The sequence below is a fragment of the Bufo bufo genome, chromosome 2, assembly GCF_905171765.1.
Source record: "Bufo bufo chromosome 2, aBufBuf1.1, whole genome shotgun sequence".
NCBI lineage: Eukaryota > Metazoa > Chordata > Amphibia > Anura > Bufonidae > Bufo > Bufo bufo.
In genome coordinates this window covers 660,554,280-660,626,368 of record NC_053390.1, presented here as the reverse complement: position 1 = coordinate 660,626,368, position 72,089 = coordinate 660,554,280, and the positions used below count along the sequence as shown (strand labels likewise).

At 44.8% G+C, this 72,089-nt stretch overlaps 1 protein-coding gene across 1 annotated transcript; it reads right to left on the bottom strand.

Annotated features, from left to right (window-relative positions):
- Positions 1-34,125: 34,125 nt before the first annotated feature.
- Positions 34,126-45,998, bottom strand: RBM46 (RNA binding motif protein 46). The gene is made up of 4 exons (XM_040418572.1): positions 45,848-45,998; positions 42,640-43,107; positions 40,173-40,952; positions 34,126-34,316 (listed from the first exon to the last, which is right to left on the bottom strand). Exons 1-4 carry the CDS (start codon positions 45,996-45,998, stop codon positions 34,126-34,128), a joined length of 1,590 nt encoding a protein of 529 aa, XP_040274506.1.
- Between the last annotated feature and the right edge of the window lie 26,091 nt (positions 45,999-72,089).

Below are 72,089 nucleotides of genomic sequence, written 5' to 3'. Positions count from 1 at the left end.
GTTCCATGGTGTGGGGTCCTTGTACCTGCGACGTAAATTTTAACATCCCACAAGTTAATAAGATCAGACGTGGAGGTAGATCCTTTTCGGCTCAAGGGGCAAGATTTTGGAACCACCTACCTCTGGCACTGAAAATGATTCCCAGTCATCTCTCATTCAGACGTGCACTGAAAACCTTACTTTTCAAACAGGTGTTTGATCTTCCTATATAACACTTATTTTTGGTTCATATAATTTTGGGGGTTTTCCTAAATCTTAAGTCTATAAATTCACGGTTGGTAATGTGCCTTCTATTTTAAAGATACCTTTTCCTCACGTTTATTAACTTTGTTCTTTTCTCATTTTCTAAATCTCGTCCGAACCCTTTGAACCTTGAGAACCCCCTACCTTCCCTTTTTCTCGATTTTCCATTTGATAAGTGCTAGGAAATTGGTCTCTGGAATAGGTGCCTTATTCTCTAGGCCTTTGCGGCCAATGGCAAAGTGTCATGCCTTCTTCTCAGCCATCTAAGTGCATCGAGGCCCTAAGGGTAAGACCGCGTGCACACAAGACTATACATCATCATCATCATCAGCACTAGAACCAAGCTCATTATATAAATATACCACCAGAACCAAGCTCATTACATAAATACAGACAAAGAACCAAGCTCATTACATAAATATAGCACCAGAACCAAGCTAATTACATAAACAGCACAGAACCAAGCATGGTACATAAACACAGCACCAGAACAAAGCATGGTACATAAATACAAAACCAGAACCAATCTCATTACATAAATACAGCACCAGACCCAAGCTCAAAACATAAAGAACGGCACTAAAACCAAGCTTATTATATAAATATAATGTCAGAACTAATCTCAAAACATACAAATGGCACTAGAACCAAGCTTATTACATAAATACAGCACCAGAACCAAGCACTAAAACAATACAGCACCAGCTCAAAAACAACTCAATACAGATATCATTTGCATAGTTAGGTTAGCCCTTGACATATAGATATGTAAAGTGTGAAACTACAGTGCCCACTATGGCCTGAACAGGTGCAAAAGTAAGGTGGGAGTTGTTTCACAAAGGAGAATGCTACCACCCATCATCACGCTGTAGACCAGTGGTGGCAAACCTATGGCATGGGTGCCAGAGGCGGCACTCAGAGCCCTCTCTGTGGGTACCAAGACCCTGGAAAAAGTCTATGGTGTACCAATATGCCTTAGACTTTTCCTGACATTCATCAGCACAGGGCACGCTATTAACAGCACAGGCAGCACATTGAATGTAGGCAGGCGGCTATAGCTAAATGATAAAGTGCATGAAAGATACTATATTGGTATTCAGGTTAAATTGCCATGTTGGTACTTTGCAATAAATAAGTGTTTTTTTTGGGTTGCAGTTTGGGCACTCAAGTCTCTAAAAGGTTCACCATCACTGCTGTAGACTATATGAGTGACTACGGTCCTTATCAGACACAGTCAGTGGCAGAATAAACATTTAGTGACTTAAAGGTGACATCTCCAAAGTTCTTCTTTCCTTTTCTTTCATTCTGGTTCAGATCACCATAGTTGTCTTCTCCAAGTCACGACTTGTCTCTGCAGACTTTGCTATCCAGATGTCTTCAGCTTCCAACACATCCACACCATGAATACACTAACAAACTCTTCTTAGTGCCACATGCTGTGTCTTGAATATAATTGCAGCATACACTATGCCCCCTGAATAGTCATGTCACACACTATGCTCCCTAAAAATAAAGCTAAAAGATATAGTGGTTTTTGAACCCTATTTGCGGCGCTGAAAACAGGAGGCAGATTCTCGTGAAGTATTTTTTTTAAAATTGGATAGCTTGTTTATTCTTTTGTCAACGCGTTTCAAGGGCGCACAGCCCTCTTCGTCAGGACAATAAAAGCATATGTAGTATCAAGTTAAAACATCGTCTTTTAAAAAGGGGTATTTTGGCGCGCAGGCCAGTGGTTCGTTGGGCAGGGAGCTGGTGTGTATGACGTCATTAGCGGCGTCACTGGGGGGGACGTCCTTCACTATCTGGATGATGTTGAAGGTACGGTGATCGCTCTTTTTTGTATATGTATATAGCGCGTCTGGTTGCCGTTTTTATGGTCTTTATGTCTTTTTATTGTTGTTCTTCTGTAAGTATTATTGTGTGCTGGCCGATCATTTTTGTTGCAGTGGTGTACGGCCTATTTAGGTACCCTGATCTAGTGGTTCTTGTATGTTTTGGGCTGCTGCCGGCACTGTAAAGTAAGGGGGATGAGTGTCCTGGTAGCGCTCCCAGTGCCTGTAGATGTCAGGCTTTGGTAGAACTTATACTTTGCTGTGGTAACCGCATAAAGGAAAGGGAAAGAAGTGGACAGTGTTCCGTTTCAGATGGCTTTTCAAGGTGCTGCAGGGTGACGGACTATGTTGGCGCTATGGTTTTAAAAGTGTGTTGGGAGCGGGTGTTCCATGCTGCTGGGTGTTCCCATGGGTACGGAGATGTTTCATTTGGGAGGCAGGCAGTGGGGAGCGCACTGGAGAGGGCCGCATTTTTGCATATATGACTGCGGCAGGGTCCCTGTATTTGGTCTCTTGCGGTGGGGAGGTACGTCCTTTTAAAGTTGTTATCTGGCATTTTGGTCTTGTAGACCGGAGGGGGTGCGGTGATTCCTCTTAGTTTGGAATTGTGTTGTATTTTTATTTTTATTTTATTTTGTGTTTGGGTGTATACATATAGGGAGGCCCAGGTGTCTGTATTGTCATATGTATTGAAATTGCTGTCGGCAGATTTGTTATGTTTGTGTGTACTTGTTGGTACGTGGATTATGTTTGTGTGTTGATATTTTCGTTTTTATTTTGTGGTTGTAGAGTGCGCTGTTTGCTGTGTTTCCAGGCTGGAGACTGTAACACCGTCCGCAGGTAATATCACTTTGTATGTCATTTGTTTTATAGCGCAGGGTTTTTGTAGCAGAAAAACTGGAGGGGGGGGGGGGGGGGGCGGAGGTGTTGTATTTTTGTTCGTATGTTTTTGCCAAGATGTTTCTATATTTATAGATTAGAACATGGGATGGGTGTCTTGTTGGTTGTATTTTTTTGGGGGATCGGATGGGGGCGGCTGACGGACATGGAAAGGGGCACCATGTATTTTTATTTATATTATGGAAAATAGTTTATCTTTTTTATTTTTTAGGGGGTGGGTTTGGGGGTGTCTGATTATAGGATGGTTTCCGAAATTGCGTTGAGCCCATATGGTGCAAGGGTGTCCAGCTGGTATATCCAGTACACTTCTCTCTTTTGTAGGGTGTTGAATCTGTTAAAGGGATTTTCGGCTATGAAATCGATTGGGGTGATGTTTAGGGGGTGTTTTTCTTTTTCGGGTGTTGATGCACAGTGTCTGGAAAGACTGTGTTTTAGGTACTGTCTGCGTATGTTATACCTGTGTTGGTTTACACGGTTATGTAGGGCCTGGGTTGTGCGTCCCACATACTGGAGGCCGCATTTGCATTCAATAAGATATATCACGTAGCAGGTTTGGCATGTCATGTGGTGTTTGATCATAAAAGTGGAACCGTTTTTGTTTGAAGTGAATTGTGTGCGGTTGTGTGTAATGACCTTACAGCATAGGCACGTTTTTACTCCACATTTGAAACTGCCTTTCTGTTCGGGCCTATCCCTTTCCGTGGTTTTTTCGTGTTGTCTAGCGATCACCGTACCTTCAACATCATCCAGATAGTGAAGGACGTCCCCCCCAGTGACGCCGCTAATGACGTCATACACACCAGCTCCCTGCCCAACGAACCACTGGCCTGCGCGCCAAAATACCCCTTTTTAAAAGACGATGTTTTAACTTGATACTACATATGCTTTTATTGTCCTGACGAAGAGGGCTGTGCGCCCTTGAAACGCGTTGACAAAAGAATAAACAAGCTATCCAATTTTTAAAAAAAAATAAATAAATACTTCACGAGAATCTGCCTCCTGTTTTCAGCGCCGCAAATAGGGTTCAAAAACCACTATATCTTTTATCTTCATTCTTATTTCTCCTGCCACCGTCTGGGGCAGAGAAAAAGGAACCTTTGGCAGCAGTACAGGACCCCGCATGCTGGACGGGAGAATACCAGCACAAGCTTTCTACAGTTGTTGTGGCTTCACACAACAACATACGGTAAGCGCTTCTTGTATACAGTGCGTTCAAACCAAATATACAGCCACACACACGAGGCGCGGCCTCCTGTCTCTTTCTTCTCTCCTTTTCCCCTAAAAATAAAGCACCACACAGCACTCTTAATGGTAGTACCCTCTAGTATAGTGCCACGCACTCTGTGTCCCATGTATATACAGTTAGCCCTCAAGATACAATGGCCTCAGGATACAATATTTTCAACATACAGTGGTCTTTTCTGACCCATCGTCAGTTGAAACTAGATTAAACATACAATGTCTCAGACTCAGATCCAACCAATCAAGGCCACTTCTCTGGCAAAAGAGCTGTATTAGTTTCTAGTTAGCAGCTATTCTTGACATGTATCTGTCTTAGTTATCTGCTTATTTTTATTAAATCTTCATTTTAGCTTATATTAGATGATATTTTGAGGCTTTGGAACCGATTACTCAACTTACAATGGTTTCAACATACAATGATCGGCCTGAAACTAATTAATATTGTAACTTGAGGGACCACTGTATAGCCTCAAGCTCTTTGTGCATTGTATATAGTGTGAGGATCTGTGCCCTAACACCTTTATATAGTGCCACTTCCTCTGAGCCCCTTTAGGGCCTCATGTTTTGTGTCCTCCTCTAGTGCCTCAGGTTCTCATGGTCTTTGCCCCCCCTATAGTGTGCCTTATGGTCTGCGGCCCCCTATAGTGTACTAACTCAGCTATCAGCTTGGGAAATGGTTGGCGCACACAACCTATTTATCCCTATGGCGCTGTCCTAAACAGTAGAGAAAAAAGACAATGCAACAGCACTCTGCAAACCAAAAAAAGTACAATAATGCCATAGTCACAAAACATTTTTATTAGATTCAGTATAAAGCTGTGGCCTGCTCTTACTGCATTCATTGGAAGCCGTCTGGCACCAGGAGAGGTATGGAGTGGGCTCGGCATGCATGTTGGTACCTGCATCCCCTGGAAGTAATGGAGGCCATTATGGCACCAAAAATGGTAAAAGGCAGAGTGGACCCAGCATGCATGTGGAACCAACACTTCCTGAACTTTATGGTGGCCATTATGGTGCATAACAGGTAGTATTTAATGTTAGGTTACCGTCTTACAGAGATCGCCTTGACGTTTGGCAGACGGGCCCAAATGGTTTTGTACAAAATGCATTTGCCAAGCATCTCACTTTATAAAATAAGCGTAGCATTAGCACTTTTTTTTTTTTTTGTTACTATGGCATTATTGTACTTTATTTGGTTTGCAGAGTGCTGTTGCATTTTCTTTTTTCTCTTTTTTTTTGCCATGGCAGCGTGCACCTGTGCATTGGAATGTGCAGACTAACCCTCTTTTTTTTTTTGCAGTCCTATACAGTAGTGTACTTTAATCCTATGTGAAAGACTTGCGGCAGGTGACAGATTAAAACTTGTAAACACTGTGTAAGATCTTCACCTGTCTCGCACTCCGGTGTGACCAAAAAGGGTCCTCATAGAGCTGCGGGACAGGTTACGCGTGTCTCCAGCTCCGACCCCTTTGCGAACTGACGCAGGGATGCGTTCGCATGTGCGCCGGAGGGGAAGACCGCATGGCTTTTGGGGACAGCTTGGCCGTGCTAGTGGCAGTGTGGACATAAGTCCAAACAACAAAAAGTCACAGCCAACACCGATAAACCAATAGAGTACCCTACTGGGAGTTTGAAGGAAAAGGGTATCTTTAATCTATCCAGTTATAACCTCAATAGAAGTGAGAATGAAGTACTCTCTAAGGGTCTATCTTTCTGTCCCTCTAAATGGCCAGGTATTTTAGAACTATTTGTCGATCTAGATCAGTATATACGAAAATTAACACTTAAACACCATTTTTTAATGAAAGATCTTGCCTCCAACCCGGTCGCCCCAATCACTACCAGTGTCCAAACGGTTGAAGTGGATAAGGATACAGTGGAGATTCTGATGGAAAAACTCTTTGAGGATCCCATCCCAATTCAAGCCCAGGTCCACATTCTATCCAATAGAGAACCGAGGACCCCACCTAGAAACATTTTATAACATAGATCTTGCTGATTTTAAGATTATGGCTGACTCTGGACAAATGGTTACAAAATCATCATGTAATTTCACCACCACACAAATTAGGGCCATCTCCTCCCTTAGATCCAAAAGGATATAGTCCTCAAGAGTGCTGATAAGGGCGGCGGGATTGTCATTTTGGACTCTAGTACATATGACAATGAGGCCCTAAGAATTCTATCTGATGCAAAACATTACATGAAATTGCCAGAGGACCCAAGTGATGATTTTAAGAAGGCCCTAGCAGCACTCCTAGATAGAGGGCACATGAATAAGATTCTTACAAAAAAAACAAAAAAACTCAAGTTTCCTAAAATATCTTTTCCCTCCATACCCTATTTCTACTTTCTACCGAAAAATCATAAAACCCTCATTAATTCACCGTGTTGGCCTATTATTTCAGGAGTCAATTCTTTGACTTCCAATCTTTCTGCATACCATATATTACAGAAGTATGTTAAACATTTACCCTCCTATGTAAAGGATTGGAGTCATCTTATCACACTCTTTCAGGACTTCACCTGGGAACCGGGGATACTATGGGTTACACTGGATGTGTCAGCGCTTTATAGTAACATCCAACACCACCAAGGCAGTTTAGCAGTTGAAAGATTCTTAAATGAAGATATATATTTACCACCAAAACAAAAGGCATTTATCCTGGATTCTATTCAGTTCATTTTAACCCATAACTATATTCACTATAAGGGAGAGTTCTACCTTCAACAATGTGTAACAGCCACGGGCACCAAATTTGTCCCTTCATATGCGAACCTGTTTATGGGTGCTTTTGAAAAGATGGAGGGCATACTCAATCATTGTGATATCAGTTTCTACAAAAGATTTATAGATATAATTTTTATTTGGAAGCAGGATCCCTCTTCCTTATCTCTATTCATCCATAATCTCAACCAAAACAATTGGAATCTTACTTTTACTGCTCACTATGATCTCAAGTCCATAGTCTTTTTAGATCTTAACCTCCAAATTCGGGAGGGTCACATTGTAACGAGCACACACTTTAAAGAGGTAGACACTAATAGCTACCTGGATTTTAACAGCTGCCATTTTCATAAGTGCAAAAAGAACATCCCCTACGGGCAGATGAAAAGGGTCCGTAGGAATTGCTCGGATGAGAAACAATACAGAAGAGATTCCGAGACAAGGGGTATCCAAAGAGCCTTATATTAGACTCTAAATCCAAAATTTTAAAGGAGAGTCAGGCCGACTGTTTAAAACTACGCATAACCACTTCCATATCCAAATCAGCGGATGTCCAATTAAATTTCTTTACGAGATATAATACCCAACATAACTCCATTAACCTCTTCACGACCGCAATCTGTATATATACGTGATAGCTGCACATGCCCCGTGCAGCTATCACGTGTATAGACGTCAAGCCAGCTCTTTAATCCAAGCGCTGCAAAGCGCTTGGATTAAAGCTTCTGCCCCTGCCCTGGTACTGTCACGGACAGCATACAGTCTAGTAATGCCAGCAAGGGGCCAATCAGAGTGGCCCCTTGCCGGCAATCGATCCGAGTCCTTCTTCTTCTGATCCTGCCCCCGATGCGGTCCGCCCCCTCCTGCCCCGATGTGTTATAAGTGAAATGCTGCCCCCTGCCCCCGATGCGGTCCCCCTTCTGTGTGTGATGGCGGCGGCTCCATTCCTGAGCCGCCGCTATCAGCAGCGAGTGTCAGCTCTATGCTGACACTGTTGTAACCGCATAGATGCCGCAGTAGCGGCATCCATGGGGTTAATAGAGGGAGTGTCTCCCTCTCTCAACCATCAGGGCTGCTGCAATCGCAGCGCCCGATTGTTGCCATGGCAACCGGACGCTTTGCAAAGGCGTCCGGTTGCCATGGCATAGGCGTCCGGTGCTGCCACCTATAGGCATCTGATTGTATTATACTTTGCAATGCAAAAGCATTGCAAAGTATAGTACAGCCATCAGCCCCACTGGATCTTCAAGATCCAAGAGGGAACTGATAAAAAAAAAAATTGAAAATAATAAAAGTAAAAATAAATAAATAAAAATGTAAAAAAGAAATTTCCTTTTCCTATAAAAAAACAAACAAAAAAACTAACAAAAACCACACATATTAGGTGTCACCTCGTCCGTAGCGACCATCTCTATAAATATATCACATCATCAACCCCGTCCAATAAACACCATAAAAAATAAAAACGGTGTAAAAAAATAAGCCATTTTTGTCCCATTACATCACAAAAAGTGCAACACCAAGTGATCAAAAAAGGCATATATACCCCAAAATAGTACCAATCAAACCGTTACCTCATCCCGCAAAAAAAGCACATATTTAAGACAATCGCCCAAAAAATAAAAAAGCTATGGCTCTCAGACTATGGAGACACTAAAACATCATTTTTTTGGTTTCAGAAATGCTATTATTGTGTAAAACTTAAATAAATAAGAAAAAGTATACATATTGGGTATTGCCACGTCCGTAACGATCTGCTCTATAAAACTGTCACATGACCTAACCCCTCAGATGAACGCTGTAAAAAAAAAAACTGTTCCAAAACAGCCAATTTTTTGGCCACCTTGTCCCATAAAGTGTAATAATGAATGATCAAAAAATCCTATGTACCCAAAAATGGGACCAATAAAAACCTCAACTCTTTCTGCAAAAAATGATCCCCTGCACAAGATGATCGGTAGAAAAATAAAAAACATATGGCGTTCAGAAAACCAATATAGCAAAATCTGCCTTCCAAAAACCATGCGGCGCTCCTTTCCTTCTGCGCCCTGCCGTGCGCCCTTACATCAGTTTACGACCACATGTTGGGTGTTTCTGTAAACCGCAGAATCAGAGTAATAAATATTGAGTTTTGTTTGGCTGTTAACCCTTAATGTGTTAAAGAAAAAAATGTAATAAAATAGAAAATCTGCTAAAAAAGTGAAATTTTGAAATTTCCTCTCCATTTTCCTTTAATTCCTGTGGAACACCTAAAGGGTTAATAACGTTTGTAAAATTGGTTTTAAGTAACTTGAGGGGTCTAGTTTCTACAATGGGGTCATTTATGGGGGTATCTACTATATAGGCCCAACAAAGTGACTTCAGACCTGAACTAGTCCTTAAAAAGTGGGTTTTGGAAATTTTCACTTTCACAATTATCACTTTCTGTTTTAGAAGCAGAGAAATTGAAATTTAGAAAATTGCTAATTTTTATTTATTTTTGGTAAATTTGGGATTTTTTCATAAATAAAGGTGATATATATTGACTCAAATTTATGACTGTCCTGAAGTACAATGTGTCACGAGAAAACAATCTCAGAATGGCGTAGATAAGTAAAAGTGTTCCAAAGCTATTACCACTTAACCCCTTAAGGACCTAGGACGTACCGGTACGCCCTATTTCCCGAGTCCTTAAGGACCGAGGACGTACCGGTACGTCCTGACTTAAAATCGGAACTCCGGCGCCGCAGGGGTTAATCGGAACGGGATTTCGGCTGAAATCATTCAGCCGGCATCCCGTAACAATGCAGGGGGGGGTCATTTGACCCCCCCGTATCGGCGATCGCAGAAAACCGCAGGTCAATTCAGACCTGCGGTTTTCTGCGTTTCCGGTCCATTCGGGTGTCCTGTGACCCGATGAACCGGAAAAAGACTGCGATCGGTGGCGTAATTATACACCACCTATCGCAGTCCGAGGATTTGGAGAGGCGGTGCTGGCCCTGGTGCTGAATGCCGCTGTCCAGGGTGCTGATTGGTGCAGGGGAGAGAGGCGCGAGATTCAAACTTCCTGCGCTCCTCTCTCCCCTCCTCTTCCTGTCCAGCACCCTGACCGTGCAGCATCATCCAGCACCAGCTCCTGTGTCCCCCTAATCGGAATCCATCACCCTCCTGCACCCATCGCCACCCAGGTAGGTTAGGGTCAGTGAGGGAGAGGCACCGTTAGGCAGGGAAAGAAGGGAAAAGTAAGTTAGAAAAAAAAAAAAAAAAAAGTACTTTTATTCCAAACTTCCATCTAACCCTAACCCAGACCCCCCCTGCCCCTTGCCCCCCCCTCCAGAACCCCCCCCCCCAGAACCCCCCCCCCACCAGCCCCCCCCCCCCCACCAGAGGGGCGAGATTCCCGTATTGAACCCCCAGAATGTCCCCCCACTCTGGGTGTTAGCGGGAAACTCGTGTGGGACCTTATGTACCCACTGCTGGATAATGGTTACCACTTGTACGTGGATAACTTTTATACCAGCATTCCCTTGTTCAGGTCCCTTGCCGCCAGATCCACGTTCGCTTGTGGGACCGTGCGGAAAAATCAACGCGGCCTCCTGCCTACCCCCTCCAGGTACCTATCCCCAGGGGTGAGACCCGTGCACTTACCAGTGGAAACCTGTTGCTGGTCAGTTATAAGGACAAGAGGGATGTCCTTATGCTGTCCACAATCCACGGTAACGGCACCACCCCTGTCCCTGTGCGAGGTACCGCGGCAACGGTCCTCAAGCCCGATTGTATCGTCGACTACAATCGGTATATGGGAGGAGTTGATCTCTCTGATCAAGTCCTCACGCCATATAATGCCATGCGCAAAACCCGGGCATGGTACAAAAAAGTTGCGGTCTACTTGGTACAGGTTGCCATGTACAACTCTTTTGTACTATCCCGAAGCGCTGGCAGCACAGGGACATTCCTCCAGTTCTATGAGGCAGTCCTCAAGGACCTGATCTTTTCGGACCGGGAAAGAGCAGGCCGGAGTACCTCGGGAATTGGAGGCGCCCGGATCGTCCCTGGCCAACACTTTCCAGGTGTGGTCCCCCATACTGGAAAGAAGGGACGAACCCAAAAAAAGTGCAGAGTGTGTCACAAGAGGGGGATACGGAAGGACACCACTACTCAATGTGACACTTGCCCTGATCATCCGGGCCTCTGCATTATCAATTGCTTCAGGGAGTATCACACTTCCATGGAGTACTAAATTTTTATAATCCTCAACAGTCCACTAGAGAACATAAAACACTATGGCTCTCAGACTTTGGAGACACGGAAACAATTTTTCTTTCCCCAAAAAATATTAGTTTTAGAGCAGGCATCCTCAAACTGCGGCCCTCCAGATGTTGTAAAACTATAACTCCCAGCATGCACAGACAACCTACAGCCATCAGCAGGGCATGGTGGGAATTGTAGTTTTACAATATCTGGAGGGCCGCAGTTTTAGGATGCCTGCTTAGTGTCTCCAAAGACTGAGAGCCATACATATTGGGCATCGTCGCGTGCGTAAAAGTCGTCGCTATAAAAATAACTTTTGACCAAACGCCTCGGATGAACGGTGTTAAAAATATAAAATAAAAACTGTGCCAAAACACCCATTTTTGGGCAAAATTTCAATTTGAATCCATTTTGCCGGTAATAAAGCAAGGGTTAACAGCCAAACAAAACTAAATATTTATTGCCCCGATTCTGTAGTTTGCAGAAACACCCCATATGTGGTCGTAAATGGTTATATAGCCGCACGGCAGGGCATAGAACGAAGGGAACTCCATATGGTTTCTGGAAGGCAGATTTTGATGGACAGTTTTTTTTTTTTACACCATGTCCCATTAGAAGCCCCCCCTGATGTAGCCTAGACTAGAAACTCCAAAAAAGTGACCCCATCTAAGAAACTACACCCCTCAAGGTATTCAAAAGTTACTTTACAAACTATGTTAACCCTTTAGGTGTTCCACAAAACCAAATAGTGAATGTAGAAACAATTTTTGAATTAATTTTTTTGTTACATTGCCTCAAAAAAGAGTAATATAGAGCAACCAAAAATCAAATTTACCCCAAAAATAGTCCCAAAACAACAACCACCTTATCCCGTAGTTTCCTAGATGGGGTCACTTTTATGGAGTTTCTACTCTAGGGGTGCATCAGGGGGCTTGAAAGGGTACATGGTGTCAATAAACCAGTCCAGCAAAATCTGCCTTCCAAAAACCATATGACGTTCCCCTTCTTCTATGTCCTGCCGTTTAGCCAAATAGTAGTTTACGACCACATATGGGGTGTTTTTGCAAACTACAGAATCAGGGCAACCCATTTTGAGTGTTAATTGGCAGTTAACCCTTGTTTTACTCCTGGAAAAAATTGATTATATTGGAAAATTTTCCAAAAAATAGAAATTTCAAAATTGTTTCTCCATCTGCCATTAACTCTTGTGGAACACCTAAAGGGTTAACAAAGTTTGTAAACCCAGTTTTGAATACCTTGAGGGGTGTACTTTCTTAGATGGAGTCACTTTTTTGAAATTTCTATTCTAGGGGTGCAACAGGGGGCTTCAAATGGGACATGGTATAAACAAAACCAGTCCTGCCAAATCTGCCTTCCAAAACCCATATGGTGTTCCCCTCCTTCTATGTGCTACCGTTCGGCCAAACAGTAGTTTACGACCACATATGGGGTGTTTTTGCAAACTACAGAATCAGGGCAACCCATTTTGAGTGTTGTTTGGCAGTTAACCCTTGTTTTACTTCTGGAAAAAATTGATTATATTGGAAAATTTTCCAAAAAATAGAAATTTCTAAATTGTTTCTCCATCTGCCATTAACTCTTGTGGAACACCTAAAGGGTTAACAAAGTTTGTAAACCCAGTTTTGAATACCTTGAGGGGTGTACTTTCTTAGATGGAGTCACTTTTTTGAAATTTCTATTCTAGGGGTGCAACAGGGGGCTTCAAATGGGACATGGTATAAACAAAACCAGTCCTGCCAAATCTGCCTTCCAAAACCCATATGGTGTTCCCCTCCTTCTATGTGCTACCGTTCGGCCAAACAGTAGTTTACGACCACATATGGGGTGTTTTTGCAAACTACAGAATCAGGGCAACCCATTTTGAGTGTTGTTTGGCAGTTAACCCTTGTTTTACTCCTGGAAAAAATTGATTATATTGGAAAATTTTCCAAAAAATAGAAATTTAAAAATTGTTTCTCCATCTGCCATTAACTCTTGTGGAACACCTAAAGGGTTAACAAAGTTTGTAAACCCAGTTTTGAATATCTTGAGGGGTGTACTTTCTTAGATGGAGTCACTTTTTTGAAATTTCTATTCTAGGGGTGCAACAGGGGGCTTCAAATGGGACATGGTATAAACAAAACCAGTCCTGCCAAATCTGCCTTCCAAAACCCATATGGTGTTCCCCTCCTTCTATGTGCTACCGTTCGGCCAAACAGTAGTTTACGACCACATATGGGGTGTTTTTGCAAACTACAGAATCAGGGCAACCCATTTTGAGTGTTGTTTGGCAGTTAACCCTTGTTTTACTCCTGGAAAAAATTGATTATATTGGAAAATTTTCCAAAAAATAGAAATTTCAAAATTGTTTCTCCATCTGCCATTAACTCTTGTGGAACACCTAAAGGGTTAACAAAGTTTGTAAACCCAGTTTTGAAATCCTTGAGGGGTGCACTTTCTTAGATGGAGTCACTTTTTTGAAATTTCTATTCTAGGGGTGCAACAGGGGGCTTCAAATGGGACATGGTATAAACAAAACCAGTCCTGCCAAATCTGCCTTCCAAAACCCATATGGTGTTCCCCTCCTTCTATGTGCTACCGTTCGGCCAAACAGTAGTTTACGACCACATATGGGGTGTTTTTGCAAACTACAGAATCAGGGCAACCCATTTTAAGTGTTGTTTGGCAGTTAACCCTTGTTTTACTTCTGGAAAAAATTGATTATATTGGAAAATTTTCCAAAAAATAGAAATTTCAAAATTGTTTCTCCATCTGCCATTAACTCTTGTGGAACACCTAAAGGGTTAACAAAGTTTGTAAACCCAGTTTTGAATACCTTGAGGGGTGTACTTTCTTAGATGGAGTCACTTTTTTGAAATTTCTATTCTAGGGGTGCAACAGGGGGCTTCAAATGGGACATGGTATAAACAAAACCAGTCCTGCCAAATCTGCCTTCTAAAACCCATATGGTGTTCCCCTCCTTCTATGTGCTACCGTTCGGCCAAACAGTAGTTTACGACCACATATGGGGTGTTTTTGCAAACTACAGAATCAGGGCAACCCATTTTGAGTGTTGTTTGGCAGTTAACCTTTGTTTTGCTCCTGTAAAAAATGGATTATATTGAAAAATTTTCCAAAAAATATAAATTTCAAAATTGTTTCTCCATCTGCCATTAACTCTTGTGGAAGACCTAAAGGGTTAATAAAGTTTGAAAAAACAGTTTTGAATACCTTGAGGGGTGTAGTTTCTAGAATGGGGTCATTTTTGGGAGGTTTCTATTATCTAAGCCTCACAATATGACTTCAAACCTGAACTGGTCCATAAAAAGTGGGATTTTGAAGATTTCTGAAAATTTCAAAATTTGCTTCTAAACTTCTAAGCCTTGTAACATCCCCAAAAAATAAAATATCATTCCCAAAATGCTACAAACATGAAGTAGACATATGGGGAATGTAAAGTCATCACAATTTTTGGGGGTATTACTATGTATTACAGAGGTAGAGAAACTGAAAATTTGAAATTTGCTAATTTTTCAAAATTTACGGTAAAAATTTAATTTTTTATGCAAAAAAATTAACTTTTTTGACCCAATTTTAGCAGTGTCATGAAGTACAATATGTGACGAAAAAACAATCTCAGAACGGCCTGGGTAAGTCAAAGCGTTTTAAAGTTATGAGCACTTAAAGTGACACTGGTCAGATTTGCAAAAAATGGCCTGGTCCTTAAGGTGAAAATGAGCCCGGTCCTTAAGGGGTTAAAGTGACGCATGTCAGATTTGTAAATTTTGACCTGGACACTGGGGCATCAATGACCTTTGGTCATGAAAGGGTTAAACAGATTCTGCAAAAACATTGGTCAGTCCTCTGTCAGGACCCGGTGATAGGTAAAGCTCTCCAGAACAAACCCAATATCATTTTTAGAAGAGCCCAAACTTTGAAAAATGTACTAGCCCCTTCTTGACCAAAACATTACTGTCCTTGAAGGCATCCCAGTGATAATACCAAAAGGGTCCTTTCGTTGTGGCTCTAAACGATGCATGTGTTGCACAACATGAATTGCAATTCTAGGTATGTTATCTATATGTTGGAGTGCCCATGTGGCCTACAGTATATAGGACGCACTACCCAAACAATAAGGGATAGGCTCAACCAACATCGGTCAAATATTCAGAGAAAGTACCTGAAACATGGGGCGTCTAAACATTTTTCCGAAGTACACGCGAGCAACCCTTTGGACTTGAAACTAACCCCCAATAGATTTGGTTCCCCATTCTTACTCCCAGCTCTGTAAAAAGAAGATGTACTGTATCTTTAGGTTTAATACCTTGTCCCCATTTGGTTTAAATGAAACCCTGGAATACAGCCATTACTAGCCACAATCTTTATGAGTGTTTGTATGAAGACCTTTATATTGTTACTTTAGGACCAAAATTACGTGGAATATTCCACCCACCCCCTACTTTTATTTACATGTGTATGTTTTTATGTATATTATATATGTTTTAATAATTTCCTGTAGATATTTACTACTATCTATATTTCCTATTTATTTCTTATTATTTATTCATTTGTTTATTTATTATCAATTTACGTGCGATGAAATTGCATACCAGGTCCTGGCCAATGTTATATAGCGTGACCCCTAGTCGGTAAATATTAGACCTTTCCCTTTATAATCACGATCATTTTTGCTATCAACACTGCCATACATATAAAAAAAAAACTTTATCTATATGGCACCTTATAGTAATGTTGTCAGTGATATGAATATCTGACATAAATATATTGCAAACATTTGTACAATTTTCTTTTTTAATTTTTCACTTTTTATTTTATCATCCCATCATATATAATCTTCTCCAACAGGACTGATTGAGTCAAGCTGACTCTGCGTTCCACCATGGAACACAGAAATCCCAGTATGCTATTCTTTCTTTTTTATGTAGTTTTTACCAAACCAGTATATTCAAATCAACAGTGTTTCCCCTACAGTATATATACATTTTTTATCCTTCCACTTATTTGTATATTATTCCACTGTTAGGGTCCATTCACACGTCCGTTTTTTCTTTCCTGATCTGTTCCGTTTTTTGCGGAACAGATCAGGACCAGATCTGGACCCATTCATTTTCAATGGGTCCTGGAAAAAAACGGACAGCACAATGTGTGCTGTCCGTTTCCGTTGTTCCGTTCCGCATGTCCGTTTAAATATAAAACATGTCCTATTCTTTTCCTGAAAAATCGGATCCTGGTACAATACAAAGTCAATGGATCCGCAAAAAACGGATGACATACGGATGTCATTCCGTATGTCATCCGTTTTATACGGAATCCGTTCCTGGAAATTACATTTTAATTTATTTTTTTTTTTTTAAGAAATCCAAACAACTTTATTTGCTTATTGAAATTTATACATGTTTCCGTTTTTTGCGGATCCGCAAAAAACGGATGACATACGGAAACATTTTCAGGAACAACGGATCCGCAAAAAACGGACCGAAAATCGGATTATAGAAAAATACTGACGTGTGAATGTAGCCTTAGGCTTGTTACGGCAGTATTATTTGGTCAACTTGCGTTCCACGGTTGGAACGCACTTCCGGGTACAGTTAACCGGAAGTCGGCGTACCACTGCATAAATGCAGTCCTTGAAAGCCTTGTAAGCACAGGACCATAGGTTAGGCAGGTTCAATCTGCCTGTATATATGTTTTATGTTTCTCTATGTAGTATCCTGGCCATCATTTTAATCTGTTTTAGTATGCGTTCCACGGGTGGAACGCACTTCCGGTTCCGGGGTGGACGCTCCACCACAATGGAGAGCCTCTTCTTCTGCAATATACATTTTTGTGAGTACGTGGTTGTATGTTTATTATGCTTTGCTCCCGAGGAAGGGGTTTTACCAATACCCCAAAATGCGTTGAGCTCTTCTTTGAACAAATAAAAAGTACCTTGTGTTTATGTTGGAGTCCATCGGGTCATCTATTGGAAGGAATACAAGGGAACAGCCACCTTACTGGCGATCTCGGCGAGGGAGGATCTGGCGACAAGTGAAGTGAGTAAGACACAAATACTGTGTACAAATCCTTTTTCTAGTTTCTTGGCGATCCACTGTTTTCCAATTTTTCTTATTCACTGCGACCTGCAAGTCAGGCCGGTCTAGACATATTGTTCATTCCAGTGTGAGCAGCCATCTCTACAGCACAACTTTTTTTGGTCTTCCCCCTTCTATTTTTTGCCATCCCGTGGCGCCCTGTATTCTCAATTTTCTTTCCACTTCCATGTATCATTTCTAGCACCATTCCTTACCCTCCCACCTTGCACTCTACTCCCCAAATTTCCCACCAGGTTCTCCTCCCTTATCCTTTCCATTTCCCACTCTCTTTTCCTCTTAATCATTTTTCTTTTTTCTGTATCTTTACTTATTCTCCTTTTTTGTTTAAATTTCTTTAAATAAGAGTAAAGTACACTACTGTATAGGACAGCGCCATAGGTTGTGTACACCACCCATATCCCAAGCTGATAGCTGAGTTAGTACATTAAAGTAGCAGCAGTGACAGGGATTTTAATCAACAGCTTTTGAGCTCATTCGATTTATGTGGGAATAAAGATAGGCCGTAGGCGTTCAAACACAAACATAGGCACTACGGTTCTAATAGAGCATATGCAGTGGCATCACTGGATCCAATGGGAGAATAGAAGTGTCTGCCAGCTAGCGCAACATGAGTATCCTCCTTTTCCTGGTTTCTTTTGCAGAAGCCATGCTGCATCCATATGCAGTACAATGTAATTGTCATCATCACTTGCTGCTTCTCCTGCTCAGACTACTTCTCCTCCTACTCTGCTCCATTGTCAGACATTGGTAACGGAATGTGTGACCAGGAAACAACTTTACACATCCAGCAATCCGCTGGTGCGCAGGCCTTACTCCCACCTGGCCCAGGTGCTGGCAGTGCATGTTTAAGTCTAACACTTCTGGGATGGGTGGTGTAAAAATAAAGTCGCAAAACTATTGTGTGTGACCCCCAAAGTCGCAAAATTCTATCTTGAGGCTTTCTGAAACCAGAATTCTGGAGTGCCAAGTTGGATAAATGCCCTACTAAGTGTGCTGCCATACAGCACTCTGTACATCACCATATCACAAAGATATTCTCCCCTAAGGGTACGGCCATAACGGCAAGTTTCTTTGCACAGTTTTGGAACTGGATCATAAAAGAATAGAAAGCATAAAGGAAAGATACGACTTCTCATTTTATAACTACTGATTTCCAAAACTGCATCAGGTCATAACCTAAGGCCTCATCCACATTTCCATTTTTCACTGACGTGTGCTGTCTGCATTTTCCACGGCCATCACACGTACCCATTGGTTTAAATGTGTCTGATCATATTTCAGTATTTTTTTTACTGACCGTGGGACTTGCTCTACTTTGATCCGTGATGCGCACCAAGCACGCCCATAGAAGTCTATGGGTCCGTGAAAATCACGGACAAACCAAGCATGGCATCTGTTTTTCTCTAAAGACTGATTTTTGGAAATTAATTTTCAGCTGAGCAACGTCAGTAAATTACGGATGACACACGAATGGTAAAAACGTACACACGGATTAACCACAGATCCTTCACGGATGAAACACATATGCTTTTTTTCATGGACGTGTGATTGACACGGAATCGTGGACAAGGCTTAGAGTAATGCCACTGTATAACATCTGAGGCTTATGGACGTGCAGTAAAACAGCTACCTACTAATTACGAAAGCTTTTTAGAAGCTGTAATATGTGCATGGGCCCAAATGCAGACACGTAGGCTTGTCCACATCTGATGGGCTGTTTTCTCCAACTGGAGCTCACATTTGAGGCAAGGGTATGTGACCTGGTGCTTTTAATCCCAGAGGAATCATTGTTATAGACCACAGTAGTAAGAATATATTCGGTTGTGAACTTTAACCCCTTAAGGACGCATGACATACCGGTACGGCATGTTTCCCGAGTCCATAAGGACCCATGACGTACCGGTAGGTACCAGCACCACGGCTAAATGCGCGGGGGGGGGGGGGGTGTCCTGCGGTTTGCGGCTTTTTATTGTGCGGCGGCGGTGCCATCGGGTCCCCCTGGGGCTGTGGGGGGGACCCGATGGCATGGAAGGCGCAGCGCGATGCCTAAGGAAGGCATCGCGCTGCCTTCCGGTGAAGAGCCTGTGAGATACAGCCCCCTGGATCTCACAGGCCGGAAGCTGTATGAGTTATACACACAGTATTACTCATACAGCCAATGCATTCAATACAGAAGTATTGGAATGCACTGTAAAGGATTAGACCCCCAAAAGTTCAAGTCCCAAAGTGGGACAAAAAATAAAGTGAAAAAAATAAAGTTGAAAAAATAAAGTTTCCCCCCCAAAAAATTCCGTTTCAAGTAAAAATAAACAAAAACGTAATTTTCCCCAAATAAAGTTAAAAACAATTGGAAAAATATGGGGGAAAAGAAGTATACATATTAGGTATCGCCGCGTCCGTATCGACCAGCTCTATAAATATATCACATGACCTAACTCCTCAGATGAACTGTGCTAAATAAACCATTTCTTTGTCACCTTACATCACAAAAAGTACACTAGCAAGCGATCAAAAAGGCGTTTGCCCACCAAAATAGTGCCAATCTAACCTCATCCAGCAAAAAATGAGCCCCTACCTGAGACAATCGCCCAAAAAATAAAAAAAACTATGGCTCAGAATATGGAGACACTAAAACACAATTTTTTTTGTTTTAAAAAAGCTGTTATTGTGTAAAACTTACATAAATAAATAAAAAAGTATACATATTTGGTATCGCCGCGTTCGTATCAACCGGCTCTAAAAAAATATCACATGACCTAACCCCTCAGATGAACACCATAAAAAAAAAACTCTGCTAAATAAACCATTTTTTGTCACCTTACATCACAAAAAGTGTAATAGCAACTGATCAAAAAGTCATATGCACCTCAAAATAGTGCCAATTAAACCGTCATCTCATCCCGCAAAAAATGAGACCCTACCTAAGATAATTGCCCAAAAACTGAAAAAACTATGGCTCTCAGAAAATGGAGACACTAAAACATGATTTTTTTTTTTGTTTCAAAAATGATATTATTGTGTAAAACTTACATAAATAGAAAAAAAGTATACATATTAGGTATCGCCGCGTCCATATCGACCGGCTCTATAAAAATATCACATGACCTAACCCCTCAGATTAACACCGTAATTTTTTTTTTAATAAAAACTGTGCTAAATAAACCATTTTTTGTCACCTTACATCACAAAAAGTGTAATATCAAGCGATCAAAAAGTCACACGCACCCCAAAATAGTGCCAATAAAACCCTCATCTCATCCCGCAAAAATCATACCCTACCCAAGGTAATCTCCCAAAAACTTAAAAGAATATGGCTCTCAGACTATGGAAACACTAAAACATGATTTTTTTTACTTCAAAAAAGAAATCATTGCGTAAAACTTACATAAATAAAAAAAAAGTATACATATTAGGTATCGCCGCATCCGTGACAACCTGGTCTATAAAAATATCACATGATCTAACCTGTCAGATGAATGCTGTAAATAACAAAAATTAAAAAACGGTGCCAAAACAGCTATTTCTTGTTATCTTGCCTCACAAAAAGTGTAATATAGAGCAACCAAAAATCATATGTACCCTAAACTAGTACCAACAATACTGCCACCCTATCCTGTAGTTTCTAAAATGGGGCCATTTTTTTGGAGTTTCTATCTAGGGGTGCACCAGGGGGGCTTCAAATGGGACATGGTGTAAAAAAAAAGTCCAGCAAAATCTGCCTTCCAAAAACTGTATGGCATTCCTTTCCTTCTGTGCCTTGCCGTGTGCCCGTACAGCTGTTTATGACCACATATGGGGTGTTTCTGTAAACTACAGAATCAGGGCCATAAATATTGAGTTTTGTTTGGCTCTTAACCCTTCCTTTGTAACTGGAAAAAAATTATTAAAATGGAAAATCTGGGGGCGTGGCCTGGCTGCTGACCGAGATGGCCGCATGAAAGAGGAGCTCCTGCACCGCAGCGACGTTTACTCAGCCAGCCGTACACTTTGATCATCCGGGTGGTTGATCCTTTTGCCTTCTGCCTCCCTTACCGTCCCCTGCTACCATGGGGAAATCTAAGAAGTCCCTACCTAAGCTCCAGTACGGACCGGCGGACTCCTTCTTCACCAGAGGCAGAGGTAAAGATGGCGCAGGCCTCATGACTGAATCCCCGCCAGCATCTCCTCTCAGTGCCCCGTCGCCTTCACCTGCGGTCCGCTCTCCGTCCTCACCGGACCAGTCAGAGCTAACTCACCTCCTCCATGGATCCCAGCCGTCGCTTCCTCCGACTCCTGCTGAAGTCACAGATCCCGCACGTGCAGCCCAAGATGGCGCCCGATCTCCCATTAGCAGCCTAAGGCCTTTTTCACACTTGCGTTGTCCGGATCCGGCGTGTACTCCACTTGCCGGAATTACACGCCGGATCCAGAAAAACGCAAGTGTACTGAAAGCATTTGAAGACGGAGCCGTCTTCAAAATGCGTTCAGTGTTACTATGGCAGCCAGGACGCTATTAAAGTCCTGGTTGCCATAGTAGGAGCGGGGAGCGGTATACTTACAGTCCGTGCGGCTCCCGGGGCGCTCCAGAATGACGTCAGAGCGCCCCATGCGCATGGATGACGTGATCCATGCGATCACGTGATCCATGCGCTTGGGGCGCCCTGACGTCACTCTGGAGCACCCCGGGAGCCGCACGGACGGTAAGTATGCTGCTCCCCGCTACACTTTACCATGGCTGCCAGGACTTTAGCGTCCCGGCAGCCATGGTAACCACTCTGAAAAAGCTAAATGTCGGGTCCGGCAATGCGCCGAAACGACGTTTAGCTTAAGGCCGGATCCGGATCAATGCCTTTCAATGGGCATTAATTCCGGATCCGGCCTTGCGGCAAGTCTTCAGGATTTTTGGCCAGAGCAAAAAGCGCAGCATGCTGCAGTATTTTCTTCGGCCAAAAAACGTTCCGTTCCGGAACTGAAGACATCCTGATGCATCCTGAACGGATTTCACTCCATTCAGAATGCATTAGGATAAAACTGATCAGGATTCTTCCGGCATAGAGCCCCGACGACGGAACTCTATGCCGGAAGAAAAGAACGCAGGTGTGAAAGAGCCCTTAGCCTCCATGCATGGCCACAACTCAGCAGCTCCTACCAAACAGACCTGGAGGTTTCCGATTCCTCTGAACAGCAGGTCAGTGACTTTTCTGGCAAAACTTATGCCGCTGGTCAGCCTGATGACCCTTTTCACAGGCTCTCTACATCTGACAAGCTAGTTACTGAAGATTCTCTTAAAACCATGTTGCTGGCCCTGAAATTCTCCCTCAGCACTGACATGGAGAAACTGCTTAACCCAGTAATTACAAGAATGCAGACAGCGGAGGGCAAAATTACCCATATTGATTATGAGCTCATTGACGCTCATAATGATATGGCCGACCAGATTGAGGCCATCAATTTAAAGTTGGCAGATATGGAAGATCGTTCTAGACGAAACAATATAAAGTTTAGAGGCATTCCTGAGGAGGTGACCCCTGAGGACTTGCAACCATATTTGAAAGGCCTTATGAAAATACTACTGCCTCAAATCCCGGCTCCCGACATGATCATTGATCGAGCCCACAGAATACCAAAACCCTCTCATTTGGAGGCACACATCCCGCGTGATACCCTGGCACGCATTCATTTCTTTCACACCAAGGAAGCTATGATGATAGCTGCGCGAAGAAAGCAACTACTTCCTGCTCCTTATCAGTCGGTTAAGCTTTTCACAGATCTGTCAAGATTCACGCTTAGACGCCGCAGAGAGCTAATACCCATTACTTCAGCTCTCCAAGACAGTGATGTCCCTTATAAATGGGGTTACCCTTTGAAAATTCTCGTCCGTAGAAATGGGCAAATCCACGCGATCAAAAATCTGGATGAAGGAAAGCAACTCCTCCGGCTTTTGTGTATTCCTCTTTCCTCCAAACCCACTGGAAGGGATCCCCCTGCTTCACAAGCGTCTCATCCATCTTCTACAGGGACCTGAACACGTACTCTGCATTTGTCCACATTACTCCTAAAGGGATAGGCATCCTGAGTACATAGAATCCTGCCTGATGATGGTACTGTTACAAGATATAGATTTTCTATTGGGCTGCTTTCCTGCTGCTCTAACAGGTCCGGTGCGACCTCCTACACCCTGACACTGGTCCTTTTACCTCGTCAGCCCTGGCATTGGACTCTCTCCCCTAATATATCCGGGTGATTAGATTCGTTGCCTTCCACCCTACTCTGTCCTAGATTTTTCTCTTTCCTTCTTTTTCTGTTTAATCCTTTCCCTTCTCTCTCTTGGTGGCTGATACCTCTTCAGTGACCCCGGGAAATTATTTATTATTTATATTTTTATATTGTACTGATTTAAAGTTGTATCTCCGTTGTTCTCCTGACATATAGGTGATCTTCGGTGCATAGAGATGGGTCTCAAGATTATGAGCCTCAATGTTAAAGGCCTCAACTGCCCTCAGAAACGAGCTTATCTTTGGTCTGAAGCTTTGACCTCCCATGCTGATGTGTACAAGAATCCCACCTTCTTCAAGCTGACGCCTCTCGAATTCATCACCGCCTCTTCTCAAACATTTTCCACTCACACTTTTCCAGGAAAAAACTAGGTACTTTTATTGCAGTTAAAAACACAGTAGCGTTCACCCCAATTGCCTCCAAGGTGGCCCCTTCTGGCCGCTATGTCATATTAGTATGCTCCATAAATAATATAGTGTACACTCTTGTCAATTTGTACGCCCCCAATTCACACCAATTAGCATTTCTACGCAAAGTAATGCGGCAGGTTAATTCACTTAAGCAAGGTAAATTGATTCTCTGTGGAGACTTCAACTCAGTCCTACAATCTGCCCTCGATTCTTCCTCCCCCTCCCGTAAAACAGATGTGGGTATAGCCTCTTTTTTGCAGACAGAGGGATTAACTGATGTGTGGAGAGCCCAACATAGTTTGGAAAGAGATTATACCTTTTTCTCCGCCCCACATCTCTCCTATTCTTGAATAGACCTATTCCTAGTTGACCATACTTCCCTACTCCATACCCTATCCACAGATATAGGCCTGATAAAGTGGTCTGATCACGCTCCCATCACAATCACTCTTGATGAGCAATATCAATCTCATAGGGCCCCAGTATGGAGAAATAACACTTTTCTTTTTAACAATCCTAAACACACGGAGGAATTATCTGCCCACCTCCGTGAGTTTTTTCAATTCAACGTTGGCTCCGTCTCAAATAATTTTGTGCTATGGCAGGCTCATAAGGCCTTTATGAGAGGCTCCCTAATTAAATTGAACATCAACTTGAAAAAACAAAGAGAGAGGGAGATAACGTTGACCTTGAGAGAGATAGCTAATCTGGAAAATATTAATAAATCCTCCCCCACAACACAGGGCTCCAACTCCCTCCGGAATAAGCTAAGTGCTCTACTATTACAAAATTACCATAAATCCCTCCTCAGAATGAAATCCAAATTTTATGCCCAAGGTAATAAAGCGGGACGTCTCTTGGCCCAGCAGCTTAAAAAGCAACAATCCAAATCCAGAATCCCATATTTACTTCATCCGGTTACCAAAGTGAAGCTGCTAGATCCGAGGGACATAGCTGACCAATTCAAACTATATTATCAATCCCTATACAACTTAAAAGACCATACCTCACTTCCACAAGACTACCCGACCCTAGTAGAAGACTTTCTTTCCAAAGCTTCTTTACCCAGTCTAACTGAATCACAACTCCAGTCCCTTAATGCCCCAATCTCCTCTCAGGAATTAACTAAAATAGTCTCAGCGTTACCGTTGGGAAAATCCCCAGGTCCCGACGGCCTATCGAATGAATACTACCGCCATTTCCTGCCTGACCTCCTCCCCCACCTACTAGACCTTTTTAATCGAGTTATGGAGGGTGATTCCTTCCCTAATGACATGCTTGAGGCGCTAGTCGTCACGATACCCAAACCTGGTAAATCACCTGATATACCCCTGAATTTCAGGCCGATCTCCTTGTTAAATTCTGATATAAAACTTTTTGCCAAGCTCATTGCAAGCAGACTCTCTCCCTTGATCCCTTCCCTGATTCACTCAGACCAGACTGTCTTTGTGGCAGGAAGACAGGCTTCTGACAACACCAGACACATTGTAGACCTGGTCAATTTTGCAGAGGTCCATACCCTCCCTATGCTTGCAGTGACATTGGACGCTGAAAAAGCGTTTGATCGCTTACATTGGGATCACGCTTTTTCCACTCTCAGATGGATGGGTTTTTCAGGACAGATAATCCACGCCATTAGCAGTTTATACTCTCATCCCTCGGCGAGAGTGTGAATCAATGGAATCCTATCAGACCCCTTCATAATAACCAACGGATCGAGACAAGGATGTCCTCTGTCCCCGCTCCTATTTATTCTTGCGCTAGAGCCGTTGGCACAACATATTAGAGCCTTACCCACCATATCGGGGATTATGGTCGGTGAAAGATCCCACACTATGCTGATGATATCATACTCACCCTAACAAATCCCTTGCAATCCCTTCCAGCCACACTTGAGGTAATCTCCCATTATGGATCTCTCTCATATTATAAAATTAACAGCTCGAAATCACAGGCCCTTCCTATAAACATTCCGCCCTCTGACCTAGCCACTTTAAAAGCCTCTCATGACCTTGACTGGCAGTCTTCAGAGGTTTCCTATTTGGGAATCAAGATTACTTCGCCCTGCTCTCAGCTCTACACGAGGAACTATGTTCCCCTGCTTACCACCCTGTCTACAGACTTCGCGAGCTTCTCTATGCAGACGGTCTCTTGGGTGGGCAGGATAGCATCCTTCCAGATGATGACCTTACCGAAAATGATTTACATTTTTCGAGCCCTTCCAATCCCGATCCCAGCTGCATTCTTTCAAAAAGCACAAGCGTTGCTGGGCAAATATATTTGGGGACAAGCTAAACCTAGAGTGGCTCGTGAACTCCAAACCAGGAGGAAATGTGCTGGTGGAGCAGGTCTCCCCGACATTAAAGATTATTTTATAGCAATAGGCCTTTCTTTTGCTAGAGAATGGTGGGCGTCCAACAATGAAAAAGCGTGGCAGCAGATTGAATCCCATGTATTGAAACAGGTCCCGGTTAGTGATTACTTGATCCATCTGCTATGGGGCCCTGCCCCCCCCCCCCCTGCACATCCTTTTCTTACAATATCACATGTCAGTGCCCTTTGGACCAACATTCATAACACATCGAAAGACTCATATTCCCGGCTATTTAAAATCGCTTCCACACGTGCTATTGAATTGTCCATACCTGACATTAACCTAGCGCCATGGCGAGATAAAGGGATTATCACTATTTCCCAAGTGATGACAGACCACTCTATTCTCCCCTTTGCCACAATTCAAAGTACCTTTGCTTTGCCTCACTCTGAATTTTATACATACTTAAGACTTCGTCATTTCCTATCAAAGACCCTGCAATCTCCTCCCCAGATCAACTCATTTGTCTTGCGACTATTTCAATTCCCCTCTCTTTTTAAAAGACACTCTATGAGACATCTGTATGATCTTCTGGGGGATAGAGCTACTTTTGTTAAATCCCCTCCCATCCATAGATGGGAAAGGGAACTAAATAAAGTCTTTCCTGATGATTCATGGATTACTGCCATAAGATTTATGATATCAAACTTCAAATGTGTCACTCATTATGAAGCTGGTTTAAAAACTATTCTTCACTGGTACTTTACCCCCCAGAGACTTCATATAATCTATCCTACTACATCACCATATTGTTGGAGGAACTGCGGAGGAGGCGGATCCTTGCTTCATATTCTCTGGTCCTGTCCTATCCTCACTGAATACTGGGGAAAGGTCTTTCAACTTGTTTCCACTCTAACAAAGTATAGAATAGACCCCTCCCCAGAGCTAGCCTTGTTGTTCATTGGTATTAACGAAATCTCTCTTCCGCATAGATATATTACTGCCCATATTTTGCTTAGCGCCAAACTGCTCATTACTAGGCATTGGAAAAATCTGGCCCCTCCTTCGATTTCCGAAGTCATACAAGAGATCAATCAAACTTGCAGATATGAACACTCTATATCCACATCAATTATTCCCACTAAGTTGAGACAGGCGGCTTGGAGTGGGTGGATCCACAGCACTTTTTACTCCCCCTGAGAGAGGACTTCTGGGAGACTATTGAAACAACGGAGATACAACTGAAGTACCCCCTCACCCTCTTCCTCTGATTGCTCTCCTTCCTCTACTTCGTTCCCTCTTGTTTTCTTTTCTTAATTGTTACTCTACCCTATTTTGTTCTGTGGCTCACCACAGTTTTGGTTACTACTTGAAATGTTTGCTGGCCACTAATTTAGTGACTACATTGTTCATTTTTATGTTTAGTCATTCTTGACATAGGTTTGAATCAGCCTCACAACTGCGATGGATGGATTGCATCTGCACAGATGCCTTGGTATTATAATTGCATTATAATCAACATATGCTATTACTGTATCTAACCTGTTGGATATACCAGTGGCAAACGATATAACTCAATAGTGGCTGCGACCACAGTTTTGCTGACTTTGTTCATTTATACCCATATCTCTTATGTGGCTGCGACCACGCTTAGTTGATCCATTGTCTTTTGTCTCATGGTGCTGATAAAATAAAAAACTATTGAAACTAAAATGGAAAATCTGCCAAAAAAGTGAAATTTTGAAATTGTATCTCTATTTTCCATTAATTCTTGTGGAACACCTAAAGGGTTAACGACGTTTGTAAAATTAGTTTTGAATACCTTGAGGGGTGTAGTTTCTTAGATGGGGTCACTTTTATGGAGTTTCTACTCTAGGGGTGCATCAGGGGGGGCTTCAAATATGACATGGTGTCAAAAAAAACAGTCCAGCAAAATGTGCCTTCCAAAAACCGTATGGCATTCCTTTCCTTCTGCACCCTGCAGTGTGCCTGTACAGCGGTTTACGACCACATATGGGGTGTTTCTGTAAACTACAGAATCGGGGCCATAAATATTGAGTTTGGTTTGCCTCTTAACCCTTGCTTTGTAACTGGAAAAAAATTATTAAAATGGAAAATCTGCCAAAAAAGTGAAATTTTGAAATTGTATCTCTATTTTCCATTAATTCTTGTGGAACACCTAAAGGGTTAACAAAGTTTGTAACATCAGTTTTGAATACCTTGAGGGGGGTAGTTTATAGAATGGGGTCATTTTTGGGTGGTTTCTATTATGTAAGCCTCGCAAAGTGACTTCAGACCTGAACTGGTCCCTAAAAATTGGGTTTGCTTCTAAACTTCTAAGCCTTGTAACATCCCCAAAAAATAAAATATCATTCCCAAAATGATCCAAACATGAAGTAGACATATGGGGAATGTAAAGTAATAACTATTTTTGGAGGTATTACTATGTATTATAGAAGTAGAGAAATTGAAACTTGGAAATTTTTCCGTATTTTTTTATGCAAAAAAATTAACTTTTTTGACCACATTTTAGCAGTGTCATGAAGTACAATATGTGACGAAAAAACTATCTCAGAACGGCCAGGTAAGTAAAAGCGTTTTAAAGTTATCAGCACTTAAAGTGACACTGGTCAGATTTGCAAAAAATGACCAAGTCCTTAAGGTGAAATAGGGCTGAGTCCTTAAGGGGTTAAGGAGCATAATGCATGCTTCTGTTTCTAAGAATTTCCATGGCCTTGATATACATGGCCAAAGCATGACATTTCATGACAGTTTGTTTGTATGGTCAGACTGGTGGCCTGGGGAAGAAGGCAGCGCGCCTCTGAAACGCTGTGCATCGGTTGTAGCACATTACTGTTTTAGTACAATCTTAAAAATATTAGCCGAGCTCCAAAAATCCATATTTGTCTTTTTTAGCTGAATATATACAAGTCCGTGATCCTTGAAAGTGAATAGCAGCTACTGTACCTCTGGTGGACTATTTAACCTTGCCTAAACTGCTGTTGTGCTTGAACTAGCTCAATTCCATCTGATGGAGAGCGCACATGTATTTTTCTAGAATTTTTATAAAATGACCAAGGTACATGTTAATGAGCACAAGGAGAACATGTTGGAAAGTCCCCTATCAGTCTGAGGAAAGGGGATTGTTTAAAGGGGTTTTACACCTTTTTATTACTGATGATCATCTGCATCTGATTAGCAGGGGTCCGATGTCAGGGATCTCAGCCAACCAGCTGTTTGAGAAGGCAGCAGCGATCACAGTAGCACCGCGGCCTTCTCACCGTTTCCTGCAGATCAGTGATGCCTCATTCACTTCAATGGGGCTGAGCTGTGCCCAAGCCAGTGAAATAGATGCTGAACTGGATGGACATATGTCTTTTTTTCAAAATAATTAACTATTTTACTATGTAAGCTTTTTATGTCGTGTATACTGACGTAGCTATGGTATAGAACGTATGCTTGTGTTGAGTAAAAGAATCCTCAGGCAATGGTTGTAACCATTATTCTTCGCACACAATTACAGTAAGTGATGTATTCAATACAAATAACAAGTAACATGTGATTTAGACACCAAAACATATTGGAACTGTTCTGCTCTAACATTAATTCTCCAGGTGAGTAACAATATTTTTAACTGTACCTAAAATAATATGATGGTATATGGGTACATCTGGATGCATCAGTTTAATCATCTTGCCAATCCCGTGTCACTGGTGTTACAAAAGTGCATGGGTCCCTGCTGCAGCACACTTCCTGATCCTGTTCTCGACATGGCAGCAACTGTCAATTAGCCAATCACTGGTTGCAGCAATGACCCATCTTAGCCACTGATTGGCTGAGTACCATTCCCATTTCCTGTCATGTCACAAACAGGATCAGGAAGTGGAACGCAAGCAGGAAGCGGAATGCAACAGGGAACCATATCCTGTTGGATCGGCAACACTCGTGGATTGGAAGGGTGAGGGTAAGCTGTTCTGGAAATCAGTGGCAGCTCATTGACTCCATCAATTTATTCCTCTGCTTATCTAACAATGATAAAAATGTAAATCTTAAGATTTTCTGCTAAACTACTTTTGAAAATGTGTTTGCATTTAGCTGAAATAACATATCTGTTCAACATTATTTTTGAAAAAACTTGAATTAACATAGCTGCAATGTAAAATGGAGAAAACCAGTATCATCTAGTACCAGCCTTTTTTTTTGACACATCCTGACTAGTTCTCATCTTCAGAAGAACCAAATGAATGTTATTGATAAATGCAGCACGTATTACCAACTATACACATGGGGTTTCTTTCACATGAGACTTTCGATAAACTTAAAGACAGACATTATCAAATAACTAGCAGGTTATGTCGGGCATAGTGTAGGCATCTTAGATCACTTACTAGTTTGTCTGGGCGCCTCTCCGTTCACCCGCTGTGCCCCCCGTTCACTGTTCCCGCCTGGTATGCTAATGAATAGCATCGGTACAGGGAGGAGGAGACTGCCCTGTTTCTCAATGGGCGTCTCCTTCTCCCTGGCTGTAGCGCTGTCCAATCGCAGCGGAGAGTGTCACAGCCATGGAAGAAAAAAAAATAAAAAACTTACCTTCTCCCTGGCTGTGACTGGACAGTGTTATAGGCAGGGAGAAGGAGACGCCCATTGAGAAACAAGGCAGTCTCCTCCTCCCTGTTCCGATGCTATTCATTAGCAGATCAGGCGGGAATAGTGAACGGGGGCACAGCAGGCGAACGGAGCAGCGCCCAGACAAACTAGTAAGTGATTTAAGATGCCTACACTATGCCATACATAACCGGCTAGTTATTTCATAATGTCTGGACCCATGAAAGGTCCTCTTTAAAGGCTATGTACACCTTTGGTCCCAATTCTTTTTTTATTATTGCAGTGTACTCATTTTGAGCTAAAAATATTTTTTCTAATATTCTTTATTAAAAATATTGAGCTGTTTTTCCTGCACAACTTATCTAGTAGCTGGTTCTGAATTTTCTCTCTGCTCTGTCAGTTGGGGAGCTGACGGGCTCCTTATCTCTGCTCTCTGACCTCATAAACACTCATTAAAGCTCAGTTATCTTACTGATAAGAATGTGGCTTAAATAAGTGTTTATGACATTTTAGTAATTTAGAGATAATGTTTATTAGATGACCAAATGTAAGTAAAAGTACCATTCACACAGCTAGAAAAACAATTAACCCTTTGTGACAGAACAGCTCAATATTTTTAATAAATATAATTAACCAATTGAAAATACGATTTTCAGCCCAAAATGAATAAAATACAATAATAAAAAAACTGCCCCAGAGGTGTGCATACCCTTTAAATCTGATCTAAAGTGCCAAAAAGGTAGTAGCAAATTTTTGCGGTGTTAGCGACCTTGTTCCTGGTAGGTGTCCTAAGAGACTAAAATCTATGCGTCACTTTCTAGGTAGCAAAACTATAGTGTAGTCGAGCCATTCTAGAGAAGAATAAAGGAGTATTCCCATCTCAAACTTTTATGACATATGAACAGAATACCCATTTCCGCAAAAGGGGACTGTCAATATGTCACGCCTGACGATGCTGCTTCCGACCATATGTCTACAGATGCAGATCCCGCACCTACGTCCAGAATGGTTGTCCCCTGTTGTACTTGGCCACCGCACCATGGGGAAGAAAGAATGGTGCGGTGGCAGCGCATGTGCGCAATTCTCTCCACTCACAGAAACAGAACACCCTTCCTTGGCTAACCCCCATATTCTTTGTATATGCCATAAGATACTAAAATCTTCTCTACAGAGCAAGACTGCTCCATGGTTGCAGTAGAGAGCAATGCATAGACTGCAGGCTCCTAGGACAACTCCAAGGAGCCAGGTAAAGAACAGCTCTATAGAAAGTGTAGATGCATAAATTATGTTTTTTCCTGCATTACCTATAACCATTTAACTTCCAGTGTATAGACTTTGTCACGTACATTATTACATTTATCGGTGTTCTATAGGAACAATCTTGTAACTATAACCTGTATCAGATATTACAATACAAATAACTGTACACAGGGAAATCTAACACAACAAAATACATAATGGCACAGTTCCACTTAAAATTTCAGTCATAACATTACTCATGGAGGGACAAAGGTACGGAGATATTTTATATGGCTTAACTTGTTTATTTTACGCAAAGCTTCTGCCATTCATAAAAAAAAAAAATCAATGGGCAATGCCTTGGAGTTATATATATGTAAAAGATCTGACAGCGGTTGGTCACATATGAAGTGCAGGGGTCCTTACAACTAACAATCCCAAAAGATCTCTAACATGCTACAGCTACAAAGATTTTATGTATGTGCCATACTGCAGCAAGAGAATCACATTTTAGGAAGAATTCTAATACATTTCTGTAAGTTTTTTTATTCTCATGTGGAGAAATTTTATGTGACCCCTTCAAATAAATTCAAGTGAAAATGCACCCTGCATTTTATTTTACTGCCTTGAAATATTTTACAGAATCGTGACTTTTTATGCCTTATCAGTTTAGCCCTTCTACTAGTCTGTATGTAGTGCATAACCCCAACTTAAAAATGTCTGAAAATCCAAGGAAAGTCACATATTACCATGAGAAATAGGAGCTATGAAATAACTTATTACAAAACCTGTTCTCATATTATTTTGGCTTTGTTCCCAATGTAGTCTTCTACTATGCTAAAAAAAACAAATACGTAAACTTGACAATACAATTATAAATCAACTGAATCATAGAATCCATAAAAAACTGTCTTATCCACCAAGGATACTTAAAAAACATAAACCATGATACCAGCATGAACAGAGCCTTAAAGGTTTTTTTTCAGGGATTTAAATCTTGATGACCTGTACTCAGGATAGATCACCGATTTCTGATCAGTGGTGGTCTGACTCCTGGCCAGCCCAACAATTAACTTACTAGGCCAGCGATGCCATGTCCATCCATCCCATGGCCTTTGTGCAGCTCAGTCCCATTTAAAGGGGTTCTGCAGTTATTTTAAACTGATGATCTATCCTCTGGATAGATCATCAGCATCTGATCGGCGGGGGTCCGACACCTGGGACCCCTGTCGAACAGCTGTTTGAGAAGGCAGGGGCAGTAGTGCAGTGGCCTTCTCGCTGTTTACCGCAGGCCCAGTGACGTCACGACTAGTATCACTGGCCTGGGCGGGGCTAAGCTCTGTTCACTTGAATGGGGCTTAGCCCCGCCCAGGCCATTGTCACTAGTCGTGACGTCACTGGGCCTGCGGTAAATAGCGAGAAGGCGACGGCGCTACTGCCAGTACCGTTGCCTTCTCAAACAGCTGATTGGCGGGGGTCCCGGTTGTCAACCCCCGTAGATCACATGCTGATGATCTATCCAGAGGATAGATCATCAGTTTAAAATAACTGCAGAACCCCTTTAAATGGGACTGAGCTGCACAAAGGCCATGGGATGGATGGACATGGCATCGCTGGCCTAGTAAGTTGATCGTTGAACCCCTTTAAGTGAACTGCCTTGAGTTGCAATACTTGAGCTGCACAGTCATTATACAATGTATAGTGCTGTGGCCGACTGCCACGGCCTCTTCAAACAGCTGATCTGCAGGGGCTCCAGGAGCAAGACCCCCACTCATCAGATATTGATGACCTATCCGGAGGATAGGTCATCAATGTACAATTCCCAGAAAACCGCTTTAAATCTTGCAAAACAGAAATCTAGAGCTCTTGCAACATTACACTAAACATGCATACGTTTTGAAAACTGCGGTGGACGTACGATCACCTATAGCTAAAACAATGCTGAGAAATACAAGTTAAAAACATCAAAAATAAATTAGATTAACAGAAAGATGGGGAAAAGCGCATTACTGATCTAAAAATAGGAAGATTGATTAGGGAAAAAAAGTCTTTGCTCCATTTGGTTTCCATTTGGAATGGACAATGTTGGTGACACTGAATAGCTCGGGTAAGAATAAGACCTTGAAGTGAATGGCAAGACACTTGCTGACACAGGCGACTGAGCATCACAAACAGATGGCGAAGAACTGCGATGAATGCTGTAGCCTGAAATCAAGAAAGGATCAATTAGAAATCAAGAATTAAAACTCTGATTAAAACAAAAACAATGCTCAGGCCCCTGACACAGAGGTTACCTGGTCACTGAAGCCTGTATCCTTCTAGATTCCTAATTTCCCGCTGCTGGGGGTGCAGCAGGCCCAGACAGTGACCTGCCCCCTTGCATCATGTCACCAGATGTTGTGATCTGCACGACGGGGAGATGCAGCAACAGCCATGGAGAAATCCGGAAGAACACAGGCATCGGGGACCATGTAAGTATTCTGTGTATGAGGGGTAAGGGCATTGTGGAGTGGGGGTTACAGGTTTGGATGACCAAATGGATAGTGGAAAGTCATACAGATTAGTACTGTGTAATGCATCCAAAGGAGAACTGAATAGGACTAAGCATGACCCTCACACATGTTATGTGATCCCTGGCATTCAGTTATGCTGCTATGTCTTATTTCTACCTATGTACCTACACCTAAATTTCAGGAATATTGGGTCTGGAGATTTACCAGAGCTTGACTTTCACTCACGTAGCCATCAACCCAGAGATGTTCCATGTTGGGCGTGTTTTCACTACAAGGGAAATGTTCTGGGTGCCTGGGCATGGGTGGGTGCTTTAACACACCTACTTTGATTTTGCAGAATATTCACTGCTGTGTTCACACATGCTCTCACTCGGACAAAACCAGGGTTTAGTAGTGGGGAGAAAAAGTCTGGGTAAAGTCCGGGATAGATATTGCGTATGTTTGCATAAAGATATACAACTCCTCCGGGTACCCTGTAAGTGTGAATGGGGCATATTAGAACATATACGAGGGGTGTTCAATAAGTTATCTACCCCTGCGCGTTCTGTCTTAGTTAGAGAGCTGAGCTTGTCTGTGCAGATTGAGACATGTCTGGATATGCAACACACAAAGTAGCAGTTAAAGGGGTTGTCCGGGTTCACAGCTGAACCCGGACATACCCCTATTTTCACACAGACAGCCCCCTGAGGCTAGCATCGGAGCATCTCATGCTCCTATGCGCTAAATCGCGCAGGGCAAGGGCTCTTTTGTTTTCAATAAGACAATGCTGGGCAGAAACTTCCGCCCGGCAGTGTGTTCGGTGACGTCACCGGCTCTGAGGGGCGGGCTTTAGCTCTGCCCTAGCCGTTTTACTGGGCTAAATCCCGCCCATCAGTGCCGGTGACGTCACCGGGGTTCCTGGCAGCCCCATGGAGAGCCCCGGTATGTCACCGGAACTCCATAAAATGCCTTTGCCCTACGCAATTTAGCGCAGGGCAAATGAGAGCATCGGAGCATGAACTGCTCCGATGCTCATGTCAGGGGGGCTGCCTGGGTGAAAATGGAGGGATGTCCGGGTTCAGCTCTGAACCCGGACAACCCCTTTAAGTCTGATGAAAGCACTGGAAGTGACAGGATGGCAAGTGCAGTACAGTGGGGGACTACAATCAAAGTGAGGGATTTGGAGCTTCATCCCGTGATTAAATTCCTTACAAAGGAAGAAAAAAAGCCTAAAGAAAACCATGAAAGGATGATTGCTGCATATGATGATGATTCACCTTCCTACTACCAAGTAAAGTTTTAGCAGCTTAAATGGGGTAGGGAATCAAGCAAAGATGACCCCCGTTGAGGGCGACCTGTCGAAGCATCTTCAGAGGAAATGTGCTATAAAGTGAAGGCCATGATTTTGGAAGATCGTTGTGTCAAAGTCAGTGTTATAGCTCATGAATTAGACATTTCAGTTGGTACAGTTTCCAGTATCATCCATGAAGTTTTGACGATGCCCACGGTCAGTTCCCAGTGGGTGCCACAAACGTTGATGTCTGAACAAAAAACCTGTCGCGAGCAATTTAGCGAGAATTTAGACCTGCTTAGAGAAAATCCAGGAGACTTCTATTATTACAGGTGATGAAACAAGGGTCCACCACCAGGATCCTGAGACCAAACAAGAGTTCATGCAATGGAAGCACAAGGGGTCACCAACTGGAAAGATCATGGCAACAATTTTTTGGGATACAGAGGGCTTTTTATTACTAGAATTCATGCCACACAAGACAACAATTACTGGGAACAACTATGCTTCAACAATGAAGGCAGTACGTGAGGCAATCAAGGAGAAACACCTCGGGAAGTTATCAGCAGGTGTGTTGCTGCTTCATGACAATGCACCAGCTCACAAATCACAAGCTGCTATCAGGGAATGCGACTTCATGGAGCTCAACCATCCACCCTACAGTCCAGACCTGGGTCTCAGTGATTACTTTCTCTTTCGGAACCTGAAGAAATTTCTGTGTGGGCAACGATTGCCTGATGATAATACAGTCAAAGAGGCAGTTACAGGGTTTCTGCAGCAGCAAGAAATCTCCTCCTATTCTGAGGGCATCTGATCCCTGGAGGCAAAGTGGAATAAGTGTGTTGAAGCCAAGGGGGATTACACTGAAAAGTAGTAAGTTCAATTTTCTCAGAAAATGTTGTTTTCATATTCAAGTAGATAACTTATTGAACACCTCTATATCAGATCGGTAGGGGTCTGACACCTGAGAATAGGTCATCAATACTAAAATCCTGGAAAACCCCCTTTATCCAGCACCTGGACAGGGGCACAAGGAAAGGATTTACTTTCGTAGTGCCAGAAGGAGTTCACTGAGCACTAGTCCTAGTACACACAGGGAGAATGGAGCTATGTTTGATCTTGCGTGACCTGACAGCAAATCTCAGCAATATAGAGTGAAGCCAATTGATACGTAATGTAGCAAGGCCCCATGACCCCAACCTTTCTAAAGTGATGGCATATCCTTAGGATAGTGAGAGTCCAACACCTACACCCTCACCGATCGGCGGGAGTCCTAGGGATCGACCGATATAGATTTTTTAGAGCAGATACCGATAACCTGTGAACTTTCAGGCCGATAACTTATACCGATATTCTGTGCAATTTCATTTTTGATTTTTTTTTAATAAATTCTGTTATGGCGTTTACGACGTGGCAATATGTGATATGTTTATTTATTTATTGTTTATATATTTTATATGTAAAATTGGAAAAGGGGGTGATTTATACTTAATATTTTGGTGTTTATTTTTTACTTTTAATAACTATTTCCCCCTTAGGGGCTAGAACCTGGGTTCATTTAATCCCTTGTCCTATTCACCTTAATAGAGCACTATCAGGGTGAATAGGACCCTGTGCATAGTGCACACAGCAGCAGGGAGCTGACTATGGCAGCCAGGGCTTCAGTAGCATCCTGGCTGCCATGGTAACCAATCGGAGACCCAGGATTACACTTCTGGGGCCCTGATCAGAAGCTGCTACGAATGAAGAGGAGGGGAGGGGACCTTGTGGCCACTGCCACCAATGATTTTAATACTGGGGGAGGTTGGGGGAGCACTGCGTCACCAATGATTTTAATACTGGGGTGTGGGGGGTAGGGCGCACTGCGTCACCAATGTTTTTAACACTGCGCTCCCAATGATAATTAACGTTTAATACAGGAGGCGGGTGTGTCAGCGCAGAATCATATAGCCGGCACCCTGCCTCTGACAGGGAGCTGAGATCAGCCGCAGCAGTTAACCCCTCAGGTGCAGCACCTGAGGGGTTTACTGCCGCTGATCGCAGCAGTTAACCCCTCAGGTGCAGCACCTGAGGGGTTTACTGCCGCTGATCGCAGCTTCCTGTCATATAGGCTGGGCACCGCCTCCTGTATTTGTATTAGACGTTAATTATCATTGGTGGCGCAGTGAGCCGGCCCCTCCTCCTCCCGTCTCTCCTTATTGGCAGCCCGGCACAGGGGGGAGGGAGAGAGTGACTCCTTCTCCCCTGTGCTGCTGAGGGAACATGGCACGCTGCCAGCACTCATGTTCTGTGATAGCGCACTGGATGCATTATCGGCAAGGTTAGATGCCGATAACTTTGAAAATCATGAATATCGGTAACTCCGATAATCGGTCGATCCCTAGAGTCTAACACCATGCACCTCCGTAGCAGGGCTCCAAATGGCGACTTAGTATTACAAAATGGCGACAAGACTTTGTAGTCTTGTTGCCATTTGCGCCTAGACCTTCCTTCCGCTGCTCTTTCATCAAACATTGCGCTTCACACATCGAATCTCCATCGCCAGCCCGGCCAGAATAGCAACAAACCTCATCCTTTAATCAGGTGTCCGGTCACATGCAGGTGAAAGACTTTGGATTCTGCTCACTGGATTGGCTAATCTGGCACTCCTGCATTGTGATAGGCTGTCGACGATGGGTGGACGGGGCTTGGAATGGCGGGCATTTTGATGGACAGTGCAAATAGGCTGCAGTATCCGGTCACTATCAGGGCACTTATGTGAAGGTGAGGGAGTCGGGGCGGTCACAGTGCTTGATCCCATTCTGAAACTTCAGCCGGTGGCTCGTGCAGGTACAGGTAGTGTTCTCCTGGGCAGTGCCTTGTGCAGGGGCTGGGCAGCAGGCCTGTAGTGGCAGCACATGTCTGCCCAGTCACAATGGCAGGGGTCATTGAAGGGTATATGAAGGCATTCACCTGGCACTTTCATGGCATACTGGGGGAAGGATCTTTAATTCTATGTATCTGTGTGACCAGGCTCTGAGGCTGCTGCAGTGTGACTTGTGGAGGAAGAGTACTGGACAAGCAGGCGGGGAAGAAAGCTCAGTGAAGTCATGTGCAATATCTCAGGGAACGAGTCACGTTGCCCTGGCCTTGTGTGGAGAGCCCCATGTCTGTACAGATGTGCGGTCACTAACTACTGTATACCTTATTATAGAGAAGCCATGGGGGCAATGTGCCTAATAGAGGGGCTCCTGCCAGTCACAGACCACCTGGCACTGACCCCCCCCCCCCCCCCCACACCCCACTTGTGCCATTCCTTTCACCGTAGTTATGCCCCAGGTCATTGAAGGACTGGTGAAGATATCTTCATGTATAGACTGCTAGGTGTCTGGGAACCCCTCCAATAATGAAAAAGTGGCCCCATACCCTATGGAGCTCCCTTAAAAATGCAGCAGCAAGTAGCGTATGCACCTGCCACCCCATTCATTCTCTATTGGACTGCTGGGGATAGCTGAGGACAGTGCTTGGCTATTTCTGGTGATCGCATAGAAAATAAATGTAGCGCCAAGGCACAAGCTCCACCAGACTCTCCATTCATTTCGGGGTATGGGGCAGTCCCAGTGATCAGAAATATAAAACTATCCTGTGGATTATCAGAATACCCTTTTAAAGGGGTTGGTCCATCTTGCACTTTGGTGGCATAGGATAGGTACGGCCCCCAAAGTGAACGAGGACGCACCATGTATGCAAGCCCACCCTGTATTGACTTTTATCGGAGTGCCGAAACTTCCTGGAACTTCCATAGACGTCAATGGAGAGGTGATCATGCTTGGGTAGTTCACTGTCTATTCACTTCTATGGGAGTTCTGGAAATAGCCGAGAGCGCCTGCCGCACATGCGTGGTGCTCTCTTCTTAATTTTGGGGGCCCTGTTCTAGAGATAGGTGGGAAACTGAGTGGACAACTTGTCAGCCGTACTCAATTACCCTGAGAATAGGTCGTCACTTAAAAAAGGCTGGACAACCGCTTTAAAGGGGTTTCCGGCTATCGACTGTTATCCCAGGGGAAAGATGCAGGGTTCTGTTTTTATGCAATTATTACTTATTGGGTTGTCTGATGTGTATTCCCTTTCACATTGCTTGAACTGACTGTCACTATGAAAGCCAGGATACCCGTGCCACGGCAGGCTATATTACCCCCTCTTCAGGTATGCCATTCCCTATTTAACAAGCAGTAAAAGTCAGAAAAGGGGTAGGGGTTATTCAAGTAAAAACAAGGTGGAATGTTATCTTCCACTCACCTATATGCATCAATGTAAATTGGGCTGCCAATTCCTTGGCATCTTCCAAAGATGTGCACAACTTGTCAGGCATGAAGTAACTGTGGGAGTTTCCGACAGATGGAAGAACAAGCTTATAAATGAGAAGAACTTTTCCATCCTGGCTGGTAGTTGAATACAAATAGTATTCTGGAAATGCCATATTATTTTTGTAACAATAATATTCTAAATGGATGACAGCGGAGTGGAACTGATGAGGCTTTAATAAATACATGCTGGTTGCAGTAAGCTTTGTTCCAGGGTAGAAAGGGTATGTGCACCTTTCTGCTTCTGAAGGGGTTGGACTGTGCCGGCCACTGAGAGCTGCGGGAGAACTCGAGCATCTTCCAATAGACTTCCGGCACCCTTCTTCATTATTTACATAAGTAAAGAAGCTTTCATCTTTGAATCCCATCTGCCCATTGAGATGCTGTCTACAATTACCTTCCTTATTCACAGGTTTAGCCAAGGTGACTTCAATGTTGGCTCCATCAATGCATCGGCCATTCATTACAGACATTGCTGAAATAGCATCTTCTCTTTGAAAAAAATGAACAAATGCATAGTCCCGTAATTTCTTTACACGGTCAACAGCGCCAGGCTTGAATTTGTTGAATTCTGCTTTAATGGTTTCCTCGGTAGTGGATATCATCAAATTCCTTACATACAATACCTTTACTTTCTGCATGGTTTGTTCATCAACTTCCTTCTCTGGGTCTGCCCAGTCAACCTGAATAGTATGGCCCCATAACTGGAACGTTCCTGGAAAATAAGTTTAAATGAAGGTTACAAAACTTACAACAATACAAAAAAAATCAAATTAGGGCAGCAGAAAAGTGCTTGAGCGAATACTGTAGTTTAAGGGTGATAGGCTGGGAGTATACTTAGTGATTTTAGCTTCAAGGCTGTCTAATGTTCTTGTAGTTATCAGGATGCTGTCCTACCGTAAGGAGGTGTCCTCCACCCCCATTCCATCATGCCGTTATACCGATACCATCATGTTAAAATTACTGGTAACCCAAGGTCAGGAGGCCAGGCAGGGTGGCAAAGTGAAAAAAAAAACACCTGTCACAAGTGCTTCAGACATGGTGCCAAGCTCCACTTCTCAGTGCTTCTGGTCCTCACTGTACTGGAAGTGTAATGTGCTGTCTACGTAACTGTACAAAGATGTCTCTCTGTGCAGTCTGGGAAAGGAGGTGCCCGCATGTATTGTGCTGGCAGATGTCAAAAGCTTGTTTACATGCCCACACAAACTGAGTGGATGCCCGGAAGCTGTGTAACAGTTGTGGGGCACTCTGAGGGGCTAAATAAAAAGTATGCTCAGTGATGAAAATTCTGTGGTCTGCATAATGCAAGGAGACTGCTTTGGTTTCTTTCTGTTCGAACAGTTACATAATAAAATTCTGTCTGTCGGCAGCCACCACTCTTAGGGTCCATTCATACGTCCGTAGAATGGGTCCGCATCCGTTCCGCAAATTGCGGAACGGGTGCAGACCCATTCATTCTCTATAGGACAGGAATGGATGCAGAGAGCACACAGTGTGCTGTCCGCATCCACATTTCCGGAGTGCGCTCTGAAAAATAGAACATAGAAAAAAAAAATAGAACATGTCCTATTCTTGTCCACAATTGCAGACAATAGGCAGTTCTATGGGGGTGCCGGCCGGGTGTATTGCGGATCCGCAATATACTACTGACGTGTGAATGGACCCTTACAGAACACATTAAATGAGAGCTGAACATATCCATATGGCGTAAAACGTCCTGCCTCTTGAAAGCTCTAGATCAGGGATGCACAGCTTATTTCTGGTCTGAGGGTCATATTGAATAATTCCCAAGGGCAGCAACAAAATATAAAGGGGTATCCCCGTCCACAAAGCTGGTGGCACGGGAGGGGGAGGTTTAAGAGTTTTTCTAAAGGTAAACGTTTTTTTAATTAGTTTTTTGTTATTGGAGTACTCGATTAATCGCTGGATTAAATCGGTAGAATACTCGATTACAAAAATAGTCGATAGCTGCAGCCCTACCCCCAACGTTTGATGATAGGTGCAGGTCCCACCTCAGGGACCCGCACATATACTTAGAACGGAGCCCACAAAGTGCAGAGAGCGCACCGTGCATGTGCGGCCGCCCTCTATTCATTTTTATGGGACAGCCGAAAATAGCCGAACAGCACACTCAGTTATTTTCGGAAGTCACATTGAAATGAATGGGAAGAACACCACAAAATCACAGCCACCGCTCTATTCACTTCTATGGGGCTTACGGAAATAGCTGAGCGAGCGTGCCGCTATTTTCAGCATGCCCATAAAAATCGAGGGTGGCCACACAACAGGTCATTAAATAGCGAATTTGAAAACTGCACAGACATGCATGTCTGTGTGGTCTTTGTCCATTGCTACAGAGGACCCTGCCCTTACTATTTCATTACTATGGAAGAAAGAAATACCTGGAATCAGTTTCCTTCTCGCCATTGCAGCTGCTCTGTGAGATTCAAATTCCACAAATGCAAAGCCTCGGTTTTTTGTCTTGTCAGTCGCACTTGGGTACACAATGACATCCACTACTCCTTCTGTAACTTTCTTCATTTCATCCATAATTTCCTCTTTCTTCTTATCCTTTGGTATGGCACCAATAAAAAGTCTGCAGTTGTCCAAGCTAACGCAGACCCCAATGAACTTGCCAGGACGGATCTCATAATTATTTAGCATTCGAATAGCTAGCATGGCTTCATCTTTATTAGTATACATAACAAAAGCGTAACCTCTGTTCTCACCACTAAATTCCATCATTAACCTAAATTCATAGATTCGTCCAGCTCGTTCAAATACTGGGACAAGTTCGTCTTCATACATGTCACGGGGGATTTTTCCAACAAATACTTCACATCCTCGTGGTGGAGATGGGCCTTCCCAACCTGAAAGATTTTCAGTTTTCAAAATCAGAGAAGTTACTTTCCAATTACTTTGTTTCCTCCATTCCTGTGGTGATATCCAGTATTTTTATAAGGCCCCATGCATCTGACCATCTGCAAATCGTGTATCCGCAAAATACGGATTTGGTCTGTGTGCCGTCTGAACTTTACATGCAGGCCCATTGTTTTAAATGGGTCCGTGATCCGTACTTTGTGGACATTGTCTTTTTGCAGAATGGGTATACGGATGCAGAAAGCACATGGATCATCCATGGTCGCATTTCCGACCAGCCTCTCCTATCATTTCAAGATGGCTCCACAGGGTATGGGGCCCCCATTCTCGTGATCAAATGAAAACTATATGAGGAAAAATGATTGTATTTACAGTCGTTTATCCACATGCAAATGGCACTTAAAGGTTATGGTACAACTTTGGAGGCAATTTTTGTTTATGATTGCATTTTACTCATTTTTGGCTAAAAATCATATTTTCAACTGGCCTTTATTAAAAATATTGAGCCATTCTGTCACAAAGGGTTAACAGTTTTTTCTAACTGTGTGCATCCTACTTTCACTTTTTTCCATCTACTAGCCCTTATCTCTAATTTACAAAAAGGTCATAAACGCTTCTGTAAGCCAGATTCTTAGACCTCTTGCACACAAACATATTTTCTTTCCGTGTCTGTTCCGTTTTATTTGCGGACCGTATGCGGAACCATTCATTTCAATGGGTCCGCAAAAAAAACTGACTCCGTGTGCATTCCGTTTCCATATATCCGTTCCACAAAAGAATAGAACATGTCCTATTATTGTCCCCATAACGGAGAAGGATAGTACTGTTCTATTAGAGGCCAGCTGTTCCGTTCCGCAAAGTACAGAATGCACACGGATGTCATCCGGATTTTTTGCGGATCCGGTTTTTGTGGACTGCAAAATACATACAGTCGTGTGCAAGAGGCCTTATCAGTAAGATAAGGATTGAGCTTTGATGAGTGTTTATAAGGTCAGAGAACAGAGATAAGAAGCCCGTCAGCTCCCCAGATAAAGGAAAAGACAGAAAATCTACAGGCAGCTAGTAGAGCATCTCAGCTCTGTACACAAAAAAAGACCAATTGAAAACATGAATTTTGGCTCAAAATAAGTACAATGCAATAATTAAAAAAAATTGCCCCCAAAGGACTGGAACACCCCTTTGAAGTATAACTGTCATGTTTTCATAAAAAAATCTATTTTAGCATGTTACTGCTGCAGCAGCATTATGCATAAAGCAATCTTTAGTTTCTTCACTTACCACTGTTTTTCTTGAGTTTTTCCCTTAGTTAAGGCTGTTTAAACATTTACAATATGAGGACCTTCTCAAGATGGCTCCTTTTCCAGTTCTGAGGCTAAAACTGCTTTCCCTCACTTCCCTTCCCATACACTTTGCTGTAGCCAGCAGCTCACTGCCAGCCAATCAGATTGGATTACTGAGAGACACGCCTCCTCACTCTGAAGCCTAATGCAGACATGCAGTGTGAAGGACCGCCCCTCTGTCTTCTGTTTATACTAAAGGGAAGACAGGCATGTCGTAGCAACGGTCTTTTAAGGGAGCAGTGGAAAGGGACAGAGGACATAAATGAAAGCTGTTATTATAATGTAATTACAGATTTTTTGACAATCATTGACAGACTAACTCAGGTATATATGCCTAGCTCTAATAAACTAGCAAATAAAAAAATATATGACAGTTACCGTTTAAAGGGAACCTGTCACCGGGATTTTGTGTATAGAGCTGAGGAAATGGGATGCTAGATGGCCGCTAGCACATCCGCAATACCCAGTCCCCATAGCTCTGTGTGCTTTTATTGTGTAAAAAACCAATTTGATACATATGCAAATTAACCTGAGATGAGTCAGGGACAGGACTCATCTCAGGTTCATTTGCATATGTATAAAATCGGGTTGTTTTTTTACCACTGGGTATTGCGGATGTGCTAGCGGCCATCTAGCAACCCATGTCCTCAGCTCTATACACAAAATCCCGGTGACCGGTTCCCTATAAGTGCCATTTGCATGTGGCAATCATTGTGAGTATGTGGACAAACAACCGTAAATACAATAATTTGTCCTCATACAGTTTCCATTTGACAGCAGCACAAGGTGATTTCCTGGCGACAAACAATTTTTAGTGTCACATAAAAGATCCAATCACTTCGTCAATGAGGAGCAAGAGTTGTTTCTGATATCAGCCAGCGTAAGAGTCCTACGTCTAACATAGTTCTATATTTCTGTTTTTGCTGCAACTATTAAAGGGTTTATCCAGGTTAGGTTAAAGGTTTCCCAGCATCGATACATGTAGTAAAATAAGAAAGGAAGACAACCACCCCCTTTTCTCCCCTGTCAATTCCAGCATCATGTTCTGGTCCTTCCCACTGCTGTTTGATTTCCGGGCTGCAGAATGCACAGTGTGCACCACTTCACCAATCACTAGCCTCAGCAGTCACATGCCATATACCGCAGAGGCTAGTGATTGGCTGCACAGTGAACTGGTGGATACATGACATCATCACTGCAGCACTAGATGATGTCATCACTGCAAGGAAAGAGCGGGACACTGAAAGCAACCGGGGAGAAAGTATGACTTCCTGTTATTTCAGTACAGTTACTGCTGCTGGGAAACTTTCATAATGTGGACACCCCCTTTAATCAGCATATTCAAAGACTTAAATAAGTATAGATTTCTGTATACGGTTAACACTTATACCTGGAGGAGGACCACCAAACTTGCGCTGTCCATTCTCTTGTACCATGTTGTATCCAGTCTTTTCAATTAAAGCAAGCAAAGCGGCTTCATTCTGAGTCCCAGCGTTAGATTTGCCACATCCATTCAGGATGTCTGAACATACGTCACTCATGGCTGAAAAGTCATCTAGAAAAGATTAAAACTTAATATAAGGAACCACACAAGCTTCTTGGAATTCTAAGCACAGCGTATTTGTATACTTCCAGGTAGGGGTGGGCGATATAGGCGATATGCGATATAAATTTGTGCCACGATATGGATTTTGTGCATATCGCCGGACCGCGATATGACCGGTAGTGAATGATCGTGCTCTCGGCACGCACCATGTTCTCCTGAGCCGGCACAGTGGAGAAGGAGGGAGTCCCTCCCTCCCCACTGTGCGCGGCTGTCGCTGGCCACCAATAAGAACAGAGGAGGAGGGGAGGGACTGTGGCCACTGCGCCAATGAATGCTTGAATACCAACGTAGCGTTTATGTGCCGGCCATATCCCGGCCCCTATGACTGCACGCTGCGATCAGTTGAGGGGTTAATCGCGCAGATCACAGCGTCCTGTCAGAGGTCGGGTGCCGGGAATGTTCTTCAGTCTCTGCATTGGTGGCAGTGGGCAGTCCCAGCAGTGTAATACTGGGGCTCCGATCGGTTACCATGGCAGCCAGGAGTCACGCTACTGAAGTCCTGGCTGCCATGGTATGTTAGTGAGCAGCATTATACTCACGTGTGCCGTGGCCGCCGGTCGCTCCTTCTTCTGTCTGTGCCGCGCATTGCTAATGCTTATAGCATTAGCAATGTGCCGCACAGACCCATGAGAAGGAGCGCCCGGCGGCCACGGCGCACATGAGTATAATGCTGCTCACTAACATACCATGGCAATACTGGGGAGGGAGGGGAGGTGGGTTTCAGTTACCAGAGGGGGCTGATAAGAGGGAGAGGCTGAGGGGCACATGAGAGGCTGGGGGGCGGATCAGGGGCTGCGGATCAGAGGCTGGGGGGCGGATCAGAGGCTAGGGGGCACATGAGAGACTGGGGGGCACATGAGAGGCTGGCTGCCATGGTCAGCTCCCTGCTGTTGTGTGCACAAAGCACAGGGCAGCAGGGAGAGTGTAAAGTCCTATTCACCCTAATAGAGCTGTATTAGGGTGAAAATAACAAGGGTTCTAGCCCTTAAGGAGGCTAATAGTTATTAAATAAAAAGTAAACACCCCCCCCCAAATATAGAAAACAATATATCGCGATATATCGCATATGCTTAAAATTATATCGCAATATAAATTTTAGGCCATATCGCCCACCCCTACTTCCAGGTATTTTACACCTTCTGAGAAGGCCTTGTATCACCTACTACCCCCTCTTTGTAGCCCTGTCCCACAATGAGCAGGTATCAGGATTTTTCTATGGAGTGGTGGCTGAGCATGCGCCCTGCCACTCCAACCAAACTCTATGGGACTTATAGAGAAAGCCGAGCGCTGTTTCCGTTAGTCCCGCTGGTCATGCAGTGAATTGAACAGCAAGTTTGGGACCAGTTTTGTGGGGATTAAAACAATGGCGCCCCCAGAGATGAGATATTTCTAACCTATCCTGTGTTGTCCACTGCAGGAAAAAATATACTTTTTTGCCACCATTCACCGTGCAGTTTAAATAACGTTACATTTATTACACAAGTCATTATGCAATAGTGCATTTTTGAACATTTTTTTCAAAATATGAACGCTTTTTTATGTCAACACATCTTGACAACCATTGCTCCCTAAGAGTACAAAATTGGGATTCCAATGGGGTAACAGAAGGTTATGAGGCCAGGATTGGAGTTATCTCCAGCTCATGTAGCTGTATGTTGGCATCTTCTTTTAGCAGGAGTGATTTTGAATAGAACCATACTGGAGGTGCATATAACAGCAAATTCCACTGTTTTCTGTGTGGTTTATTAACATTTTTAGGACATGCAATTTCCTGCATGTATATTCGTTTTTAACACTTATACAAAACCACTTTTTATACAAAAAGGAGATTTTTGTAAAACTTACCAGTAAAATCTCTTTCTTGATCTTCATTGGGGGACACAGAAACTGTGGGTATAGCTATGTCCTCTAGGAGGCGTTGACACTAGTAAAAGCTGTTAGCTCCTCCCCTGGCAGCTATACCCCCTCCAGCCTGGAGAGAGATCTTCAGTTTGTGCACAAGCAGTAGGAGAAGCAAGCTAACCAATGAAAAAAACGTGGAAACCAACAATGCCAAAGGACCCACAACGGGGTTCTAACCAGCAACTGCCGCAACTGTGGCCGAACAACAACACTGGGTGGGTGCTGTGTCCCCCAATGAAGAGCGAGAAAGAGATTTTACTGGTAAAGTTTTACAAAAATCAAATTTTCTCGCCCATATTCATTGGGGGACACAGGAACCGTGGGACGACCAAAAGCAGTCCACAGGGAGGGAAAACCACAGACCCATGGAAGCAAGCGTCCCTGCAGGCATCTGAGAAACTGCCGCCTGCAAGACCATGCGGCCCAAGGCAGCGTCCGCCGATGCATAAGTATGCACCTGGTAGAATTTTGTGAATGAGTGTAAGGAGCACCAGGTAGCCGCCTTGCACAGCTGTGCAGCCAAAGAGCGATTCCTCCGAGCCCAAGAAGCGCCCACCGCTCTGGTGGAGAGAACCGTGACACCTAAGGGCGGAACCCTGCCCCGGGTGCGATATGCTTCAGCAATTGCAGACCGAATCCAAGGTGCAATTGCCACCTTGGAGGCCGCCAATCCCTTGCGAGGACCCTCCGGGATGACAAAAAGGGAGTCCGTGCGCCGGAAGGAACTGGAGGCTGCCAAATAAATCTTCAGAGCCCTGACAACGTCCAAATGATGCAACTCCCTTTCCCTAGGGTGTGAAGGAGAGGGACACAATGAGGGAAGGACAATTTCTTCATTGATATGGAAGTAAGAGACCACTTTCGGGAGAAAAGAAGGAACGGGACGGAGAACAGCTTTATCCTTGTGAAGAACCAGTAAGGGTTCTCTGCAGGAGAGCGCCGACAACTCGGACACCCATCTGATGGCCACAAAAAAAAATTTCCCTGAAGGGCTCAAAGGGAGAAGCCTGAAGCGCTGAGAGGACTATATTCAAATCCCAAGGTGGCAGAGGAGGATGGTACGGAGGAACCGTATGTGCCACTCCCCAAAGGAAGGTTTTTATGGGCCCCAGAAAACGCTGGAAAAAGATAGACAGCGCCGACACCTGACCCTTGAAGGAACTAAGGGCTAAACCAAGGTCCAACTCTGATTGTAGAAAGGATAAGACCGTGGGGAGAGAAAAACGGAGCGGGGGGATGTTCCGGCTTTCACAGAAGCCCAGGAAGGTTCTCCAGGTTCTGTAATAGATCCTGGACGATGCAGGCTTCCTGGCTTGAATCATAGTGCAGATGACGTCCGCCGAAAACCCTCTTCGCGTTAGAATGGCGGTTTCAATAGCCATGCCGTCAAACGAAGAGACCTTAAATGCTGATGGAAGACTGGACCCTGCGAAAGAAGGTCGTCTCTGAGTGGCAGTGACCAAGGAACGTCTCCTAGAAGGAGAACGAGGTCGGTGTACCACGCGCGACAGGGCCAATCCGGGGCGACTAGAACCGTAGAACCCTGGGCAGGAGGGGGAAGGGGGGAAAACACATAAAGGAGGGAGAACCCCTGCCAAGGGGAGATCAGGGTGTCCACACCGCATGCTTCTGGATATCTTGCTCGGGAGAGAAAGGTCGCCTCGAACACCTCTGGGTGCAGGGACCACTCGCCCGGATTGATCGTCGTCCTGCTGAGGAAGTCTGCAGTCCAGTTCTCCACACCCGGGATGTAGATTTCTGAAATTGCCAGTATGCGGGTCTCTGCCCACTGCAAGATGTTGGCAGATTCCTGCATCGCCGCAGAACTGCGCGTTCCCCCCTCGTGGTTGATGTACGCCACCGTCGTGACGTTGTCCGATTGAACTCTGACCGGGCAACCCCTTAGGAGATGGGTCCAGTGCTGGAGGGACAGAAGAATCGCCCTGAGCTCCAGGACATTAATCGGAAGCTGGGACTCCGACCGAGACCATGTGCCTTGGACTGTCCTGGGAGGGAAAACTCCCCCCTTCCCCAACCTTACAGACTGGCGTCGGTGGTAACAACCGTCCAGGACATTGGAAGGAAGAAGGACTTTCCCAGAACTGGAACAGACAGCCACCAACAGAGAGACGACCTCACCTGAGGAGAGAGGCGGAAGGGACAGTCCAGACTATCGGACGATTTGTTCCAGGAGGACAGGATCGCTCTCTGGAACGTGCGAGAGTGGAACTGGGCAAAGGGAATCGCCTCGAAACAGGCGACCATCTTCCCCCACACCTTCATGCATAGGCGAAATCTCACGGAGCGGTGTAAAGCCAGGCGCTTGTCCAGGAGAAGGCGAACTTGAACCGCTTCTGTGTCCAGAAGCATGCCCAGAAACACAAGTTGTCTGGATGGAGTCAGAGATGATTTCTGAAAATTGAACAGCCACCCGAAGCGTGCAAGGGCTTCCAGCGTGATCTCCACGCTGCTCGACAGTTGAGCGAGAAGGAGCCTTGATGAGGATGTCGTCCAGATAAGGCATAAGGAAGACACCTCTGGAACGGAGCAGGGCAAGAAGGGGGGCCAGTACCTTCGTGAAGACTCGAGGCGCAGTTGCCAGCCCGAAAGGAAGCGCGACAAATTGGTAATGACAGTCTCCGATTGCAAACCTCAGGAAGCGCTGATGGCTCGGCACGATGGAGACATGACGATATATGTCCTGGATATCTACGGCTGAAAGGAATTCCCCCCGCTCCAGAGAAGCAATTACGGAACGAAGGGATTCCATCCGAAACCGCTGGAGGCGGAGGAACCTGTTCAGCAGCTTGAGGTTCAGGATTGGGTGCACAGAGCCCTCCTTTATGGGGACCACAAATAGATTTGAGTAGAACCCCTTGAACCCCTCTGCTGGGGGAACAGGAGAGATGACTCCCCGGTCCAGGAGGGACTGAATGGCCTGGGAGAAGGCGGCCGCCCACTCGGGGTCCCGTGGAGGACGGGATTGGAAAAATCTGTCTCGGGGGAGGGACGAGAACTTGATCGTGTACCCTGAGGATACAATCTCGAGTGCCCAAGCGTCGGAGATGTCGGTCCGGGAGACATCCTGGAAGAGGAGGAGGCGGCCCTGTTGGGTGGGGGCGCACCTTCAGGCTGAGTTGTTTAGCCGTGGAAGGTCGAGCGGCCTGAGCTCTGGGACGCCAGGATGGTTGCACCCGAAAGGGCGGCTTTTTACGCTGATCCTGGGAAGTACCTGCGGAAGAACTAGCAAATCGGCGAAAGTACCTACCACAGAAGAAACCTGACCTGGCGTGCGAGGCACGCTTTACCCTAGGTTTTGGGAGATGGGTGCTCTTACCTCTCGTGGCCTCAGATATAATTACGTCCAGCCGGGTCCCAAAAAGACTGGCCCCCGGGAAGGAAAGTCCGGTTAGGGAGCGCTTGGATGTTGCGTCCGCTGCCCACACCTTTGGCCAGAGCTCGCGGCGTAAGGTGACTGCAATGAGGGCGCCTGCATCCAAAGATGCCTCGCAGAGGAACTTCCCCTCCTGGGAGATCAGCTGGGCCAAGGACCGAAGGTCCTGAACAGGAACCTCGGAAGCCAGGTCTTGGTCCAGCTGACAGCCCCACTCAGAGATCGCTTTTGCCACCCACGCGGAGGCAAAAACGGGTCTAAGCGCTTACCCTGTAGCTGCAAAGAGGGATTTCGTCAAGGATTCCATCCGGCGATCTTCAGGTGTCTGAAGGGAGGATCCATCGGCTACTGGAATAGCTGTATTTTTAGCTAGCCGAGCTACTGGTGGGTCGACCATGGGAGGGGATGCCCACGTGGACACACAATCCGCTGGAAATAGATATAAAACATCCAGCTTCTTAGGGGTGGTAAAGCGCATGTCTGGATTCAACTTATCTGTCCTGCCGACCGTCTTCACCCTTCTTCTGCTCCAGCAGGGGTCACCTCTTCAATTACTGGCACCGTAGTGGCAGGACACTGGGAGAGGGACTTGGTCAGGTGACCCATCGACTGGCGGGATGCAGGGGAGCCAGGCTGCCCTGGTCCACCTTGTTTTCTTGTGGGGGAGGAGGCAGTGTGGTGGACCAAGTCCGACCAACACTGGCATGCTCCCCCGGGAGAACAGGGAGGCTGGGCGACCACTGTTTCCCACCTGAAAGAAGAAAAAAAACTATAAAATAAAATAAAAGAGTCTTCAAGGAAGACACCCTGCGGAGCAGGGAGGTCTTGCCTCCTATGACACTAGGAAAAAACTGAAGCTCTCTCTCCAGGCTGGAGGGGGTATATCTGCCGTGGAAGGGGCTAACAGCTTCTGCCTAGTGTCAATGCCTCCTAGAGGACATAGCTATACCCACGGTTCCTGTGTTTCCCAATGAATATGGGCGAGAAAAGTGGCTTTGTGTTTTTATTATAAACTTTTTTTTATTAAACTTAAATTAAACTGAGGCAATGTCTCTGATCGTCCATAACGACAATCGCAGACATTTAACCCCGAAGATGTTATGACCACGGCTCCCTCCCAAGGCGATCGGGGAAGCTGTTCATTCTCTGTGGAGGCTTGGAGCGACAGGAAGACTTGAGGCTAACACAGCAATATGCTGAGGCAAGACACCATCTCCCACAGACTGCAATGGTAAGTCGTGTATTGGCACACAGCAGAGCTCAGAACGGAAGGAGGGCCATTTTGCTTTTGAAGGGCAGAATGGATTTGGAAGCCACGTCAAACTTGCACCACCCCTGAAGCACCAGTACAGTGGAAACCCCCAAAATTTCCCCATTTTTTTTAAAGGGAATCTGTCACTAGCATATTAGCAAATTTTTTTTTAAATGAATCCATGTGTAATAAAGTACCTTATATCCATATGTCTTGTTCTTTTTATTGTGAGTCTTGTCATTTCTTCAAAAAAACGCTTCTTATGATATGCAAATGAAGCTGTAAGGAGTGCTGTCCGCATCTTTTGCGGCCCATTAAAGTGAATGGGTCCGCATCCTAGCCGCAAAAACTGCGTTTGGATGCGGACCAAAACAACGGTTGTGTGCATGAGGCCTTACTGAAATGTTTTTAAAGGGCTTCTGTCACCCCACTAAACAGTTTTTTTTTGGTTACTTATAATGCCTATAATGCGATTTATGCATACATACTGTAATTAATCATTTTCGTTCAGCAGATTCTGTTAAAAACGTACTTTTAAAATATGCAAATTACCTTGCTACCAGCAAGTAGGGCGGCTACTTGCTGGTAGCAGCCGCATCCTCCTATCCTAATGACGCCCCCTCCACATGCTGATTGACAGGGCCAGCGGACGGGATCTTTCTCTGCTGGCCCTGTTTGCATTCAAAATCTGGTGCCTGTGCCGTACCTGTCTTCGGTCGGCGCAGGCGCACTGAGAGGAGGACGCTCGCTCGGTCGCTCCTTCCTCAATGCGCCTGCGCCGGGTGTAGATGTTACGTCATCGGCGCAGGCGCATTGAGGATGGAGCGGCCGAGCGAGCGTCCGCCTCTCAGTGCGTCTGCGCCGACTGAATACAGTTACGGTGCAGGCGCGAGATCTTGATAGCAGACAGGGCCAGCCAGAGAAAGATCCCGTTCGCTGGCCCTGTCAATCAACATACGAAGGGGGCGTCTTTAGGATAGGAGGATGCGGCTGCTACCAGCAAGTAGCCGCCCTACTTGCTGGTAGCAAGGTAATTTGCATATTTTAAAAGTAAGTTTTTAACAGAATCTGCTGAACGAAAATGATTAATTACAGTATTATGCATAAATCGCATTATAGGCATTATAAGTAACCAAAAAAAATAATAATAAACTGTTTAGTGGGGTGACAGAAGGCCTTTAAAAACATTTCAGTAAGGCCTCATGCACACAACCGTTGTTTTGGTCCGCATCCGAAAGCAGTTTTTGCGGCTAGGATGCGGACCCATTTACTTTAATGGGCCGCAAAAGATGCGGACAGCCCTCCGTGTGCTGTCTGCATCCGTTGCTCTGTTCCGTAGCCCCGTATATAAGTAACAAAAAAAAAAAAACTGTTTAGTGGGGTGACAGAAGCCCTTTAAGGGCACCTGTACATGATGCAGATTTGTGTGCAAAAAATCTGCAAGAAATCTGCACCAAAACCACGTACAAATCCACACTATTTATCGCGGTTATGGTATGTTTTTAATGCAGTTTTTGGTGCAGATTTTTATGCAGATTTTCTGTTTATGTTGACAACCCCATTGACGTCTCTAGGAAAACAACTCTACAGAAGGTACCCTATGATCCATATCCATTGACTGAGCTGTGTGAGGGATAATTTTTTTGCAGGACAGGCTGTAGTTTTTATTGGTACCACTTTGGGGAACATATGACTTTTTATTTTTATAGGAGGTAAGGCTACTTTCACACTTGCAGCAGAGAGATCCGGCAAGCAGTTCCGTCGCCGGAACTGCCTGCCGGATCAGGCAAAATGTATGCTAACTGATGGCATTAGTAAGACTGATCAGGATCCTGATCAGTCTTAAAAATGCCTGATCAGTCAAAAAATGCATTGAAATGCCGGATCCGTCTTTCCGGTGTCAGCCGGCAAAAACGGATCCGGCATTTATTTTTTCACCTTTTTTTCAGTCTGCACATGCGCATACCGGAAGGACGGATCCGGCATTCTGAATGCCGGATCCGGCACTAATACATTCCTATGGGAAAAAATGCCTGATCCGGCATTCAGGCAAGTCTTCCGTTTTTTTAGCCGGAGATAAAACCGTAGAATGCTACGGTTTTCTCTTTTGCCTGATCAGTCAAAACTACTGAACTGAAGACATCCTGATGCAAACTGAACGGATTACTCTCCATTCAGAATGCATGGGGATATGCCTGATCAGTTCTTTTCCGGTATAGAGCCCCTGTGACGGAACTCTATGCCGGAAAAGAACAACGCAAGTGTGAAAGTAGCCTAAGGTGGACAAAAATTGCAACTTTGTCAGTGTTTTTTAAGGGGTTCACCATACAGTACATATGATATGCTAAATTTATTCTGTGGGTTCATATGATTATGGCGATACCAGATGCATATAGTTTTTTTCACGTGTTACTACTTTTGCATCATAAAATCACAATTTTTTTTATAAAAAATATTTTTTTCCCCTTTGCATCTAAGGCTACTTTCACACTTGCGTTCAGAGCGGATCCGTCTGGTGTCTGCACAGACGGATCCGCTCCTATAATGCAAACGTTGGGATCCGTTCAGAACGGATCCATCTGCATTATAGTTCAGAAAAAATTCTAAGTGTGAAAGTTAGTCAGACGGATCCGTCCAGACTTTACATTTAAAGTCAATGGGGGACGGATCAGTTTGAAATTGCACCATATTGTGTCAACTTCAAACGGATCCGTCCCCATTGACTTACATTGTAAGTCTGGACGGATCCGTTTGGCTCCACACGGCCAGGCGGACACCCGAACGCTGCAAGCTGCGTTCGGGTGTCCGCCTGCTGAGCGGAGGCCAAGCGGAGCCAGACTCATTCTGAGCGGATCCGCATCCACTCAGAATGCATTGGGGCTGGACGGATGCGTTCGGGGCCGCTTGTGAGAGCCTTCAAACGGAGCTCACAAGCGGAACCCCGAACGCAAGTGTGAAAGTAGCCTAAGACTCATAACTTTTTATATTTTAGGCAGCTGTGGTAGGGATTTTTTTTTTTGGGCGGGATGAGCTGTAGTTTATACATTTTGGGATTTACATGACTTTTTATACAATTTATTTGGGAGGTGAGGTGGTGAGGTGACAAAAACAGCAATTTTATCCGGGGGGGGGGGGGGGGGGGGGGTTTACCGCACTGGAAGTAGCATGATCCTTTTATAGATCAAGTTGTTACACAATGATACTAATTACATGTAGTTTTATTTTTAATGATTATAAATGAGTGGACACGGAAAAACTGAAATTTTTTTACTTAAAATTTCTATATTTTTTTTTCATCCCACTTGGGGACCTGAACATACAGTAGTCCGATCGCTGGTACAATACACTGCAATTCTTATCTATCTATGTTATCAATCAGTTTAAAGAGGCTGTCTGGGCTTTTTTTTATATTGATGACCTATTCTCAGGATAGGTCATATATATCAGATCCAACACCTGGCACCCCCGCCGATCAGCTGTACGAGGTTACGGCGCACGCAGTGTGCACGTGCCGTCTACCTTTTCGCTTCCTGCTCTGCTGCTGCGGTCTATGGCAAAGACCATAGACCGCAGCGGTGAACAGGAAGAGAGAAGGGAGACGGCACGTGCACACTGCGTGCGCCGTAACCTCGTACAGCTGATCGGCGGGGGTGCCAGGTGTTGGATCTGATATATATATGACCTATCCTGAGAATAGATGCAAATAGTAGTGTAGAAGCAGCACTGTGCGGTCTCACGATAATGCGTCTGTTTCAATGCAACAGCCTCACCATAGGCCCTTGATCCATCATGCCATATAGTATACATGAAAGAAAGAAGATGGCTCCGGCAGCATTCCGCAGTATCAAATATGCTTTAATCGTAACCTCCAGACACAAACAGCAACGTTTCGACTGAACAACAGTCTTTGTCAAGCCTAATAACATCAATGCTGATAGGCATATATATACCCCCCACATAAAATACACACCCCGTTACATCATCACATCAGTACAAATCAATGTATAATGGAATACATATGTCCACATTCTAACTTACAGCTGGTGATATATCCGCCACACTCGTGTTGTTCGCCTCTGCGTTCTCATGTCTGTATTGCGCAGCCGCGTCTCAATCCATTTGCATATCCAGAAGCGTCATGCGTCACCATGGTACCCGGCGGCGCACGTGTCTCTGGCCAATAAGCTACCAAAGGCAACCACCGACGTCACAGCCTGCGACAGGGTGGACGTGCAGGCTGTGACGTCGGTGGTTGCCTTTGGTAGCTTATTGGCCAGAGACACGTGCGCCGCCGGGTACCATGGTGACGCATGACGCTTCCGGATATGCGAATGGATTGAGACGCGGCTGCGCAATACAGACATGAGAACGCCGAGGCGAACAACACGAGTGTGGCGGATATATCACCAGCTGTAAGTTAGAATGTGGACATATGTATTCCATTATACATTGATTTGTACTGATGTGATGATGTAACGGGGTGTGTATTTTATGTGGGGGGTATATATGCCTATCAGCATTGATGTTATTAGGCTTGACAAAGACTGTTGTTCAGTCGAAACGTTGCTGTTTGTGTCTGGAGGTTACGATTAAAGCATATTTGATACTGCAGAATGCTGCCGGAGCCATCTTCTTTCTTTCATCTATCCTGAGAATAGGTCATCCATATTAAAAGCCCGTACAAACCCCTTTAACACTGATACTTTGCCTTCCAGACTCTGCCTCTGGTGTTGTGAGGGTCCAATAGGGGAGAGAGGGAGCCCCCCTCCTTCTGTAAACACCTTAGATGCAGCAGTCGCTATGGATTCTGGCATCTAAGGGAGTTATGGATCCTGGCATCGGGGCTATCACTGATCTCGGCAGGGTGTCGGCTGTATGTTACAGCTGGCACCCATTGCTATGCCGTAAATGTACGTCCAGGTGAGTGAAGGTAATAATTGTTATGCCGTACATGTGAGGCATGGTGCATAAAGGGGGTTATACCAGTCCAGTTTTAAGGGTTGTCTCAAGGGTAAAGGGGTTCTCTGGGCCTGGGCCTAAAATGACTCTTGCTCTTTCTGCTAACCTGTGGAGAGAATACACCTTCAGCGGTACCTACCCTTCCATCGCTCCGCCGATTCCGTGATCGCCCAACAGGCTGCAGGCTCTGAGGTCACAACTGGAGGTGTCCGTGTCTTAGGCTGCGTAATGTAAATGTAGGTGAACAGGAAGAAAGAGGAGCACAAGCGGTGGCAACGTCAGAGAAGGGCCCGCAGCCAGGGTGGCAGAAGGTAAGTGCATTCTCTCCACAGGCAGCTGAAGGAGCCATTAGGCACAAAGGCCTGGAGAACCTCTTTAACCCTTTATCTGAGCAGACACCAGGTAATATACTGCATTTCTCCTGCTATACCAGCCTGTAGAGACAAGATGGCAGCGTCTACAGGGAATGACTGCCATTATGTCTGGATCATGGAGGATCTTACCAGGAGCTCCAGCTTCCTAGGCCCAGGTGCAGACATTGGAAAAGACGTAACAAGTGGAAAAGGCAATAATAAGAATCCTAATATATAAGTGGGCAGAGGTAGGTACAGTAGAATAAATACTCCTGCCAGACTGACGGCCATGTTAATACCCAGCAAGCATGAGTACTCACGTCACACACTACTAACCTATGGTGTGTCTAGTCCCTATGTTCATCACGTCGGCGGCTCCGCAGATACAGAAAACAATGGCGGACGATGCGGAGAGACCCAATAACCGCCCAGCCTAAAGAAAAGTGCGCGGTAAGAGCAGCTGTGGCCCCGCCCACTCGCCTCCTCCCCTCCTCCCCCAGAAGGCCGTGGGGCTCTGCAGAACCTGGCCGTGCGCGGGAATTTCCGCCAATCACAGAGCGAGGTGAGCTCCCAGAGCCATTTCCACTCGGGACAATATGGCTGTGTGGGTAATTCTACTTGCCTCTGTCCTCTGGGGCGGCTCCATGACATGGAGACGGGTCTGTACACCTGGAAAGCAGCAATCTCTGTATGGAGGGAGCAGGGGCTCTGTCACACAGTGTGGCTGTCTGTTCCAACATGTTCCTCCCAACTTTTGCAAAGCCCAAGGGGGGACAGCAGTGTGAGATGTGGCAGGCCTCGGCCTCTGACTCCAAGAGTATGGTTACACCGCGACAAGAAAGCAGTGCGACATTGCACGTAATAATTGTCACTCACACGCAACGCAAAAAATCCAACCAGTCACAAGTCGCCTGCAACTTTTATTCCATTGACTTTAATGTAATTTGCGCACCACGCGCGTCTTCCTTGCGACTTTGCTGTGTTTTTAGTTGCAGACAAGATGGACGGAATTTTTGTGAAACATGACTTTTCTGCATCTCACCCTAGCCAACTACCTACCTATACCTGCCCCATCCTGTCCAGTCCCCTTTCAGTAGTCAGGGGTGCACCTAGCCTTTCTGCTGCCAGAGGTGAGAACTGAAACAATAACCCATGCCAGTTTAGTGCCTTGCAGCATTCACCTCCCTTGACTTTTTTCGTATTTTGGTGGCTCACAACCGGGAAGTAACATGGATTTTTTGAGGATTTGCATCATTTAAAGGGAACCTGTCACCTCAAAAAGGCATATAAAACCGCCAGCATTACCTCATAGTAGCCCCCAGTCTGTTATTAATGGTGTGTTTGATCCGGTAATTTGATGCTCCATACATCAGCGCTATCTCGCCGGTCAGTCTGAAGTCAAGGGGGCAGTTGCCTTCAAGTCAAGATAAGCATGCCCCCTAACCGTCCCCTCTTCTGTGTGACTGATATCCTGCAGTGCGGCCGGGATCGCGTTAGTCTCAATCATGCGCGGTTTGCTCCTTGTTACTGCGCAATCCCGGCTCCCACCGTTGGCCAGGTTTCATCAGCAAACCGCGCATGCGCGAGACTAGCGTGATCCCAGGCCGCACTCACACATGCTTATCCTGACTTGAAGCAAGGAGGCTGCCGCCCCCTTGACTTCAGACTGACCGGCTAGATAGCACTGATGGCGGTTAAAACATTGTTTTTGTCATGTATGGGGCATCAAATTACCGGATCAAATACATCATTAATAACAGACTGGGGGCTACTATACAGTAATGCTGGCGGTTTTATATGCCTTTTTGAGGTGATAGGTTCCCTTTAATTTACAGAACATACCAAAAACTTTGAAGATTTTTTTTTTATTGTGAAGCAAACAACAAATAGGACAAAATAACTGAAAAAGTCAATGTGCATAACTATTCACCCCCCTAAAGTCAATACTTTGTAGAGCCACCTTTTGCGGCAATCACAGCTCCAAGTCGCTTTGGATAACTCTCTATGAGCTTGCCACATCTTACCACTGGGATTTTTGCCCATTTCTACTTGCAAAACTGCTCCAGCTCCTCCAAGTTGGATGGTTCGCGCTTGTGAACAGCAATCTTTAAGTCTGACCACAGATTTTCTATTGGATTGAGATCTGGGCTTTGACTTGGCCATTCCAACACATTTACAGTCAGGTCCATAAATATTGGGACATCGACACAATTCTAAAATGTTTGGCTCTATACACCACCACAATAGATTTCAAATGAAACAAACAAGATGTGCTTTAACTGCAGACTGTCAGCTTTAATTTGAGGGTATTTACCTCCAAATCAGGTGAACGGTGTAGGAATTACAACAGTTTGCATATGTGCCTCCCACTTGTTAAGGGACCAAAAGTAATGGGACAGAATAATAATTCTAAATCAAATTTTCACTTTTTAATACTTGGTTGCAAATCCTTTGCAGTCAATTACAGCCTAAAGTCTGGAACGCATAGACGTCACCAGACGCTGGGTTTCATCCCTGGTGATGCTCTACCAGGCCTCTACTGCAACTGTCTTCAGTTCCTGCTTGTTCTTGGGGCATTTTCCCTTCAGTTTTGTCTTCAGCAATGAAATGCATGCTCAATCGGATTCAGGTCAGGTGATTGACTTGGCCATTGCATAACATTCCACTTCTTTCCCTTAAAAAACAGTTTGGTTGCTTTTGCAGTATGCTTTGGGTCATTGTCCATCTGCACTGTGAAGTGCCGTCCAATGAGTTCTGAAGCATTTGGCTGAATATGAGCAGATAATATTGCCCGAAACACTTCGGAATTCATCCTGCTGATTTTGTCAGCAGTCACATCATCAATAAATACAAGAGAACCAGTTCCATTGGCAGCCATACATGCCCACGCCATGACACTACCACCACCATGCTTCACTGATGAGGTGGTATGCTTAGGATCATGAGCAGTTCCTTTCCTTCTCCATACTCTTCTCTTCCCATTACTTTGGTACAAGTTGATCTTGGTCTCATCTGTCCATGGGATGTTGTTCCAGAACTGTGAAGGCTTTTTTAGATGTAGTTTGGCAAACTCTAATCTGGCCTTCCTGTTTTTGAGGCTCACCAAAGGTTTACATCTTGTGGTGAACCCTCTGTATTCACTCTGGTGAAGTCTTCTCTTGATTGTTGACTTTGACACACATACACCTACCTCCTGAAGAGTGTTCTTGAGCTGGCCAACTGTTGTAAAGGGTGTTTTCTTCACCAGGGAAAGAATTCTTCGGTCATCCACCACAGTTGTTTTCCGTGGTCTTCCAGGTCTTTTGGTGTTGCTGAGCTCACCGGTGCGTTCCTTCTTTTTAAGAATGTTCCAAACAGTTGTTTTGGCCACGCCTAATGTTTTTGCTATCTCTCTGATGGGTTTGTTTTGTTTTTTCAGCCTAATGATGGCTTGCTTCACTGATAGTGACAGCTCTTTGGATCTCATCTTGAGAGTTGACAGCAACAGATTCCAAATGCAAATAGCACACTTGAAATGAACTCTGGACCTTTTATCTGCTCATTGTAATTGGGATAATGAGGGAATAACACACACCTGGCCATGGAACAGCTGAGAAGCCAATTGTCCAATTACTTTTGGTCCCTTAACAAGTGGGAGGCACATATGCAAACTGTTTTAATTCCTACACCGTTTACCTGATTTGGATGTAAATACCCTTAAATTAAAGCTGACGGTCTGCAGTTAAATCACATCTTGTTTGTTTCATTACAAATCCATTGTGGTGGTGTATAGAGCCAAAAATGTTAGAATTGTGTCAATGTCCCAATATTTATGGACCTGACTGTACATGTTTTCCCTTAAACCAGTCAAGTGTTGCTTTAGCAGTGTGTTTGGGGTCATTGTCCTGCTGGAAGGTGAACCTCCATCCTAGCCTCAAATCACGCACAGAGTGGTACAGGTTTTGCTCAAGAGTATTCCTGTATTTAGCACCATCCATCTTTCCCTCAACTCTGACCAGTTTCCCAGTCCCGGCTGCTGAAAAACATCCCCACAGCATGATGCTGCCACCACCTTGTTTCACTGTGGGGATGGTGTTCTTTGGGTGATGTGATGTGTTGGATTTGCGCCAGACATAGCGTTTTCTTTGATGGCCAAAAAGTTCAATTTTAGTCTCATCAGACCAGAGCACCTTCATCCATACATTTTGGGAGTCTCCCACATGCTTTTTCGCAAACTCACAACGTGCCTTTTTGTTTTTAGCTGAAAGTAATGGCTTTCTTCTGGCCACTCTGCCATAAAGCCCAACTCTATGGAGCGTACGGCTTATTGTCGTCCTATGTACAGATACTCCAGTCTTTGCTGTGGAACTCTGCAGCTCCTCCAGGGTTACCTTAGGTCTCTCTGCTGCCTCTCTGATTAATGCCCTCCTTGCCTGGTCCGTGAGGTTTGGTGGACGGCCGTCACTTGGCAGGTTTGCTGTTGTGCCATGTTCTTCCCATTTGGTTATGATAGATTTGATGGTGCTCCTGGGGATCATCAAAGATTTGGATATTTTTTTATAACCTAACCCTGACTTGTACTTCTCCACAACATTGTCCCTTACTTGTTTGGAGAGTTCCTTGGTCTTCATGGCAGTGTTTGGTTAGTGATGCCTCTTGCTTAGGTGTTGCAGCCTCTGGGGCCTTTCAAAAAAAGGTGTGTATATGTAATGATAGATCATGTGACACTTAGATTGCACACAAGTGGACAGCATTTCACAAATTATGTGACTTCTGAAGGTACGGTAATTGGTTGCACCAGAGCTTTTTATGGGCTTCCTAACAAAGGGGGTGAATACATATGCACTTGCCAATTTTCTGTTTTCTATTTCTAAACAGTAGTTTTATTTATATATTTTTCTCATTTCACTTCACCAACTTAGACTATTGTGTTCTGATCCATCATATAAAATTCAGATTAACAAAGCATTGAACTTAAGGCTGTAATGTAACAAAATACGAAAAAAGGCAAGGGGGGGGTGAACACTTTTGCAAGGCACTGTAATCCCTTCCCTCAAGCCCTACTGTTAAAAACCCTTTTAGTGCGCCCACAGAACAAATGTCCCCACAGTGGCCACCTTAGAATGTGTGGCCCATCAGCATGCTGCAAAATAAAAATAATGAACTGAAATACTTACCTCCATTCTGCTGTCAGCGATGTAGTGCAAGACACAGGCATCGCGGACCACAGTCGTGTGCATGAGCCCTTAGATTGACATAATCCCTGTGATGTGATCTATACCAGTACCTCTTAGGGCCCGTCCACATGGCAGAATTAGGGTGGCTGGGTTTAATAAGCACAGGGTCAGATAAACTATATTAGACTGTGGATAATCCAGTATAAGTCCAATGTAGTGTATCTGACTCTGTACCTTATCACCTGGCTATACCTGGTTACTGTACTGTGGGTGCACTCAACCCACATTAACTCCTGCTCCCCAGCCACCTGGGGTATTTTTGACTAAAGGCCCCCAGCCATCCAGGGTCTTGTTAACCCCATCCACCCAGGTTATTTTTTACTTCAAGCCCTCAGCCACCCAGGGTCTTTTTGACTCCAGGCCCCCAGCCACCCAGCATCTCATTTCATACTCCTCCTTGATTAAAAATACTCCTCAAAAATCTTAAGAGAAGTAAAAGCAATCAAAAAGTCATATGTACCCCAAAATGGTACCAATAAAAACTACAGCTTGTCCCACAAAAATAAGCCCTTACATAACTCTGTTAACAAAAAATTTAAAAGTTAAGGTTCTTAAAAAACATTTAATCAAATTCCAGGTTAGAAAATACAGATTCTTTTTGACTGTTGCAATGTTCCCAAACAGCAGTTTATGAGCACAGATGGGGTATTTCAGTACTGTAAACAGATTATTTGGTGCTTTTTCTCCTCTTAACCCTTGTAAAATTGAAAGATTTGGGGCTAAAGCAATGTACTTTTGAAATTTTTTTAACTTTTTGTTTTCACTGTCCAATGTTAAATACTATGAAACATCTGTGGGGTCAAAACCATCACTACATCCCTAGCTGAATATCTTGGAGGTTTAGTTTTGCAAATGGGGTTATTTCTTGGGGTTTCCACTGTACTGGTACCTCAGGGGTGTTACAAGTTCGACATGGCGCCCAAACCCATTCCAGTAAAATCTGTGTTTTAAAAACCAAATGGCACTCCTTCCTGTTTGAGCCCTGCTGTGTGCCCAAACAGCAGGTTACAACCACATATTGGGTATTGCTGTACTGCTGTTTTTGGGTGCTTTTCTTCTGTTAAGCATTGTGAAAATGAAAAAAATAAATTAAAGGGAACCTGTCACCTCCCAAAACAATCCCAAGCCGCCAGCAGTACCTGCGTGTAGCCAGTAGCGTTTTTCTGATGTCACGGTAACCACGCCCCCTTCGCTGTGACTGACAGCTGGCTGTTCAGCAAAGCCAGCTGAACTCTCTGCATAAGCGCTGTCAGTCACAGGGAAGGGGGCGTGGTTACCGTGACTTGAAGCAAGGAGGCCGCTGCCTCCGTGACTTCAAGCATGTGTGGAGAAACGCATCGGGCAGGGGATAAAACAACGTTTTCAGTACTTTTGCTGCATCTGCCTTCAGGAAGAAAGGCATCATCAGAAACACACTGCTGGCGGCTTGGGATGGTTTTGGGAGGTGACAGGTTCCCTTTAAAGTACATACTATTGTTAAGACGTAATTCTTTTATTTCCATCCCCAATTGTAATAAATTCTAGGAAACACCTTGAGAGGTGTAGTTTTTAAAATGGGGCTTTTAGGGGGTGTTTCTTATATTTTGTCAAGGCCTCTGCAAGCTACAGTTGTGACTGAAAAAAAATCCTTAAAAAAATGGGGACCCCAAAATCCACAAGGTGCTCCTTCAATTCTGAGGCAGGTAGTTGAGTTAAGTATCTCTCTAGGGCCACGTATGGGATATTTCTAAAAACTGCAGAATCAGTGTAAGGCCTCATGCACACGACCGTTGTTTGGGTCCGCATCCGAGCCGCCGTTTTGGCGGCTCGGATGCGGACCCATTCACTTCAATGGGGCCGCAAAAGATGCGGACAGCACTCCGTGTGCTGTCCGCATCCGTGGCTCCGTTCCGCGGCCCCGTCAAAAAAATATAACATGTCCTATTCTTGTCTGCGCTTTGCGGACAAGAATAGGCATTTATATTGCCGGCGCCCGTTCCATTCCGCAAATTGCGGAAGGCAACACGGGCGGCTTCCGTTTTTTGCGGATCCGCAGTTTGTGGTTCGCAAAAAACGGCACGGTCGTGTGCATGAGGCCTAATTCATTTGGAGCATTCTATTTTATCACCTGCTGTGTTCCAAAAAATGGATTAAAATTGGAAAGGACATGTTCTATTTTTGGACGGACGCTATTCATTGTCCAGTAAAAGAACGGCCATGTGACTAGCCCCATAGACTTTCATTGGTGCTAAAAATGGCCATGTGACAGCTGTTACTTAAACAGCCGTCACTTGGCCATTATTCACTGTCATGTGCATGAGGCTTATCACTGACTGTGTTATGTGAACAGAAGACAGAGGAGCGTTGCTAAGGGTACTTTCACACTAGCGTTAGTATGATCGGGCAGTAGGGTGACCACGTGTCCCGGTTTGCCCGGGATCGTCCCGTAATTTACGTTTTTGTCCCGTGTCCCGGGAGCCTTCAAACCGGGACAATAGAGAGTCCCGGAATCAACTGCCTGCCAGTCTGCAACATTCACTGCCGCTGCTGCCGCAGTGCTGTTGTAATTAATTCATCCTAAATCACTGGTTGCTACGGCTGCCCCGCTTGGCGTGTAGCAACCAGTGACGTCACCATGTCCCGCTCTCTCTGCGGCTCCGACTCCACCCCCACCTCCTCCTCCTCCAGCTGCCGCCGCGGTTCTTGCAGCAGAGAGAGCCAGCGCAGCAGCATCGATTCGTACAGGGCAGGCAGTGAGTCACTCACCGTCACCTACCAGTACCGCGGCAGTGGCACAGACCAAGACCTCCTCCTCCTCTGAGTCCTCCTGACCTCGGCTCCCGCTAGTAAGTCCCGGCTAAGACAACAGTAATGAAGGTGACACAGGGAACAGAGGGGACGCTAATAAAGGTGACACACATGGAACTGAGAGGACATTGATGAAGGAGACAGAGACACCTGAGGGGACACTAATAAAGGAGACACACAGAGAACTGAGGGGACACTAATAAAGGGGACACACAGAGAACTGAGGGGACACTAATAAAGGAGACACACAGAGAACTGAGGGGACACTAATAAAGGAGACACACAGAGAACTGAGGGGACACTAAACAGGGTGAATTTGTTTTAAATCAAATCAAATTTAAATTCAAATACCAAGCATGACAATGCTGACCTCATTTTGAGAGTGCTAGCAGCCTGGCTGTCATGTTAAGGCCTCATGCACACGACCGTTGTGTGCATCCGTGGCCGTTGTGCCGTTTTCCGTTTTTTTTCGCGGACCCATTGACTTTCAATGGGTCCGTGGAAAAAACGGAGAATGCACCGTTTGGCAGCCGCATCCGTGAGCCGTGTTTCCTGGCCGTGAAAAAAATATGACCTGTCCTATTTTTTTCACGGCCAACGGTTCACGGACCCATTCAAGTCAATGGGTCCGTGAAAGAACACGGATGCACACAAGATTGGCATCCGTGTCCGTGATCCGTGGCCGTAGGTTAGTTTTTATACAGACGGATCCGAAGATCCGTCTGCATAAAAGCTTTTTCAAAGCTGAGTTTTCACTTCGTGAAAACTCAGAACCGACAGTATATTCTAACACAGAAGCGTTCCCATGGTGATGGGGACGCTTCTAGTTAGAATACACTACAAACTGTGTACAAGACTGCCCCCTGCTGCCTGGCAGCACCCGATCTCTTACAGGGGGCCGTGATCAGCACAATTAACCCCTTCAGGTGCGGCACCTGAAGGGGTTAATTGTGCTGATCACGGCCCCCTGTAAGAGATCAGGGCTGCCACCAGGCAGCAGGGGGCAGACCCTCCCCCCCTCCCCAGTTTGAATATCATTGGTGGCCAGTGCGGCCCCCCCCCCCTCCCTCTATTGTAATTATTCATTGGTGGCCAGTGCGGCCCCCCCCCCCCTCCCTCTATTGTAATAATTCGTTGGTGGCACAGTGTGCGCCCCCCATCGGCCCCCCCTCCCTCTATAGCATTAACAACATTGGTGGCCAGTGTGCGGCCTCCCATCTCCCCCCCCCCCCCCATCATTGGTGGCAGCGGAGTTCCGATCGGAGTCCCAGTTTAATCGCTGGGGCTCCGATCGGTAACCATGGCAACCGGGACGCTACTACAGTCCTGGTTGCCATGGTTACTTAGCAATAGTACAATAGTAGAAGATTCATACTTACCTGCTGCTGGCTGCTGCTGCGATGTTCGTGTCCGGCCGGGAGCTCCACCTACTGGTAAGTGACAGGGTCTGTGCGGCGCATTGCTAAATGAACTGTCACTTACTAGTAGGAGGAGCTCCCGGCCGGACACGAACATCGCAGCAGCAGCCAGCAGCAGGTAAGTATGAATCTTTTACTATTGTACTATTGCTAGTAACCCGCTGCCACCAATGATCGGGGGGGAAGGGGGGGGGGGGGAGATGGGAGGCCGCACACTGGCCACCAATGTTGTTAATGCTATAGAGGGAGGGGGGGCCAATGGGGGGCGCACACTGTGCCACCAACGATTTATTACAATAGAGGGAGGAAGGGGGGGGGGGGCGCACACTGTGCCACCAACGAATTATTACAATAGAGGGAGGAAGGGAGGGGGGGGGCCGCACTGGCCACCAATGATATTCAAACTGGGGAGGGGGGGGGGGGTCTGCCCCCTGCTGCCTGGCAGCCCTGATCTCTTACAGGGGGATATGATAGTACAATTAACCCCTTCAGGTGCGGCACCTGAGGGGTTAATTGTGCTGATCACGGCCCCCTGTAAGAGATCGGATGCTGCCAGGCAGCAGGGGGCAGTCATGTACACAGTTTGTAGTATATTCTAACTAGAAGCGTCCCCATCACCATGGGAACGCCTCTGTGTTAGAATATACTGTCGGAAATGAGGTTTCACGATCTAACTCATATCCGACAGTATATTCTAACATAGAGGCGTTCCCATGGTGATGGGGACGCTTCAAGTTAAAATATACCATCGGATTGGAGAAAACTCCGATCTGATGGTATAAAAGGGACTCCAGACTTTACATTGAAAGTCAATGGGGACGGATCCGTTTGAAATTGCACCATATTGTGTCAACGTCAAACGGATCCGTCCCCATTGACTTGCATTGTAATTCAGGACGGATCCGTTTGGCTCCGCACGGCCAGGCGGACACCAAAACGACTTTTTTTTCATGTCCGTGGATCCTCCAAAAATCAAGGAAGACCCACGGACGAAAAAACGGTCACGGATCACGGGAAAACGGAACCCCGTTTTGCGGACCGCAAAAAAATACGGTCGTGTGCATGAGGCCTAAGCTTGATGCTTAAACTACTTTATAAATCACTGACACAAAACACATACGCAGATAAAAATGCTTGCTTTTCAGTGCCTGAATGTTTCAAGGCCAGAGAATCACCATGCTAGACTAACAGCATTTTCAGGAGGAGAGGTCAGCAATGGCAGACCATGTGTTTCTCTCATGAAAATTTTATAAAAAAGACTGAGCACCTTCCGTATTTCTCTCTCTTTATATATGTCTCTCGAGAAGATCTTACCAGCTGGCAGATAAGTACAGAGGAGATTCCGGTCGACAGGAGAAATTGCCAATATTCCACCTGGGGTGGTCGTGTGTTATCTGCTTATCTACAGGTCAGTACAGGTAATTGGCAATTAAACATATTGCCATGTCTCTTGTTAAAAAAAAACAAAAAAAAAATCTGTTAATTTATTGCAACTTGTTCTGTTTGTTTTTTCTATTTCTTATTTCTATTTTCTTAAGAGATGTCTAACACATTAAAAATATGACCTGTTTTAGGTAGCCAGTGATTGTGTGCAGGGCACAATCACAAATTACTGAACAATGCACAGGCAGTTCTGTTTATAGCACGCTCAAGCATAACTTCGATGCAATGAACTTGCCAGCGTAAGTACAAAGTACGCCGCTGTCACTAAGTGACTTAATTTTTTTAAAAAAGTATCAAAAATCATATTTTTTGGGGAGTGGACATGGGTGCGGGGGGGCCGGGGCGGGTGTCCCTGAATGGCAGTTTGGAAATGTGGTCACCCTATCGGGCAGGCAGTTCCATCGTCGGAGCTGCTGCCGGATCCGCTGATCAGTGTGACAACTGACAGCATTTGTGCAAATGCATTGCAAGAACGGATCCCTCTCTCCGCTTGTCATGTGGATGGACTGATCCGTCTTGCATTCTTTTTCACAATTTTCCCGGTCTGCGCATGCGCGGACCGGAAGGACGGATCCGTACTTCAGTTGTTTTGCAATGCCGGATCCGGCACTAATGCAAGTCAATGGGAATTAATGCCAATGGGAATTCTGGCGACTGATCAGGCATTTTGGACGGACATAATACCGCAGCATGCTGCGGTATTATGTCCTGCCAAAACGGCTGACAGTGACTGAACGGAAGGCATACTGATGCAAACTGAACGGATTTCTATCCATTCAGAATGCATTGGGATATGCCTGATCAGTTCTTTTCCGGCATAGAGCCCTTTTGACGGAACTCTATGCCGGAAAAGAATAACGCTAGTGTGAAAGTACCCTTAGGCTCAAAATGGGACACTTTAGAGCTATTTTTCTAATAGAAATTTACAATTACAGTAATTAAAATATATTATAATATATATACAGGGTGGGCCATTTATATGGATACACCTTAATAAAATGGGAATGGTTGGTGATATTAACCTCCTGTTTGTGGCACATCCTGTTTGTGGCACATCTCGGCAAAGACAACTTTTCCCATTTTTTTATACAAAGTTGGCATTTGACCGAGATATTTATCTCACCCAGCATGGATATATGTAAAAAGACACCCCAAAACACATTGCCCAACTTCTCCTGAGTACGGCGATACCACATGTGTGACATTTTTTGCAGCCTAGATGCGCAAAGGGGCCCAAATTCCTTTTAGGAGGGCATTTTTAGACATTTGGATCCCAGACTTCTTCTCACGCTTTAGGGCCCCTAAAATACCAGGGCAGTATAAATACCCCACATGTGACCCCATTTTGGAAAGAAGACACCCCAAGGTATTCAATGAGGGGCATGGCGAGTTCATAGGAGATTTTTTTTTTGCACAAGTTCGCGGAAATTGATTTTTTATTTTATTTTTTCTCACAAAGTCTCGCTTTCTGCTAACTTGGGACAAAAATGTCAATCTTTCATGGACTCAATATGCCCCTCAGCGAATACCTTGGGGTGTCTTCTTTCCAAAATGGGGTCATTTGTGGGGTGTTTGTACTGCCCTGGCATTTGAGGGTCTCCGCAATCATTACATATATGGCCAGCATTAGGAGTTTCTTCTATTCTCCTTATATTGAGCAAACGGGTAATTATATATATTTTTTCCGTTCAGCCTCTGGGCTGAAAGAAAAAATGAACGGCACAGATTTCTTTATTCGCATTGATCAATGTGGATTAAAAAAAATGTCAGGCAAAAAAACAAAAGGAGGGGAAAAGCGTCTGCCAGGACATAGGAGCTCCGCCCAACATCCAAACCCACTGAGCCCGTACACCCTGGCAAACCCGATTTCTCCATTCACATCAATCGATGTGGATGAATAAATCATTGCCGGGATTATTATTATTTATTTTTATATACAAAGTGTTTGCCAAAGCATATGAACACCGCGCCCCTCAGCTCATATGCCTCGGCAAACGTATATTTTACGGCAGAGGAGAAATCAGGACAGAAATAGCGGGTGTCACGCCTTATTCCACTCCTGCTACAGACACGACATCTTTTTCGGGGTGGCGCTTGGGTTGAGGTACCAGAAACGACACTGGGGAAATGTCGCTCGTGTAGACGGCTCACTACACTGGTGGATGGGGCCACGGAACCTCCTGGATACAGGAGGTTCTCGATGATCTCTTCCTGAAATTTGAGGAAGGATCCTGTTCTCCCAGCCTTACTGTAGAGAACAAAACTATTATAGGCAGCCAATTGAATTAAATATACAGACACCTTCTTATACCAGCGTCTGGTGCGTTGGGAGACTAAATAAGGAGCCAACATCTGGTCATTGAAGTCCACCCCTCCCATGAGCGAATTATAGTCGTGGACCGAGAGGGGCTTTTCAATGAGACTGGTTGCCCTTTCTATTTGTATTGTCGTGTCTGCGTGAATGGAGGAGAGCATGTAAACGTCACGCTTGTCTCTCCATTTCACCGCGAGCAGTTCTTCGTTACACAAGGTTGCCCTCTCCCCCCTTGCAAGACGGGTGGTAACGAGCCGTTGGGGGAAGCCCCGGCGACTAGGTCGCGCGGTGCCACAGCAGCCAATCTGTTCTAGGAACAAATGCCTGAAGAGGGGCACACTTGTGTAGAAATTGTCCACATAAAGATGGTACCCCTTGCCAAATAAGGGTGACACCAAGTCCTAGACTGTCTTCCCACTGCTCCCCAGGTAGTCAGGGCAACCGACCGGCTCCAGGGTCTGATCTTTACCCTCATAGATCCGAAACTTGTGGGTATAGCCTGTGGCCCTTTCACAGAGCTTATACAATTTGACCCCATACCGGGCGCGCTTGCTTGGGATATATTGTTTGAAGCCAAGGCGCCCGGTAAAATGTATAAGGGACTCGTCTACGCAGATGTTTTGCTCAGGGGTATACAAATCTGCAAATTTGGTGTTGAAGTGGTCTATGAGGGGCCGAATTTTGTGAAGCCGGTGAAAAGCTGGGTGGCCTCTGGGACGAGAGGTGCTGTTGTCGCTAAAGTGCAGGAAACGCAGGATGGCCTCAAATCGTGCCCTGGACATGGCAGCAGAGAACATGGGCATGTGATGAATTGGGTTCGTGGACCAATATGACCGCAATTCATGCTTTTTGGTTAGACCCATGTTGAGGAGAAGGCCCAGAAATTTTTTTAATTCGGAAACTTGGACGGGTTTCCACCGGAAAGACTGGGCATAATAGCTTCCCGGGTTGGCGGCTATAAATTGAGTGGCATACCGATTTGTTTCTG

Bases quoted from the DNA above. Each gene is read 5' to 3' on its own strand.
- RBM46 (XM_040418572.1), bottom strand. From the start codon at position 45,998: ATGAGTGACGTATGTTCAGACATCCTGAATGGATGTGGCAAATCTAAC. The intron at 43,108-45,847 runs GTATAAGTGTTA...AAAATCTTTCAG, and splicing joins GTTTGGTGGTCCTCCTCCAG to GTTGGGAAGGCCCATCTCCA. The intron at 34,317-40,172 runs GTGAGTGGAAGA...TCTTGATTTCAG, and splicing joins ATTTACATTGATGCATATAG to GCTACAGCATTCATCGCAGT.